The sequence below is a fragment of the Coffea eugenioides genome, chromosome 1, assembly GCF_003713205.1.
Source record: "Coffea eugenioides isolate CCC68of chromosome 1, Ceug_1.0, whole genome shotgun sequence".
Lineage (NCBI taxonomy): Eukaryota > Viridiplantae > Streptophyta > Magnoliopsida > Gentianales > Rubiaceae > Coffea > Coffea eugenioides.
Genome location: NC_040035.1, coordinates 30457415 through 30529503, shown reverse-complemented (window position 1 = coordinate 30529503; position 72089 = coordinate 30457415). Strand labels below are relative to the sequence as shown.

The 72089-nt window shown below is 34.8% G+C and overlaps 2 protein-coding genes and 1 non-coding gene across 3 annotated transcripts; 1 reads left to right on the top strand and 2 right to left on the bottom strand.

Moving 5' to 3' along the window:
- Positions 1-24930: 24930 nt before the first annotated feature.
- Positions 24931-43161, bottom strand: LOC113770216. The gene is made up of 4 exons (XM_027314624.1): positions 42328-43161; positions 41596-42135; positions 40774-40846; positions 24931-25103 (listed from the first exon to the last, which is right to left on the bottom strand). The coding sequence occupies exons 1-4, from the start codon at positions 43159-43161 to the stop codon at positions 24931-24933; spliced, it is 1620 nt and encodes a 539-aa protein (XP_027170425.1).
- LOC113753280 lies at positions 29706-29812 on the top strand. Its single transcript, XR_003465014.1, has one exon. It is a non-coding gene; the product is annotated as a small nucleolar RNA R71 (small nucleolar RNA).
- Positions 43162-47195: 4034 nt separating the features above from the next.
- LOC113770208 lies at positions 47196-56627 on the bottom strand. The gene is made up of 3 exons (XM_027314614.1): positions 55821-56627; positions 53931-54470; positions 47196-47363 (listed from the first exon to the last, which is right to left on the bottom strand). Exons 1-3 carry the CDS (start codon positions 56625-56627, stop codon positions 47265-47267), a joined length of 1446 nt encoding a protein of 481 aa, XP_027170415.1. The 3' UTR covers positions 47196-47264.
- Between the last annotated feature and the right edge of the window lie 15462 nt (positions 56628-72089).

The window sequence follows — 72089 nt, the reverse complement described above, 5'->3', positions numbered from 1 at the left end:
TCCTCAGATGGCTTCCTTTTGGTTCCTTCCAGTGTAGTCCTCGTCGAAGTGAGCTCGCAGTTATACTCGTATTGCCTTACAAATGCAGTTGACAAATCCACCCATGTTCTCATAGCTTCAGGCTTCAAATTGGAATACCAGTCCAGTGCATCGCCTTCTAAGCTCTCAGGAAACAACTGAACTGGTAGATTTTCATCATCTAAAGGCTTGCCTAATTTGTTAGCAAACATTCGGAGATACGTCTTGGGATTGTCAGTTCCGTCATATTTGCTAAATTTGGGTGCTTTAAAACCCACAGGAAGTTGCATGTCAGGAAATAGACATAACTCGTTATAATCCAATCCTCCTTGTTTGCTCAAGCCTTGACTCTTCCTCATGAACTCGTCAAATCGATCCAACCTTTTTAGCAAATTCTTGTCAATCGGCGCAGAGGATTCCCCAACTTCAACTTTCCCTTAGACAACGGTACCTAGTGTGAATGGTTCAGTGGTGGAGTAATAATATGGTCCTTAAGGTTCGAATGGCATATTCATAGTAACTGGCGGATAATTTTGGAGAATTTGAACTGGCGGATAATTTTGGGGAATTTGAGCGTGAGAAGGATTGGTTTGGATGTTAGGTGCATAGGTGGGTGGTGGGCCATGAGTGGGATAGATAAAAGTTTCTTCAGGTGGATTTATGACCTGTGAAGTAACAGGGGTTTGAGTATAATGTAAGAGTATGGGTTGCGGTTCAGTTTGACTAGCAGGTAAGGGCTCATGTTGATCACCGCTACCGCCACCAGCGACCAATTGATCGATCATTCGCCGTTGTGCCATCATTTCCATGCTTAGCTCGTTAAATTTGTTCAAAATTTTGCTCAGTTGAGCTCCCAGGTTGACTAAATCAGCTGATGGTGCCGTTGCAAGCCTGTCTGACGATTCCAAGTGTGTACTCATGTTTACACTAGTTCTTGAAGCTCGACTACGTGATCGGGTAATGATGGGGCTTCTTTGTGTAGCTATATTTGCGGTTACCTGATAGTAGAAGAAAGAAATTGGCTCAGGAATGGTTTTTCGTATCAAATTACTGTAATTTATTCAAAAGAAAAGAAAAAGAGAAAAGGACATGAATTAGTAGATATTTGAATAATTCGGATGCATATCCTATGAGGGACCCTTTTTATGCCAAGGTTTGGCCTAATATGATGCAATACCTTCGGGATAAAATTCCAATATCAAACCTATAAGTGAATGAAAAAGCAGAAATTCTCATTAACATTGATAAGTTCAATCCTTCTTTACAATCTCATTGATGGTTTGACTGACCATTTTTACAAAATCCTCATGCCTTGCTAGTCTAGTGTGTTGAGATTCCCTAGAACTCCCTATATTAAGCTTCCGAATCTTATCTTGGATTTTATCGAATACACCCAATGCCTTCTCCAATTTTTCAGTTTTCCTTGCCTCTCCCTATAACTGTGATCGGAATTCCTCCAAGGCTTGGTCGGCCACTATAATTTACAATTGATGATCCTCCAACTCTTTCCTTAGTTTCTCTATCTGCTCTTCAGGACTAGCAGAGACCAACGGCGGACCTTTCTCTTCCCTGTTCTATTGTCAGTTTGATCCAGTTGTTGTATTCCGAAATGACCCTAGGCTCTACTCTATTTACTTGATCTAGGTGCAAGTTGTCCAAGCTGCGAAGGTTCCCCCAAGCTTCCAGTACCATGCTTCGGCACTCAGCAACTGTATCGAATCTGATGTTTCCAATTCCTTGGACTATCGGCACTCTCTGTGGATACCCAAATTGCCTCATAACTCGTAGCGGAACGTACGTGACCAATCCATTGGTGCCTGCTAAAGGGATGAAATCATGTTGCGTAGTCGTGAAAGTCGGATCCCTTACTTTTGTCCAATCAAGAACCCATTGTACCTTAGCCGGAGTCAAATTATTGAACTCTTGAACAAACCGACTCGGAGATGCTATTCGGTAGTATCTTTTAAACCCTTTCTCAGTGCGACTCGACCCAATTTGCTGTTGGAAGACATGATCCCAAAGGGTTGAGCATTCTTTTTGACAGATGCTCCATCGCCCACATTTGAAGTACCATGTTGGATGCATAGAAGAACCCCCTTTTCTTTTAACACTCGATAATAGCTGTGAAGATATCGGCGATAATAATAGGCACCAAAGTAGGGGTCTTTCCCTTGATTCTCAGAAACACACTCTAAATCATATTGACAGTTGAGAAGATAACTTTTCCATGCTTTTGCGGGAACAATAGTAGATTAATCAAAGTTAGTCCAAAGGCTTGCACTCGCTTCTCCTCCTACTACTCTCTGCTAATGAAGAAGTCATTATGGTGTTGGTCATAAGATTCTTTTTCCCCGAATCGGTTGTATAGGAACTCCAGTGGGCATGATTTCGCGTCCGGGTGTTGGTTCATGCTAACTTGTCTTAATCCCAAAAACCTACAAAACTGTTCTCTGGTTCCACTAGTTGGGTATACCATAGGGTAACCCTTTTTAGGTACTTGCAATAATCCTTCTATTTCCTCTAGGGTTGGTGTTAGTTCACATTCTCCAAATCGAAAAACGGAGCCCTCCGGATCCCAGTACTCGAGTAAAGCTTGGATGATCGCCATATTTGGGGTTATGTTCAGGAGACTCGGTAAATGCCCTATATACTAGAATAGTCTGTTCACTTCATGCGTCATGTTGTTCTTCCAATCTATCAGCTCACGAGGTATCTGGTTTAACATTCTGCATGGAGCCATCTGGGGAGGAATTTCACTTTTAGTACCTTACCTTGGGATTTTACCCCTTAGGCAATGCAAAATTGTAAACATGCAAGTCTCATTGGATTAAATATCCAAGACATGTGGTGGCTTATTCTTAACGTGGGATTCCCTATACGGCATTCCCTTCTAAGGTTTATGCATGATGTCAGTTTGTTAAAGCGATAAAATATGCAATTTAAATGATATCATGACCTAAAGTGACCCATTATATGCCAGGGTAGGCCTAGAATGATATGCAATTAGTAATCTATGAATGCAATATATCAAAATCTTTAAACATGCAATTGCCTATCTAAAAGGGTAGGTTCTAAAAGAGGATCATGCCAGACCTCTTATTTCCTAGCATTTGTGTATGCAAAAGATAAGAAACAAGGAAAGTTAGTTCAACACATAACATATTGTGGCAATCAATTAATATGAAAAGCGATAAAGAACAATAATGAAAGATGGGTGGAATCCCTCCCCTCGTGTCTAGTGTCCCTAGTTTAGGATGAGGTTGACTCTATCCTAAGGTATTTCTAATATGGATGCATGAGGTTTGGCTTATTAATGCATCTAGACTCGATAAGGCTTCAGGTTCCCAATCCTTCAGACCAAAAGGCGAAGGGTCATCAATTCCAGGGCCTTTGGTCGGTGGCTCGAGTGATCCCTTAGGCATCACTATGGGCGTAGAGCACACCATCCGCCTACCTAAGGAAATCGATCCTAATCTTACAAGAAGATGTGGGAAACGCCCACGAAAAAGAAAAATATGATAAAAAGTCATGCATGCACGTATGGAGTGCTTTCTTTTGAGGGGAGAGATTATAATACCATCAAATGCGGGCGAAGGTTCTAGGGTGTCTATTCCCCATCCAACAACGTAAGCAAAACAAGTAAAAGTAAAGAAACAATCCATTCATCACATACATAGTGTGCGAGGAGTGATTACGCGTGTGGTAGATGCAAAAAAAATCCTAAAAAGAGAAAAAGAAAAAGGAAAAGAAGAATGCAACCTAACACCTCCAAATGTGATATATAAGAAGGTTAGAAAAAAGAAAAAAAATTGACTAAATCAAATACTCGGACCCTCTAAGTCCCCAGTAGAGTCGCCAAGTTGTCGCGCCCCATTTAAAAAATAAGGATAACGTGTTTTAGAAAAAATGAATTTTTTATTTAATTTTGAGTAAAAATGAACTTTTATTGGAAAACAAAAGAAAAAAATTTTGTTTAATTTTTTATTTGAAAAATGAGTTTTTGATTTTTGATAAAGTAATTAAAGAAAATGGGCCTAATGGGACTTAAAAGTGCGACGGTTTGGGCCCCAAAAAAATAGTTAAAAAGGGTTTTAAAAAAAGAAAAATGGGAGTCGCCACTTGATATTGAGTAAAGGTGTACCAAATCACCTAAAAAGGAATTTTTAAATGAAAGGTAGGAAAAACCCTTTTTAACGACTCCGAGTTTGCGAAAACTAAGAGAAAAAGGATCGGGAGTCACATTTGAAAAAAAGAAAGGACAGGATAAAATCCTAGACACCCTTTCAACCTAGCCAAAGCTAGTTGCGCAATTTAGTCAAAAGTTTTCTTAATTTAACCTAAAAATTTATCACATTTTGGAGGTATTTACATGAATGCAAACCTAGACCTAATTATCGGGGTCAGAATATCTCTTCGAAGTTATTTGATGCAAATTGCATTAATTGCGATGCCCAAAGGTAAACTTTCGAAGAAATCACGAATTGTGCAAAAATATGAGACTCAAAGAAAAGTAAAAAAGAAAAGAAAAAGAAAAATAATAAAAATAAAAATAATTATATACGAATACATGATCTAAAGGAGTGCATCATAACGAGTGCGGGGATCTAATGTTCGTGACTTTAATTTTTCCTTTAATAGAGGAAATACGAGCGTGCTAAGGTTAGAAAGCCAAACTCGTCCATGTACCATATTCGAGGGGTTATTTTCCCTAATTGAATCAAGCAAATGTACTAATCTAATCCTAGCTTTCCTTAAATGACATGCAAGTCTAATGTTATATATACATAGGGGTAAGGGATATTTTATTAGGGACAATATTATGTGGAAATGATAAGGATCCTAAAATGGAAAAATATGCATAACATGTAATGATTTGATCACACAAGCATGATCTAATGTATGGATAGGTTCCTAAGGGTCTAGCGTTGAACTAACCCATGTCTATAAGTTCTTGTGAGGACCCGAAAATTTTCTTATTTATCGAATATTATAAGTTTACTTAAATATTTATTTACTCATTTTCTCCGAATTATTTATTTCGACCATTTACAGATCCATTTATATGGAACAACACCTCTTTTATATTTTAAAGCGTTTTGTTGAAAAATTCAATTTTCGAAAATTCGTTTAGTTCGGAATAACGAGTACACGTTTTTCGAGGCTATACTTGAATCGGGAATGTATTAATATTGGAGAATTAAGAATGATCAATAGTAGATAAAGAAAAGTTAATTGAGGAATTAAAGGTGAATGAGTTCTAAGTAAGCGTATACCGCTTGCGCGTCGATAATTTCCCAAAAGACGCGCTGATACAAATTTATTGGAGATTTGAGGAAGTAATACAAGACTCATGTAAAGACTCACAAAATTCATCTATTTTAAACTCCTAATTCAAGCTCATTTAATTATTTATTTGGCCAATTGCCCTGAATATTATTTTCTAACCTTTTTAGACCTAATTATATGGATTTATAGTTTAGTTATATTTTTAAAGTGACTTATTTCAAAATTTAATTTTTGGAAGCTCGTTAAGTGAAAATAGTGAATACGTGATTGGAGTCAATAATCGATTCGAGAATACAATAAATTTGGAAAATTAGAGGCTTGCACAATGGTCTTAAAATAGGTGTTTTTATGCCTAAGTATTCAAGTGATAGCTAGTGGTACTATCGTTATAAGAATTTCTTAGAGATTTCGCGTTATCGCGCTTAAATTGGAAATTCGCATTTTTGCGCGCGCGATTAATTGGGAGACTATGGACCTTCATTTTATATCTTTAAGAGTGGATAATAGTATGAATATAAGTATATTGGAGGTTTAGTGCACTAGTAAAATGAACGCGAGAGGAATTGAGCACAAAACGCGCGCGTACGCGCACTATTGAAGAGTTGACTTTTGCGCCAATTCTAGCCACACAAATGAAGCTTCCTTAGGAAACCAAATTAGATCAAAACACTCTCTCTCTTCCTCACAAAGTGGCCGGCCATCAGCTGCAAAAATAACCCAAGGAGTTCTTCATTTTTCATCTCTAAATCTTGCACAAATCATCTCCAATTCCTTCCAAATTTCACACACACTTAGTTTAACACTTGGAGATCATCTTAAGCTACAAAAAGAGGGAGCTTTCCACGGTTTTCTTGAGCTAAGAGAGGGCTGAAATTCTGCCCTTGTTCACCAACACAAGTAAGTGACGATCAACCCTCAAATTCTTGGCCTATGGAAGTTGATTTACACTTATGAGCTTAGATATTCATGTGGGTGGCTTGTTATTGTTGGAAAATTTTGAATGTGGGCTCTATGAACTCCCGCTCTTGGATTGATGGCTGATGTGATGCTTGATGATGGATTTATGTTGGTCTAGTGCTCAAATTGGTAGATTAATGGTGCATAGCTAGTATAAACTTCAAGGAGTGCATGGATGTAAAGTTTCCAATTCTGCCCCTGTTATGATCGTGCCTCTTTTTGCGGAATTTTGAGGTTTTAATGGCTTGTATATGATTTTTATATGTTGTATATATGGTGTACAAATTTTCATCGAAAAATATTGAGGTTTGGTTGGTCAAATGGATTAATCTCGCAAAGCTAGCAAACCTGGAAAATTTCCCCGTAATGCTCAGACAGCCTTCTTGTTTCATCCATAACTCTGTGCTCCAACATCAAATTCAAGTTTCTTCAGTGGCATTTGAAACTAGACATTCCCAGCTTTCCAACGGTATAAAATACACCCCCTAATTCCACCCGAGTATCCCGTACCAACCGTTTAAAGATGACTGTCCTGTTTCTCTGTTTTCCTGGAACAAAGTTCAGAAGCTGCAACTTGAGGCTCGAATTTGAGCTAGTTGTGTGCTGAATTTCAAAATGATTTCTTCTGTGAAATTATATTTTTATGAATTTATTTTCCAACGCCACCAACCATACTCAATTCTGAGTTGAATTGAGTGATTTGTGATCAAAATACGAAACCTGCCCTGTTCTTGAAAACCCTAAATTTTGGGCAGAATTGATGCTAGACTTGGTGTGGACTTGCCAATTGAATTTCTTGGAGTTAAAACACTTACCAAATGTACCATGAATGTTCCTTAGGCTTTGCCTACACAAATGAACCATGTTTGAAGGATTTTCCTTGGCCAAATGTTTGGAAATGGAAAACAAGAAGCTCAAGGCAGTTTTGCCTTAGGATTTTTCGAAACTTTGGTTGTTTGGTTGACTACCTTCCCGAAGGTATTTTTCCATGAGATTTGATAGAGGGATACCCTTTATATAGGAGTATTATATTACCGAATTTGGTACCAATCTGAGTCCATTTCGCTACTCGACTAAATTACCAAAATTCATGACTCGAGTTTGGAAAACCCTTGTTTCACAAGGGAATTTTGGTAACTTTGAGTTGCCATATCTTAGTGTTCAAAACTCCGTTTCTCATTCCGCTTGTTTTGCTGTAAACTTGGATTTCAACTCTAATAGATTTATAAATTTCAAAGGCTAGATCCAATCAAGTGAATTTTGCCGAATTTTCAAAATTGGCCAAAAACCAACTTAAATCTGCCTTATGAACCAAAACAGCGACTTTGAGCTCATTTTTGAATGTTTTTCATTTGGAATCTTAGAAAAGTGTATTTTAGGAACTTTTAGTACTTTGGAAGAGGTTTCCAACGGTACCAAGTTTTCCAATTTTCGACATGTGGAATGTGAGATACGATTTTTCAAAATATCGTATCAAAACTGAAATTTTTCGAATTTCAAGGAAATGGAGTTTTTCAAGTATTCCTTATTCTTTCGATAGTACTTGAACATTTATGCTTGATTTTCAAGATAAAAAAAAAAACTCGATTGCTCTTGTACTTCAAGAAACTCCACTTGAACCTCGATTTACGAGTAATTGAGGTTCATTTTCATGAAATTTCCCTAGATTGTACTAGTGCACAATCTTCCTTGATAATTGGGATGTATGAATGATAATTCACTATTATTTGTTCAGGCGCACACGAGGACCTTCAAGAGGATCCCACGGTGGAAGTTTGAACCTCCAAGTGACACTTTTGCTATTGACTCACAGTGAGTGTCAAGTGTGTGTATTATGTGATATATCTGCAAAGTGATAAGTGTTATATAAACTGAGATTTTGAAACCTTTGAGTCGAGTGTGTACTTTATCGCACTCGTCCTCATTTAAACGAAGTGAACTTGAGTTCGTGAAGTGAAGTGATTATTTGTTTAAGTAACTTGTTAAGTGAGAATATATGTGAAGTGTTTAAGTGATTATTTATGCTGTGATTGCATAAGTCGTTGGAGTGAACCTCCTCGATACAAAAGTGTAAAAGTGGGGGACGCCCAAACTCTCTTATTGGCTAGCCTTGGACTCGAGCCAGCATAGGCTTGGTCGAGCTCCTCAGTGAACCATGAGATTTCATAAGCTCGACCTATTGAGAGGTCTTGATTGGCATACTCGCTGAAGTATCGCCTCATAAATGTATTGCGGGCCCGGTGTGGTATGTAAGGTTGAGAAGGGGAAGTGTAAGTGATGTTTCTATGAATTAAACCTACCCGGTTGACGGAGTGTCAACGCGTGGAGGTTCGTGATCGTGCAAGTGAAAAATAGCCCCTGAGAGCTCCATATCCTTGAATTGTTTCTGTTTACTTTTTAGTGAAGTGCTCCTTATTGAATGGTTATTGTTTTAAATTGATTAATTTGGGAGTGTTACTTGAACTATGTGCTTGCATGTGTGTTCTTGGCCTCACGAGCGTTTTGCTCACCCTGTAGATTTGTTTTCCTTAACAGGAGTGGACATGGGTTGAGACATGGAAGAACCCTTTTGTGATATATTGTAATAGGGCCCTAGTGTTAGTGGCCAAGTATTGTGGCTACGAAAAATTTTGGTATTTGGGATATATTTTGGAAACCCATTGTAAGGATTGAATAATGGCTATGTGTTGTTAAGTTTGAAAATTTTCGCACTATTTGCAATTACTTTATCTGGTTGTAATTTAGTGTTGTATTAAGCTTGAATAGGAATTGCGTGAGTCCTGGCAAGAGTTGGGCAGGCGTCCCGCGGATACCCTTTGGTTCGCCTTAGGGAGAAGTGGGGGCGTCACAGTTCTCACTAGCGTTGGACTAGCGAGAAGACAGGAAATAGGGCCACAACTAGCGTTGGACTAGTGTGGAGTCGTAAAATGGGCCACAACTAGCGTTGAACTAGTGTGGTGACGACATGCATTTATTATAATCTAATAAATCAGAAAAAGCATAATAAAGCAAATAAATCACATAAAACACATAGCACTTAGGCATGGTATCTAGATGCAAGGTCTAAGAAAGCGAGTAACACATAACACACAAGCATGCAAAACACATAAAGCAAATAAAACAAATAAAACATAACTATTACATTCGGGGGCCCTAACTACAATCTAAAAGGAAAAATAAAATAAATAAATAAATAAAATAATTATCTAACTATTACAATTTTGGCATTTAAATGCCTTTCAAATAACCAAAACTAAATTAAATAAATATACTAAATTAAAACAAATAAAGTGACTAAATAAATAAATAAAATAAAATATTCAAAAAAGCATGCCATTTCACACATAAGTTCACATAAGAGCACATAGAATCAATTAAAAATCAAAATAAAAGGGTAGAGTGTATCTTCCTTGAATTGACGACCTAAGGAGATGGAATTTCTATATTTACCCTCCAAAACGAATAAAAAGTCAAGGCATCACTTTAATTAAGAATTAATTACATGAAATGAAAAATTAAACACGAAATGAAAATTAAATACGAAATGGAATCACCTAAGGTATTTACATAAAATAAGCCATCCATGTTCAAGAAATTGAACAAACAAGGGTCTAATGGAACAAATTAAAGGTGTTCAAGGGGTCGAATTATTATTACTAAAATTGGAAGTAAAAAATAAAGGTTTAAAACTAGTGGAGTTCTACTAATTATCTCTTAAAAAACAAAAATTAAACCTACCTAAAACATGATTAAAACATAAAAAGCACGGTTGAAATTCAAAAGAGTGAACTTGATTACTTTTTCCATATTTCTGGGCCATAAAAGCATTAAGTCAAAATCTGGGGTTAAAATTCAGTTTTCTGAAATTAATTCATGCAGCCAACGTTCTTCTTCACAAGAGCTTCTGCAAAATCAGAAGCTTATGCGAATCCAGGAATATTCACTTAGCAACGTAAAACCCAAGAGTTTAAACTCTTTTTTCAACAAAATCCAATGATAAAACACTTCATAAGCAAGATCAAGGCAATAGGTATGAACGAAAACACATACAACAGCAAGAGACGCAAGAGATTACAAGCATCAGAAAAAGGCTACAAGCATCAGCAGCTCCATGCTCCACCATGCGACTGAATGTTAAAATGCAGCGGAGACACAAAGAGAGAAACTCGCGGCAAATATGCACACCGCATACCAACCGAACACCAAAGAAATCACAAGCTTCAAACAAGCCAAAACTCAACAACCAAAGGAAAGAAACAGGACCTGTCCACGCTGCTGCAACAAGCCGGGAGCTTCGAGCTTGTTGCAGCAGATTTTTATGCGCAAATCTAAGTGCAATGCAAACTGAACCCAGGCGACAGGATTATCAAACATTCCTCCTATTTTTCAACATAAAAATTTTGGGTTTAGACACAAAAAGAAATCAGAATAAAAGAGCATGCAAAGCTAGAAGCTTTCTTCTTTCCGCAACTAAAGAAAGCTTCGGCAACCTCTGAAAACTTCGAGTTTTCAGCGACCTTACACAACAAGCACATACCAAGCCATAATCCAACACAAAAGACAGCAAAATAAAGGGAATCAGCCCCAAAAAATTCCTGGGTTTCTGTCCGCCTTCCTAACTAGGGAATACACAGGTTCTGGCCAGCTTCAGACTGGCCAGATTTCCGCTTGAATGCATACAGAAGACGCATGAGACTGACTCTTTTTGGCTCAAGATTGTCATTTTGGGGCAGTTTATCAAACAATAAGTGGACATGAAAATCTCAACAATTCCCTACTCAGATGAAGTTGCAACTAGCGTTAAAAATTTGTTAGAAACAACAAGGATTTCAATTCAATCAACCCATAAAGCAATTCATTCGGCTATCAGCTATCACGCTAAAGAAGAAACAGCGCGCGTGTAATGTGGCTTCTTTTTTTTATAATTAATTAACAATAATAAAATGATTTTCTTAACAAAATGGAAATAAAACAAGATCAACTAAAATGAAATAAAATGCTAAAAATTTTGTGTTTGATTGATGATTTGTCCCTTTTTATTTTATTTTATTTATTATTTTTTTTCAAAAGCTGATTTTCATTACTTTCTCTCTCTCTTTTTTCATCAAAATCAATTTAGGTAAACAAACAACGTTAATTCCTAACTGAAGTTATGTCGCAACAAATTTTCATTTATTTTAGATAGATTGAATTTAAAAGGATTAAAACATATTTTTGTGAAAAATTTTCTTTTCCGGAAATTTAATGCAAAATTTCTTAGAAAATAAAAATGAAACTAATGAACCTAATTTATAAAAATAATTAAAAAACCTTAAATATCGTTTAATCCATAAAAATAAAAATGAAATAAAACGAGAATAATAAAGCTAATAAATAAAGCAAAAGTCGAATTAAATATGAAATACAGCTAAAAATCCAATAAATGAAATTTTGGTGTCTACATTACCTGGTAAAATAGAGGTCAACTTTAGAGAGCATGTCAATGTCCTTACTCTTAGGAATGGTAAAACATTAGAAGGACCTAACCTTGTTTAGTCTAGTGAGGAAAAAGTCGAGGGATTAGCTAATGAAGGGGTAAAGATAAACCAAAAGGATCATGTTATTATTGATGTTGGTGTATCTCCTTCTAATGTGACTTCTAATGCTATTCCTTTTTTGGACATGTTGAAGAAGAATAACAAGGACCAGGAGTTTGAGAAATTTCTCAAAATTTTTAAACAGTTTCACATTAACATCCCTTTTATTGATACTATTGCATAGATTCTCTCTTATGCATGTCTTTTGAAGGATATCATGTCAAGGAAGAAGAAGATAAGATAATAGCATTAATGGAGGAGTGTAATGTATTAATTAAGAACAAACTCCCTCCTGAATTAAAAGATCCGGGAAGTTTCTCAATTCCTTGCACTATTGGTCATTTGCATTTCTCTAACGTTTTATGTGATTTAGGTGCAAGTGTATCTCTTATTCCCCTATCGGTTGTCCGAAAGTTGGAACTTCAAGAGCTTAAAACTACCAAATTACTTTGCAATTAGTGGATTGATCAATAACACATCCTATAGGTATTTTGGAAAATATGCTAATAAGAGTAAGACAATCTATAATACCTGTAGATTTTGTTGTCCTAGATATAGAGAAGGATATAGAAATGCCTATTATTTTAGGAAGACCGTTCTTAACCACCGGACAAACTTTAATTGATGTGGAAAAATGTAAGCTCATATTCTGGGTTAATGGTGGGGAACTTGGATTCAATTTGATCAACAAGAATAGAGATAAAGAGCCAATCAACCTTGTTTCTAAATTGACATGTGACGATAATATTAATTAAGAGATGCATGAAGAGGTTAAGGCTATAAATTTTTTTGTACTAATCTTCAAGAGAAACAAGGATAAAGAAGGTAGTTGAGTCGATGCGTTCACAACTTCATGAAAAATTAAGTGAAAAGTTGAGGCGACTTAAGGAAGGCAAGCATTTCTCACCACAAAGTGAAGTTAAAATTACATATGATAAGTCTAATGTTCCTCCTAAGCCATTGAGGGAGTTAGACTATGGTGATAGAAAAAAAAGCTCATCATACAGTGGATTGGCTTTGAAACTTTGATGCTTGGGGAGAAAATTGCTCCTAACATCCTTTTAAAATATAGAAACTCTTTTGAGTCGAGCCAACGATTATAAACAAAAGAGTTTGATGGGAGGCAACCCACTGATTTTAGTATTTTATCTTAATTTGGTGTGATTTTAAGTTTAAATTAAGTTTTAATGATATTTTGGAGTATTTGTTTCATAGGGTTTGGAAATAGAAGCAAAGCTTACCAATTGAGGACAAGAAGGAGAAAATTGATCAAAAAATTCCACCTGTTATTTTGCATAATTTTTATTTTTTATTTGTTATTTTGGGGTAGAATGCATTTTTAGATTATTTTAAAGTTGTATGAAGTGATATTTTAGGCAAAACAGTGATCTAGAATGCATTTTGGAAAATAGGGGTCTTGTGCATAATTTTGGAAAAGTGCAGTTTTTCTACATAAAAGTTGCAAATTTTTGAAAATAGGGACAAAAAATGCAACCTTACCCATGTTTTGGTTTGCATTTTAGTCCATCTTCAAGAGTTCATAGAAAAATGTGGGGTAAAATGCAGCCAAGTCCGCATTTATACCCACGTTTTTTGCCTCTTTTGCTATAAAAAAATGAAAGCGCAGGCTTGAAAACACGAGTCACAGCCCGCATATCACAAGTTTACATTGAAGAATCTCAGAGTTTTCCTTGAAAATGCAGGTCTCAACCCATGTTTTCAACCTGGATATTTGATTTCCCCTATTTTAAGAAACAAATGCTGCCACAACTCTCATTCTTCTTCTTCTTCTTCTTCAAACCTGCATTTCACACACTCCACACACATACTTGACAAAATCTCCTTTTTCATCATTTTTGTTGCAAGAAATCAACATCCAAACATCCCTTGACCTTCATAGAGTCATTATTAGTAAGCCTATTTAGTTGATGCAAATACTTAAAATGTTACTTGATGATGATGGTTAAGCATTTATATTGGTCATATTGAGTGATGTTGAGGAAATTTGTGATTATATGGGTTAATTTTTGGTTAATTTTGCTTAAGCATGTTTATGGCTAAATGTCTATTATTGTTGATAATTAGTAATTGTCATGAGCTTGCTTATTGTTAATTCACATGTTTAAACATATGTTGTTGGTCATTTAGGTCAATTGGTGATTTTAACAATTTTAGGCAAAACTTTTTGAAATAGAATTGCTCATGAACATAATGTGAAATTTTGAGCAATTAATTGATCCTTCATGACATGATGATTTATACTTTGTGGTTAGTTGAGCAAATTATGATAAGCATTCATGAAATGGTGGTATTATAAAATGCCTAGGATGATATAAGTTGTAATGTTGGTAATTTAGGTATTTTATAAGGTTTGATTATTTTTTGAATAATTTTGTGAAGTGTGTGAAATTTTGGTACAATATTTAAGTTAATATTTGATTTTTTTTTTTTTTAGGTACTATGGAGAGAGGAAGACGTGTTATCATTCTTGAGTCTCCTCCACGAAGAGAGGGGAGTAAAGAGAGGACATCCTTTCCTAAACAATGGAGGAAGAGACCACGGAATTCATGTCTAAAGATAATCAAGAATGGTATGAAGATCATAAGCATATGGAATTCATATATGGGATGCCCAGAGGTGGATGTAGTATATCACATTACTAAGGCTTTTGATCTATGGGCGTCCATTTTTTCTCTTCCTCAGTACATCTATCCAAATTTGGTTTGGGAATTTTATGCAAATGTAGTCAATAAGAAGGGCCATAATGAAGAAGAGATTCAATCTTTTATCCAAGGGATGCATTTGATGATCACTCGAGACACTACTGCTAGAAGTTTGGGATGCAATGATCATGTTCAATCATTAATTTGAAGAAGGGATTTACTCCACCAAATAAGAATTGCGACGCTTCACATGCCATGGCGTGGTATGATCTCGAGTATCAACCATTCTGATCATCTCAAAAAGAGATGATTCTTGCGCGTGTTTTCAAGTTTAGGCATCGCCTTATCATTTATTGATGGATCATAATATGATCTCTAAGAAAAGTGGTCAAGGTGAAGTTCAACACAGTGATATCTACTTCTTGGATCACATGTTTCATAACTAGGAGTCTCTATTTGCCCATATCCCGCTAACAAATATCATCATTAGTAGCATAAGGATGACTGCAAGTAGGAGTAATGCTTCCTATTGGTTTGAATTCCCATGTCTCCTCTCACTAATTTTTGAGCGGGAGGGAGTCAATTTAAATGGCATACCTCAACCTCCTATACAAACCATGGATGAGTTGAGTGTTTCTACTCTTAATGGCATGGACATTCAAACGGATAATATAGCTCACCCACGGAGAGAGAGACCAAGGGGTGCCTCTAGATCCCAGTAAGGATTGCTGGTCCGTCTACTTCTGCACCACCACCACCTCCATTATCACGTCCTTCTTTGCAAAGGGTATTAGAAGCAATTCGTTGCATTCAGGCTCATGTGGTGGAGAGTGTCACGCCCCGAGCCCGCACGTGCCCGTCATATGACATCCGCCGTACTCCCAAGTCCCACTCAGGAATACAAGGCTACATTAACTAATTTAACTTGACAGTACTAAATAATTTAAACAAATAAAGTGCGGTTCGAATTACATATAAAAGGAAGTCTACGAATATTCAAGACGTTCGTACATTTTTTTTCTCCAATTGAAACAGCGGAAATAAAAGTAAATAAGACTAACACTAGGAGTAGCTAGCCTGCCAACTTCTATGTACCTAAACTAATAAAAGTCCTCCTCAGGGTCTTCTATGTAAACCAATTCATACTCTTCAGAATCTGCAAAAATGGTAAGGAGTGGGTTGAGCGACACATCGCGCAGTAGGTAATATTTACCCCTCTGTTGGACCATGCACTCTTAGTTTTATAGATACATATATATAGAAGTACAACTCAAATCGTTTGCAAATCATTCACATCCATAATTTTGAAAGTAGCGTCATTTATAAAACAATCATTAGTAAAGAAATGACAAGCAGTTCAAAAGGCATCTTATTGATATTTATACATGAGAAATTGTAACGTCAAAAATCACTTTATAACAATTCATAAGTCTCTTCATATCCATTCATAAATGATCCTGTAAAACGTTGCATATCAGTTCATAGATCATTTCAAATCAGCTCATAAGTCTCATTTCAAACCAATTCATAAATCATTCCATATCGGCTCATAAATCATTCTTTCAGATCAGCTCATAACAAGTACATGTAATGACCGGTTACTGAGTACTCAGTGTGACAGCCCCACCTCCCCCTAAGGCGAACCAGAGGGTTCGGCGGGCCGCCTGCCCAGCTCTCGCCGGGACTCAGTCGTTCACTACAGTCCTCAAATGAATTACAAGAATAAACCTCAAATATTACAATATAAATCTCTAATATACATCAAATTCTCCAAAAATTACATGTCATAAGCGAAGCGGAAACAATTCTCAACTATACATAAAAATGATTTTCAAATCCAAACTGTACAAGATATAGGCCATCCAGACATGTGAATAAGTACAACAAGTCCTTCCTTCGCTTTGAGCCTTGTGGAGGGGAATAAAATATTTTTGGGGTGAGCTAGAAGCTCAGCGAGTAACCAGGAAAATCATTAAACAAATATATTTCACAATGTTGCATTTCGATCATTTCGATGATGTCATGATTCAGAGATCAAATGTACGTTTAGTGCTCTCGTGAGCCGGTGAAATCACAGCACTTGAACACCCAACACTCAAATAGATCATTTAACATTAACATTAACATTAGGAGGGAGCCCCTTTTTGAGCTCCGGAGCCATTTGCTCCGTCATGTCACGAACTCACGAAAATGGTGGAGACGTTGGTGTCCAGCACAAGACTTTCCCAGAACTCATTGAAGCCAAATCATGTCATGAATTCACATGCAAGCACGCATGAGATGCAATCGAGTACATAATGCAAGAAACATTTCACAAGTACTTTGGAAATAGTTTAGGGTCACTCACCTCCATGGCTCAGAAATCATCCATCAAATATCATTGCCTTGCTCAAATCCAAGTCTTAGATCACAAACTCAATGCAAACAAATCCCTTCAAAGTTCGGACAGCACTTCCCCTGAATTTGCTAACTTTTCCAGCCATCATGGCTTCATTATTTCCTCATTCCAACCCAAAGGTACACACACAACAACAAGTTCATCCAATAGCCATTCAGCAAGGTCCAAGAAGTACAAAGACAAGTCAAGCTAGGGAAAAGTCCGGAAATGAAAGTTAAGCTCAAAACCAGAAAAACAGTTTTGACGTCATTTTGCGGTAATGGTATCAAAGGCGCTACGATTGTCGGATGGAGGTCCAAGACCCACCGTTTCGAAGCTAAGAACCAGGGCTACAACAATGTAGAAGGTCACTCAGTCCAAATCCCAGCACAACTAAGTCAAATATGCCAAATAACAAACCAAAACCGTAATTTTAGGTTTACAAATTACACTATGCTGTAATCAGTACAACTCAGTCTAAACAGGTCCAAATGCAGAAATTCCAAAGGCATATGGTAGATAGGACATCAAGATACATTTCATCAGAAGACCTCAACAACCAAATCCAAAACAATTCCAGTCAAAACAACCAATTTCAGACGCAGTTCTAACATCCTGATGAACCCAGAACAGCAATAGTAATTTCGGCTTATCTCATTCCACACTACTCCAATTGACCTGAAATTTTGCAGGCACCCTTAAAACATCAATACCTACAACTTTCATGTTTTTAGCTAAGGCCAATTTGGCCTCTATCTAGGACCAAAAATTTCGGACAGAATGAAGAACCAAGAACCCTAATTTTCCAGAATTTCTTCCAAAACAGAAATTGATTGCAATTGTCCACTTTTTCCACCTTCTAGAATCATTAAACATCATTTCCAATCATCATACATAACCACATAATCATACTCATATTAAAACAGAAAAATCCCCAAAAATAATAAAAGTTCATCCATCCAACCACAACTCAAAATATAATCCATCAAACCATCTCTTTAGCCATCACAAGTCACTAATTTAGCATAATCAAGAACAAAGAAAGGATTGCTAGACATGAACCTTGAAATAGCAAGAAATTTGATGGCTTAGTCCTTTGCCTTCTCTAATCACTCCAACACTACCTTCAATCTTCCTAAACAAGTGACTTTTGTGGAGGAATTCGAAAGTTTAACGGTTGATTCACAAGATTGAGCAAGAAATGGAGTTGGAGTTGAAGGCTTTCTTCTTGTATTCTTGCTCCAAGAGGTTCGGCCAAGCTTGCAGAAATTTAGGTGATTTTTGGGTCAAAATTGAGTATTAATAAAGGTAAGAAATAATGGTCAAAGTCAAGGTTGAATAGGAAGGTGACACTTGTCACCCTTTTGGTTCAAAACTTATCTTTTTGTCTCTCCAATACAAATATCTTAACACTTTGTAAAATAATATCACTTAATACAAAATTCCAACAAGTTGTCAAAAATATAATGCATTTACCGCACTAGCGGGTCCCACGTTCAAAATACGCTTTTAATTTCTCAAAAATTAACCGATACTAGAAAAATCATTTTAAAACTATCTTTGCTCATAAACTTTATCTGGGGAATTTTTTTAATAAATAAAATGTAGAAAAGGCGGGCGATTAAATAAAATAAACCCTAGAAAATTAGAAAATTTTCGGGTTCTCAAACTCATTTTTTTTTTCGGGGCGTCACACTCAGCCTAGAGATTAAACCCCTTCTAGGTGGGCGACCAATAGATTTCGCGACTATCGATTGTTCTCATTTCATTCTTGGGTCAATCGGCCGGACTTTATACCAGGCTACCATGACCTTGTCAATCGGCTGGGCTCTATACCAGGCTACCATGACTTTATCAATCGGTCAATCGGCTGGGCTTTATACCAGGCTACCCTGACCTTGTCAATCGACTGGGCTCTATACCAGGCTACCATGACTTTATCCATCGGTCAATCGGCTGGGTTTTATACCAGGCTACCATGACCATTATACAGGACTATAGCCCCTACCGTCTATCCCATGACTGTTTTGAGCTTTACTTGTCAAAAATTCATTCCACGCACCACATATATATATCTTTGAGTACATAAAAGGTTCAACTCATTTGGTATATAATAACATTTCAAATAAGTCACATGGTCCTTTTTGTATAGTAAAATATAACTTTCATAAATATCAAGTAAAGCATTTAATCAAACACCTTTCAAGTCAACACAACAAAATAGGATTGAAAACAAGAATTTCATTTTGCACATTTGAAATCTCAGAAGGGTAAGTACCACCTACCTCTGTTTGGCTGCTCGAGTGGAACTACCTTAAATCCTTGTACCGTACCTATCAAATGCATGAGTTCCCTAATTAGTTGTTACTTCCTATAGATGTATAAATATATAACCTCTAAGTAAGTACAAGATTCATATCTAGACCATTGTATGGACCCTAATAGCATTTCCCTCCAATCGGATGATTTCTATTTTTTTTTGGAAAGTTTCTATTTTAGAAAGTTTCTTAATTTGGAAAGTGTTCATTTTGTAAAGTTTCCTAATTTAGAAGAAAATAATTATTCACAATCCTGTTTATTATCCTCACTACTATCTTACTATATTTACTTATAATTTATGACTATCCATTATTATTATTACCATCCCCGTCGTCGCTAATTTATTTTATTATCACTTATATATATGTTAGATAGTTACTATTACCTTTCCCTTTATTTCCACTTTTAGGCGTGTATAGGTGTTATTATTATTTATGTATACATGTACATATATATATATATATATCTATATATATTGACCTATTATAATTATTATTGTCTTAGTTTATTCCACTCGTATTATATTTGTATCTTTGTTTATATCCTTAATTCACTTCCTCCATGCCCATATTGTTATTATCCTTACTATTATTGTTTATTAATTATTATTTACTATTATTATTATTATTATTATTATTATTATTATTATTAATATTAGTGTATCGTCAGCATTATTATTTACTACTACTATTATTATTATTATTATTATTTTAAACGTTTCGTTTAACAATTTAGAATTTATCTCACCTCATCTACATTAACCTCATAAGGCTAAATTAAGATATCCTAGATTTTTCTTTAAATATCTTAGACGTAATTAATTAAATAAAAGTTTTACATGACCAATACTTGAATTCTAACAATTTCTTTAAATTGGGTCCTAAATTTTAATACCCATGATCCCCTATAAAAATGGACTAGTTATATTCAAAATTTATTTATTAAATATTTATTTATTTTATCTTATATTTGGTTAACATCTAAATTATCCATTTTTCCTCTTCGGGTAAGAGCCATGGTTGGCCAGAAGGCCAACCATTTCCTTTTAGACCATGGTCGTCAGAAACCATTTGTTTGACCAAGGTCTGGCAACAACATTCCTTCCATTGGTTGGCCGAAAAGGCCAACCATTTCCTATGTCCATTGTCGCCAGCAAGTGCTGGCGACATCATCTTGCAATTTATTTTTTTATTTTTTTTATGTCTTGGGTTGGCCGAAAGTCCAACCCTTGGAATTCTTCCTGTGGCGTTGCCTCTGCAACGCCTGGCCGAAACAGAGCAGTGGCAGCCGCCGCTGCTCTTCCCTTTCTTTTTTTTTTTTTTAAAAAACAAATTCAAACACCCTATAATATCAGGGTTAAAATCAACCCCCCTATTCCTATTAATCCAGATACGAATCTTATCAAAACATACATATCTACACCTATATAGCAACGATACATGCCCATAAAATTATTAGAACAATTGATACAACTACTAAAACTTAAAAGAGAGGTTCTCTTATGTGAACTCGAGACTTACAGGTTTAGGTGCCTAGTCGTCGGATCGATTGACGGTGTTGCCTGCTTCTCCTTCTCTCCTCTCTGACGGCTCTTGCTCTAGGGAGGTAGACGAAAGAAAAGTAAGGCTAGGGTTATTTTCCTATTTAGGGTTTTAATAAAATCCTAAACCTAGCACTACTTATTAGTAGGTGGCTTGGGTAAGAGTTTTCATTTATTAGACCCCCTTACCCTATTTAACCTAACCTGCAATTATGTTTGCTTTTACCCATAATAAATTACCATTTAATTAAATTGGCAAGATAAAATGAGCCCAAAAATCGTGGGTTTTACATTCTACCCCCCTTACAAAAAGTTTCGTCCTCGAAACTTATGTACTTTGATAAAAAGATAGGGATGTCTATTTCGCATGTCTTCTTCTAACTCCTACATTGCCTCTCGTGGTGTATGGTTCGTCCATTGCACCTTCACGTAGGGTATGGTCCTTCTCCTTCGAACTTGATCCTTATGATCCATGATTCTCAAAGAAACTTTCTCCACTGACAAGTTTTCCCCCACCCCGATGTGTTGGTCCTCCAAAACATGACTTGGGTCAGATACATACTTTCTCAGTTGGGAGACATGAAATATCCTCGACAGAGTAGGTGGAAGGGCGATATGCTAAAAGTCCAACTCTCTATCCAGTATTTCGTAAGATCCTACATACCTCGGATTTGACTTACTACATCTTCCAAATCCCCTCAGTCCCTTGGTGGGGGATACCTTCAAATATACCTTTTCTCCCGATTGAAACTCTAAAGGTTTCCTTTTTTTGAATCTGCCCAACTCTTGTTTCAGTCCTGAGCTACTTTTAATCTTTCCCGAATAATCTTAATTTTCTCCAAAGTTCGTTCCACCAAGTCGGGGCCAGTGATCCGTTTCTCACCTATTCATCCCAATATAAGGAAGATCTACACTTTCGCACATACAACACTTCAAATAGTTTCATACCGTCCCGCTATGATAGCTATTATTGACGGGTTTTCACTTTAAGTGCAAGTTTAATTCCGATTTTACACCCGTTGGACTGCAAGTATACAGGTCGCAATTTTAGTACAAGATGCGTATCGGGTCGATCCCACGAGGAGCAATTTAAACAATTACTAAGCCCTTGTTCTCTCTATTATTTAGACTTACAATTAATTTTTGAGCAGAGAAAGTCTAATGCTGTAATCTACAAATCTGATATACAAATCTAGTTTAACAAATGCTGAATGCAAATAGAGAAATTTCACTTAATGAAGATTCTAGGGATGTAGATTCCACTTATGGCATAAACTACACAAATGAATGGATTTACTTCTTGCTATTATTCTTGCTTAACCAGAGATTTATTTCCAAGATTACCAAGTCTCATTTTCATGATGAAATGGCTTAGAGCAATATAGATTTCCCTATTTTCATGGTGAAATACTACTACTACTCCGTTTTATTTCATGAAATGCTCAATAATCCACCTAAGTGTATCTCTATTTTCATGAACATACAACTCAAGCACTACTCATGTGTTTCAATTGTTATTACCAATTCTCATTGAATAATAACACTATAAACATGCTATTGGTGATCAATCAATAACAAGAAATCACAGCTACACAAGTAGACAAGTTAACTCAAGATATAACAAGTGTAAATCACATTCAATTAGTATTATTTAGCCATAAGTTTCATCTACTCCCTAGATGAAGGAGTTTAGCTACTCATGAATGATTTAACAATCAAATTCACAAGTTTATTACTGCAAAACATCATAAAGTACAAGTATAAGAAAGATAAAAGAAAGCTTAGCCAATTGAAGGTGAAGCTCTCCAATTCCTGCTATGTTCTTGCACAATATGATTACAAGTGAAAACTCTAAATGCTTATCTAAGAACTCTTAACTAGAGAGAAAACTTGTTGCAAGAAGGAAAACTAGCTACGTCTGGTCCTCCTGGCTTCTCCCCTGTATTTCTGCATAAAAGGTGGTAGAAATTCCATTCCTCTCACTTCATAATTTCCTCCACTCAGATTTTGTAAAAAGAAGTCAAAGATATGATGTTTCCTTTTGTCCACACTCATTTGGTCTTCTCTTTTATTGCAGAAGCATGTGCACCGAATTCCCTTGCATCTTATAGCTGGAAAGTGGTATGCACACAAGAGAATTGACTGAGTCAAATTGCAGAATTTCGGCTATAAAACGCGCCTACACAAAACGCGGTATAAACTCGCGTTTTGTCTACTCGCGTTTTCACTCTGGCCTTATTTCAACTGCGATTTTCTCCATGATAAAGGCCAAACTAGCTTTTGTGCAAAACACAAAAGTTGTAGCCCTTTGAGTTAGCTTTCCAATGCTTCAAGAATCATCCAAATCGGAGCATTGTAACCTGAGATATGATCGAAATACTGTCACCTGTTCAAACCTCTGTTTTAACTTCCGACCACAGAATGCAGCTTCTGTATTCCAACGTTTTGCCCATGAAGATGGCAGAAATGGATTTCGATGTATTCATACGAATTGTAGGTCTCTTTCTTAGCTTTAAAATGGTATAAAGATCACCTCAATCCGATAAGTGTAGCTCCAGATATGGTCAAAATACTGAAGAGTGTCAAAACTGACTTGTATTGCATTTCCTCACTTGAACGTTTTTCACTTCATTCTTCTTGTTGCCACTTGAATTTATCACCAAATCTCTATTTTTTACCTCATTTGACATCCTTTGGTGATTGAATCATCATTCCTGCATAAAAATGAAGTTTTTACCATTAAAATCAATAGAAATGCAATATTATCCACTTTTACCAAAAATATATAATTTTACCAAAAACCTCTTTATTTTAATTATAAAACTAAATAATCAACTCAAAATTAACTAATAAAATGCACTTAAAAATACGTAAAATAAACTCTTATCAAATACCCCCACACTTGAATCATTGCTTGTCCTCAAGCAATATAAAATTCCAACCATCAATGATCCAAAAATTGAAAATAAACATATGTAGTATTTCAACTCCATTTCCTTGAATCAAGGTAAATAACCCTTATGTGATCTTTCCATTAAGTTCAAGTACTCATAATATCAAGCAAAGAAGAGCCAAGTATACCATAATTTTACCAATTCAACTCAACTTCTTATTTTTATCTAATTTCGCAAGCAAGCAACTCCTATAGTCAATAAAGATGCTAACTAATCTCATGATCAACTTCTTATTTTTCTTAAAGAGGGATTTAATTAATTAATTAATTAATTTATTTATTTTTTATTTATTTATTTTAAGGGTTAAATATTACTTAAGTTGTGAAAAATGCCTTTTGACGCGAAGATCAACATTTTTAGATGCAGATCCCCGGTTACTCAACATTTCACATACTCAAGTTGCTTTGCATACTCTTAATTCAAGTACCTTTTTACGCGAATGTCGACATTTGTAGATGCCAACCCCCGGTTACTCGGTACGAGAATCATTGGAGTAGAATAACCATTTTTTTTTTTTTATTTTTTTTAACAATATATAATAAAATTCCCTCTAAGAGTAATCATGAGAAGAGTATGACACTTATTAACCATATTAATTTCTTATCTTATAAAATTAGATAAAAAGAAGAATTTTCATCAAATATACAAAATGTAGGCATAATTTTCTCCACTTTACTAGATATACTTTCCTATAGATGTAAAAATTATAATCACATAAAAATCATTTCCAAATTTCATGAGAAAAGAAGTATCAAAACCGCATATATTTATTTCAAAAGGATAAGTGACAAAATTTTATTTATTTATTATAGTTAATAACATATATATGTATAAGGTTTTGGAAAAATTTTGACAGAGTCTCCCCTTAAAAGTGGACTAAATCTCCCTGCCAGCAACCACAAGAAACACCATTTAAGCACAAGAATTATATCAAACACAACTAAAATGACAAGTACCACACATTTCTTCCCCCACACTTAGAATACACATTGTCCTCAATGTGTAGGGAAAGAAAAGAAAAGAAACAAAAGAAAGGAACAAGTGACTCCCCAAGTGAGATGACTGCAGTCCAGTGAAGCCTTGAATCATGAGTCATCGACCGCTCAACCAGCCACAGACAACGATCTACTAGTTACTGCCACAAGTTCCAATATTCAAAATAAGGAATGTAAGTTAACATTTTTCAAACAAAAGATAAAAATAACAAGCAAACAAAAGAAAAGCCAGCCAAAGGGCAGCCTCAATCATCCTCTTCATCGTCATCTTCATCATCATCGATGGGAGGTGGGCGTGTGCCTAAATGATCTTCAATTCGGTCCAGGCGAGTATCCATTCTGGCTAAATAATGGTCGATGTCATCCAAGCGACCGAAAAGCCGCTGCCAGTTGGTCTGTGGCGGAGGAGGAGGTGGTGCTGCAGTAGATGGTCCAGCTCCATCGCGACCATGTCTAGCCTTTTGTCTCCGCTCCTGAACAGGGCGTGGAATGTCTCCCGTACCAATACCAAGGCGGCGAAGAGTAGTGATAGTCATCTCAGCACGTGGTGGAACATACTCCCGCCGCATGCCTTCCAAGGGAACTTCAAAACGGGGGAAGATTAAAGTCAGTAGACGAGGAAATGAAAGTTTGAAAGAAATTGTCTTACGCCTCGCCGTAGACCTAATGTGGCTGATGATGATGTTCGGCAATGAAATTCGAGCATACGGGGAAGTTCGGTTGTGGAACATGTAATCAAGGAAGTAAATATCGCTCTTGCGAACCTCCGTGTGCCCCGTCTTCTTTGGGATGACATTGTGAGCCATCATGTAAATGATAAGCCGATGACGAGGTTCGAATACATTTGCCAATATAGTCTCCTTTCTGGTAGAGCGAAAAGGTTGGTACTCGAGACCAAACCTAGCCATGGCCAATGATGGATCCCACCTCCTATTCGGGGGAACAAACTCCTTCTTCAAGTCTACTGGACGTCCGTCATCCATACACCCCAAAATAGCAGCCAAATCTTGCCGTGACAAGGTGATTCGTCTTCCACGCACCCAGGACTCAATTATTTCTCCACTATGGCGCGCCTTACTTTCAATGTTGGCGTAAAACTCGCGCACCAGGTCTGGGTAGTAATGGTTTGGAAGGGTGAGAATCGGAGCCCATCCTAGCTGAGCAAAAGCTTCTGAGATGTTGTACATCATCTCAACTGGTGGACTGACGTGCATCTCAAACAAAAACTCCAAATTAGCACGCGCCTCATGCCACTCCTGATTCCTGCGAGTGTTGAACCTAGCACTGTCAAATACCGATCTTCCCGCTCCACGGGAGGTGCCCTCACCAGGTCGACGGTTAATTGGTGGAGGAGAAGGTGAATTCTCCTCTTCAGTCACCTCCATCTCTTCATTAACCTCCCTCTCCTCACTACTAGAGGATGAAAGTACCGCTCTTCTTCCTCTTGGCATAGTACCTAAAAAATATTTCAATTATTCACATGTACTACAACTCATTTTTTTGGCAACAAAAGTTCAGCATTAATCCAAATAACCTCAAATACAATTGCTTAAGTTCTAATCATTCAATGATCGTACAAGACATATTTTCTGCCTAAAGTTGCCCAAAATCACCAAATTACACAAGATATGTATCAATTATAATTCAATTAGTGAAAATAGGAGCAATTATGATTATAACTATTTAGAATTAACAATAATAATATGCTTTTAGCTATAATCATGTTTAGGCAAAAATTAAACTAACTAACTCACCAAATCAACCAAATTACTCACTATACACAATGCACATGCTTAAACATCATCAACTAACCATTTTTAACCATAATTTAACATCACCAATGGCTCGAAAACATCCTAGTTCTTTTTTCCAATTTCATCTAAATATAGCAATTGTGAATTTTAAAGTACTTGAAAACCAATAAATTGCTACATTTAAACATTTAAACATGCTTAAACAATCATAATAATCATGAATAAAATCAAAAATAGCCATGAACCTCATCAAATTTTCGAAATTAAAAGATGTCAGATAGCTCAGGATAACAAATATGAACTTCTAAAATCAAAAGATTTGATGAAGAAACTTACCTCAATCACATAGAAGGATGTTTGGTGATGCTAAAAATGCAAAAAGCCCTATGAAACAACCTCCAATTGACCTCCAATTGAAGAAATTAGAGTTTAAGAACCCTAACCTTCAATCCCTCAAAAACCTGATTTTAGGTGTTTTTCTTGGATTTTAATCGGTTAAAAAGGTTGTATGAAGCTCAAAAGGTGTTGGGGTGATGATTTCTAGCAAGATTATGGAGTATAAATGAAAATTTGTGAGTTGGGTAGAAGGAAGAGGGAAAAACGCGGCTGGAAAAATTGGAGAAGTGAAGAAGAAAGGCTGAAATCGCGTTTCTGAATGCTATATTCAGACACGGAAAACGCGACTAAAAACGCGCCTTCAACTCGCGTTTTTTAAGTCGCGTTTCCTGCACAAATCTTGCAGGAATGAAAACGCGACTGTGATGGAAAACGCGACTTCGAGTCGCGTTTCTGAAGTCGCGTGTTTGAGTCTTGATCCAGGCTTGAAAACGCGACTTCCATTAAAACGCGACTTTTGGTCGCGTTTTGAAGGCGCGTTTTCTGTTCTGCAGGTGCAGAATTGAAAACGCGATTCCGAGAAACGCGACTTGTAGTCGCGTTTTCTTTGAAAACGCGTTTTCGGCTTCGATTTTTAGCAGAATTTCAACTTTTGAAAAATTACAAAAGGTACCCCAATGACTCAAAATGCATCATAGATCATTTGTTTGCCAATTTTAATGACTGGAACAAATGTAAAACATTAAAAACATGCATTTTACCCCTTTATAATGAATCAAAAACACCTTTAACGCAAATCGAGGGGTTGAGTTGTTTGATCAAAGTTCGCCTTTTTTGTACTCAATTGGTCATCCTTGCCTTCAATTGCCAACCCTACATTACAAAAACAACAATTTAGCTAAAACATTGATTCAAACCACAAAATCACACCAAGTTAACAAATATAACCTAAATATTGGGTTGCCTCCCAATTAGCGCTTTTGTTTATAGTCGTTGGCTCGACTGAAAAAGTTGAATCACTTTAGAGCATTAGAGAGAGATTTTCTCCCCATGGGTCGAAACTCCCGAACCAATCCACCATGTGGTGAACCATGCATTGATCTTCATAGTCCAATTTCCTCAAATGCCAAGGAGGAATATTAGACTTGTCATAGAGAGGCTCAACTTCACCTTGGAGTGGATTTTGCTTGTCTTTTCTGAATTGGCTCAACTTTTCACCATTTTCTTCATGGAATGGCGAATTTATTAAGCCAACTTCCATCCTTATCTTCTCCTCCTTTGTTCCTACACCATGAAAGTTAGTACCAAGGACATTTATAAATTTAACTTCTTCGGTCCTTTCTTGGTTAACCTTTTCATCATATGGCATATTAGAAACAAGAGCAGTAGGCTCTATATTCCCTTCTTTATTATCCAAATTGAATTCCAATTCCTCACCATTAACCCGTAATATAAGCTTACCTTTTTCTACATCAATCATAGTTCGTGCAGTGGCTAAAAACGGTCGTCCTAGAATAATTGGCATTCTCACATCTTCTTCAATATTTAAGACAACAAAATCCACAGGTATTATAGATTGTCTTACCTTTATGAGCACATTTTCCAAAATACCCGTGGGACGTGTGATTGACCGATCCGCCAATTGCAATGTAATATTGGTAGCTTTTAGCTCTTGAAGTCCCAATCTCCGGGCAACCGATAACGGCATAAGTGACACACTTGCACCTAAATCACATAAAGCATTAGAAAAATGCAATTGACCAATAGTGCAAGGAATAGAAAAACTTCCCGGATCTTTCAATTTAGGAGGGAGTTTATTCTTAATCAATGCACTGCACTCTTCCGTTAATGCTATCATCTCATTATCTACAATTTTCCTCTTCTTTGACATGATGTCTTTCAAGAAACGTGCATAAGAGGGAATCTGTGTTATAGCATCAATGAAAGGAATGTTAATGTGCAATTGTTTAAACATTTTGAAGAACTTTTCAAACTCCCGATCCTGTCCATCTTTCTTCAACCTGTGAGGAAAAGGTATCACATTAGAATTTAATTTGGGATGAAGTGCATCAATATCAATGATAACATGATCATTTTGACTTTCTTGCTCCCCTTCAATTGCTTGCTTCTTGTCTTTTTCACCACCTGAATTTTCAAAATCGAATCCCTCAACCGTTTTACCGCTTCTAAGAATGATTGCATTGACATGCTCTCTCGGATTCACTTCGGTTTTACTTGGTAATTCACCAGGGTTTCTATTGTTGATCACATTGGCAATTTGACCAATTTGAACCTCCAAGTTTCTGTACATCCCAGCTAATTGGTCCAACCGCCCCTCAACTCGCTCGAATCTATCCGAAGTCACCTTAGCAAGTTTTTCCACCGCGATCTCCCAACTTGGTTTAGTTTCAGCCTGTGGTTGCCTTGGTTGAAATCCCGACGGATTGGTTGGCCTTTGTTGATTGCCTTGATCTTTCCATCCAAAGTTTGGATGATTTCTCCACCCCGGATTGTAAGTATTCGAGTAGGGGTTATTTTGAGCATTACGATTGTAATTATTGACGAATTGTACCTGTTCAGAATCAACACACTCATTACTATCATGTTCACCTCCACATATAGAACAACATGCTACATGTGCATTAGATGAACTTGGACCAACTCCACCTTGTCTACTTAGCAATTTCATCACATTATTCATTTGAGCACTCAACATATTGAGAGTGTCCATTTCGATCATACCTGCGTGACGTCTTGTATTACCTCTCTCATTGGCCCATTGGTAGTTATTTGCGGCCATTTCTTCTATCAAATTCTGAGCTTCTTGGGGTGATTTACCCATTAAAGCTCCACCTGCGGCTGCATCGATCATAGTTTTAGTAGAAAAAACTAAACCATTATAGAAGGTTTGTATGATTAACCATTCCGGCAGTCCATGATGTGGACATTTCCGAAGCAAATCTCTAAACCTTTCCCATGCCTCATATAATGATTCACCTTCCAATTGGCTAAAACTAGTGATATCCATTCTAAACTTAGCAGTCTTACCTGGTGGAAAATACTTATTTAAGAATGCTCTTGATAGTTCATCCCATCCAGTGAAAGTATTAGGAGCATGAGAGTGTAGCCAAAGTTTGGCCTTATCTCTCAATGAAAATGGGAACAATCTTAGCCTTATGGCATCATCACTAACTCCATTCATTTTAATTGTATCACAAATTTCCAAGAATGTAGCTAAGTGTGTATTAGGATCTTCTACTGCATTACCTCCAAATTGAGATTGTTGAACCATTTGGATAAGTGATGGTTTAATCTCAAAATTGTTAGCATTTACCGTAGGCCTTACTATGCTTGTTTGAGATCCTTGTGTTCCCGGTAGAGTATAATCTCGTAGAACTCGCCTATTTGGGTCATTTTCGGCCATTTCTTCTTCAAATGGTAGTTCTATCAAAATTTCCTCTATCGGTTGCCAAATCTCTTGTTCCTCTTGCTGTTGTGTGTGCCTCCTTTGTCTACGTAGTGTCCTCTCAATTTCTGGATCGAAAGGTGCGACTTCTCGAGACTCCCGGTGCATACACTACAAACAGAAATAAGGGATATTATGCAACTTCAATGGTAAAAAAAAACTGATTATAATATAAGATTAAATATAATCTAAAAAAAATAAAGCTGTCTAAATTAATAAAGATGATTAGGCTCTAATATTGCCGCTCCCCGGCAACGGCGCCAAAAACTTGACGGGTTTTCACTTTAAGTGCAAGTTTAATTCCGATTTTACACCCGTTGGACTGCAAGTATACAGGTCGCAATTTTAGTACAAGATGCGTATCGGGTCGATCCCACGAGGAGCAATTTAAACAATTACTAAGCCCTTGTTCTCTCTATTATTTAGACTTACAATTAATTTTTGAGCAGAGAAAGTCTAATGCTGTAATCTACAAATCTGATATACAAATCTAGTTTAACAAATGCTGAATGCAAATAGAGAAATTTCACTTAATGAAGATTCTAGGGATGTAGATTCCACTTATGGCATAAACTACACAAATGAATGGATTTACTTCTTGCTATTATTCTTGCTTAACCAGAGATTTATTTCCAAGATTACCAAGTCTCATTTTCATGATGAAATGGCTTAGAGCAATATAGATTTCCCTATTTTCATGGTGAAATACTACTACTACTCCGTTTTATTTCATGAAATGCTCAATAATCCACCTAAGTGTATCTCTATTTTCATGAACATACAACTCAAGCACTACTCATGTGTTTCAATTGTTATTACCAATTCTCATTGAATAATAACACTATAAACATGCTATTGGTGATCAATCAATAACAAGAAATCACAGCTACACAAGTAGACAAGTTAACTCAAGATATAACAAGTGTAAATCACATTCAATTAGTATTATTTAGCCATAAGTTTCATCTACTCCCTAGATGAAGGAGTTTAGCTACTCATGAATGATTTAACAATCAAATTCACAAGTTTATTACTGCAAAACATCATAAAGTACAAGTATAAGAAAGATAAAAGAAAGCTTAGCCAATTGAAGGTGAAGCTCTCCAATTCCTGCTATGTTCTTGCACAATATGATTACAAGTGAAAACTCTAAATGCTTATCTAAGAACTCTTAACTAGAGAGAAAACTTGTTGCAAGAAGGAAAACTAGCTACGTCTGGTCCTCCTGGCTTCTCCCCTGTATTTCTGCATAAAAGGTGGTAGAAATTCCATTCCTCTCACTTCATAATTTCCTCCACTCAGATTTTGTAAAAAGAAGTCAAAGATATGATGTTTCCTTTTGTCCACACTCATTTGGTCTTCTCTTTTATTGCAGAAGCATGTGCACCGAATTCCCTTGCATCTTATAGCTGGAAAGTGGTATGCACACAAGAGAATTGACTGAGTCAAATTGCAGAATTTCGGCTATAAAACGCGCCTACACAAAACGCGGTATAAACTCGCGTTTTGTCTACTCGCGTTTTCACTCTGGCCTTATTTCAACTGCGATTTTCTCCATGATAAAGGCCAAACTAGCTTTTGTGCAAAACACAAAAGTTGTAGCCCTTTGAGTTAGCTTTCCAATGCTTCAAGAATCATCCAAATCGGAGCATTGTAACCTGAGATATGATCGAAATACTGTCACCTGTTCAAACCTCTGTTTTAACTTCCGACCACAGAATGCAGCTTCTGTATTCCAACGTTTTGCCCATGAAGATGGCAGAAATGGATTTCGATGTATTCATACGAATTGTAGGTCTCTTTCTTAGCTTTAAAATGGTATAAAGATCACCTCAATCCGATAAGTGTAGCTCCAGATATGGTCAAAATACTGAAGAGTGTCAAAACTGACTTGTATTGCATTTCCTCACTTGAACGTTTTTCACTTCATTCTTCTTGTTGCCACTTGAATTTATCACCAAATCTCTATTTTTTACCTCATTTGACATCCTTTGGTGATTGAATCATCATTCCTGCATAAAAATGAAGTTTTTACCATTAAAATCAATAGAAATGCAATATTATCCACTTTTACCAAAAATATATAATTTTACCAAAAACCTCTTTATTTTAATTATAAAACTAAATAATCAACTCAAAATTAACTAATAAAATGCACTTAAAAATACGTAAAATAAACTCTTATCAATTATTGTACAAGAGCTTCATTAGTTTCACCAACCTATCCCAACTCTTCGAGAAGTTTAGAACACAAGCTCTCAGCATGTCCTCCAATATCTGTACAATTCTTTCTAACTATCTATTCATTTAGGGATAGAAGGCGGTATTTAATCTTAAATATCAATCCCTATAATCTCTTGGTAGGATGACCAAAATCTAGATGTGAATTTAGGGTTTTAATTCCACACTACTTTCACAATTCATTTTCAGACTAGGTATCACATTCTCTTCCCCCCTTTTAAAGGTTTCGTCCTCAAAACCTAAAAGACATAAACATCAAGATAAGTTAACAAAATTTCCAATGTTCTTGCAATACATCTTTGGAACTATTCCTACAATGTCTCAATTGGATTCCCTTCTTTAATTTCATCAAGCTTCTGTTGCGCACTCTTATTTTTCTCAATACCTTCCATCTTCATGTTTATATAGCTCAGATGAACATAATATCTCTCACAAATCCGGTGTTCTAAATATCGGCTTATAATGCTCTATAAATATCAACCTATAGAAAAGATACCAGAGACACTAACAGTACCATTTCTTCTCTTGTCACACATTTTATCACAACTTACTTATCCACTATCACAAAATAATCCTTATCTTGATATATGGGTTCCTGCCCACTGTATTTGTAATTGGTGATGGAAATCTCTTATTTCCCTCAAATTTCATATATATCTCATTTCAAATTCCAAAGAGATCAATAATATCTCAAATAGCATCACTCCTGTTTTCAGATCTTATAACCTAAGTTATTATACCACTAAATGACATGGGAATCTTATTTCCTTTGGTCATTTTTTTTCCTAGCTCAATTCAATTTTCGAAAATATTAATATCTCAAATATCATTTCACAAACTTCTTGATGATACAAAAATATAGAAAATTTTATACAAAAATTATCACCAAATTCTCATATAGGAAATTAATAACTTTATCATAACCTTGGTAAAGTATTATCTATACATAGAATTTCAAACTCACACAATTTTAGAAAACTGAAAGTGTTTTGAAATACATAAGTCAACTAACTATACTTCTTTCAGCATTAGAATTTAGAGTACAAAGAGAATTTATCAAGAATTATTGTTAAATTTTTTTATACGATAAGAATTTTTTTTTTTTTTCCAGAATACATTCAGCTAAAGCTCTTTTTGAGATTGGATGAGTATATAAAAAAAAATATTTTGCACAGGATTATAGGATATAATTATTTAATGTATTTTTTTTTCTTATAGATATATACATATATATTTAGAAACTATACTTACCAAGTACCTGCAAGGTAAAGGTACATATTTAAAAATTCTGATTAAAAACTATTTGTGCAAATAAAATTTTGGTTTCACCATTTACTCATTTTTAGGTAAAAAGTATGTAAAATTATATATTGTAAGAAATTTATAAATATATTTTCTTGAGCAAGATGTAATAATACTTGAACTAATAATATCAACTAGTTTAAAAAAAATGTCTTGAGCATTAGATCTAATTATCGTAAACCTCAAATAAGTCAACAGAATTCCAAGATCCAACATATATTGCATACGTACTTTAATTTCCTTAGTACTTTCAATTTCCTGCAGACAATACTTCAAATATATATAACATTTCCTACACATCCGACATCTTAAACTTAAAATTTGCAATCAAAATCATATCCAATAAAACAACATCATAAACACCAATTGTACCATTTCAACTATTCACACATGCAAATTTTCAAGCCTATTTATTTAGTCACAATTGAGCATTTCCTAGGGTGTACTTCATCTAAAGAGTAAATCGTACCTCAAACTCTGTTATCATTAAATATTATGAAAATCTCTTATTACACAATATTCTATCCAACCTCATTCCCATTTTCTAAAAGCACTAATACTACAAATATCATTCAACATATATCTAGATCGCATAACCTAAGCATTAAAAAAAATCACATGAATCTCTTATTTCCTTTAATCCCCTTTTTCTTTTCATCTTGTTTCAATTCTCAAAACCCCTAACCTCAAAAAAACCATTTCACATACTTCCGGACCATATCACCTAAGCTCTGATACCACTAAAAATGTCACGCCCCGAGCCCGCACGTGCCCGTTAAATGACATCCGCCGTACTCCAAAGTCCCACTCAGGAATACAAGGCTACATTAACTAATTTAACTTGACAGTACTAAATAATTTAAACAAATAAAGTGCGGTTCGAATTACATATAAAAGGAAGTCTACGAATATTCAAGACGTTCGTACATTTTTTTTCTCCAATTGAAACAGCGGAAATAAAAGTAAATAAGACTAACACTAGGAGTAGCTAGCCTGCCAACTTCTATGTACCTAAACTAATAAAAGTCCTCCTCAGGGTCTTCTATGTAAACCAATTCATACTCTTCAGAATCTGCAAAAATGGTAAGGAGTGGGTTGAGCGACACATCGCTCAGTAGGTAATATTTACCCCTCTGTTGGACCATGCACTCTTAGTTTTATAGATACATATATATAGAAGTACAACTCAAATCGTTTGCAAATCATTCACATCCATAATTTTGAAAGTAGCGTCATTTATAAAACAATCATTAGTAAAGAAATGACAAGCAGTTCAAAAGGCATCTTATTGATATTTATACATGAGAAATTGTAACGTCAAAAATCACTTTATAACAATTCATAAGTCTCTTCATATCCATTCATAAATGATCCTGTAAAACGTTGCATAGCAGTTCATAGATCATTTCAAATCAGCTCATAAGTCTCATTTCAAACCAATTCATAAATCATTCCATATCGGCTCATAAATCATTCTTTCAGATCAGCTCATAACAAGTACATGTAATGACCGGCTACTGAGTACTCAGCCTAGAGATTAAACCCCTTCTAGGTGGGCGACCAATAGATTTCGCGACTATCGATTGATCTCATTTCATTCTTGGGTCAATCGGCCGGACTTTATACCAAGCTACCATGACCTTGTCAATCGGCTGGGCTCTATACCAGGCTACCATGACTTTATCAATCGGTCAATCGGCTGGGCTTTATACCAGACTACCCTGACCTTGTCAATCGGCTGGGCTCTATACCAGGCTACCATGACTTTATCCATCGGTCAATCGGCTGGGCTTTATACCAGGCTACCATGACCATTATACAGGACTATAGCTCCTACCGTCTATCCCATGACTGTTTTGAGCTTTACTTGTCAAAAATTCATTCCACGCACCACATATATATATCTTTGAGTACATAAAAGGTTCAACTCATTTGGTATATAATAACATTTCAAATAAGTCACATGGTCCTTTTTGTATAGTAAAATATAACTTTCATAAATATCAAGTAAAGCATTTAATCAAACACCTTTCAAGTCAACACAACAAAATAGGATTGAAAACAAGAATTTCATTTTGCACATTTGAAATCTCAGAAGGGTAAGTACCACCTACTTCTGTTTGGCTGCTCGAGTGGAACTACCTTAAATCCTTGTACCGTACCTATCAAATGCATGAGTTCCCTAATTAGTTGTTACTTCCTATAGATGTATAAATATATAACCTCTAAGTAAGTACAAGATTCATATCTAGACCATTGTATGGACCCTAATAGCATTTCCCTCCAATCGGATGATTTCTATTTTTTTTTGGAAAGTTTCTATTTTAGAAAGTTTCTTAATTTGGAAAGTGTTCATTTTGTAAAGTTTCCTAATTTAGAAGAAAATAATTATTCACAATCCTGTTTATTATCCTCACTACTATCTTACTATATTTACTTATAATTTATGACTATCCATTATTATTATTACCATCCCCGTCGTCGCTAATTTATTTTATTATCACTTATATATATGTTAGATAGTTACTATTACCTTTCCCTTTATTTCCACTTTTAGGCGTGTATAGGTGTTATTATTATTTATGTATACATGTACATATATATATATATATATCTATATATATTGACCTATTATAATTATTATTGTCTTAGTTTATTCCACTCGTATTATATTTGTATCTTTGTTTATATCCTTAATTCACTTCCTCCATGCCCATATTGTTATTATCCTTACTATTATTGTTTATTAATTATTATTTACTATTATTATTATTATTATTATTATTATTATTATTATTAATATTAGTGTATCGTCAGCATTATTATTTACTACTACTATTATTATTATTATTATTATTTTAAACGTTTCGTTTAACAATTTAGAATTTATCTCACCTCATCTACATTAACCTCATAAGGCTAAATTAAGATATCCTAGATTTTTCTTTAAATATCTTAGACGTAATTAATTAAATAAAAGTTTTACATGACCAATACTTGAATTCTAACAATTTCTTTAAATTGGGTCCTGAATTTTAATACCCATGATCACCTATAAAAATGGACTAGTTATATTCAAAATTTATTTATTAAATATTTATTTATTTTATCTTATATTTGGTTAACATCTAAATTATCCCTTTTTCCTCTTCGGGTGAGAGCCATGGTTGGCCAGAACCATTTCCTTTTAGACCATGGTCGTCACAAACCATTTGTTTGACCAAGGTCTGGCAACAACATTCCTTCCATTGGTTGGCCGAAAAGGCCAACCATTTCCTATGTCCATTGTCGCCAGCAAGTGCTGGCGACATCAACTTTCAATTTTATTTTATTTTATTTTTTTTGTCTTGGGTTGGCCGAAAGTCCAACCCTTGGAATTCTTCCTGTGGCGTTGCCTCTGCAACGCCTGGCCGAAACAGAGCAGTGGAAGCCGCCGCTGCTCTTCCCTTTCTTTCTTTCTTTTTTTAAAACAAATTCAAACACCCTATAATATCAGGGTTAAAATCAACCCCCTATTCCTATTAATCCAGATACGAATCTTATCAAAACATACATATCTACACCTATATAGCAACGATACATGCTCATAAAATTATTAGAACAATTGATACAACTACTAAAACTTAAAAGAGAGGTTCTCTTGTGTGAACTCGAGACTTACAGGTTTAGGTGCTAGTCGTCGGATCAATTGACGGTGTTGCCTGCTTCTCCTTCTCTCCTCTCTGACGACTCTTGCTCTAGGGAAGTAGACGAAAGAAAAGTAAGGCTAGGGTTATTTTCCTGTCTAGGGTTTTAATAAAATCCTAAACCTAGCGCTACTTATTAGTAGGTGGCTTGGGTAAGAGTTTTCATTTATTAGACCCCTTACCCTATTTAACCTAACCTGCACTTATGTTTGCTTTTACCCATAATAAATTACCATTTAATTAAATTGGCAAGATAAAATGAGCCCAAAAATCGTGGGTTTTACAGAGTTGATAGGGTCGACGCTAGCCATGATACATTTGACATTTAGATGCACCATGTGGAGGATCGATTGTGCATTATTCCTCAGCCACAATCTATTCCTGAGGACCAAGTTGATGGTAGAGAACTCGAGAGGCCAAGTGGAGGAGGTAGTCCGGCGGCTTGACATGATCTACCTTGACTTGGCCTTCGAGCCTTTTATTTTCTCTAACTTTCTTGCTTCCATGAACAATTGTAGCTTCTTTTAGTTTTCTTTTTAAATACTAATGGTTATGTGAACTTATGAAGTCACTACTTATGAACTATGTGCAGTACTAGTAGATGTGTAGATTAATGATTTGTGATTTATGGCTGAACTGGACCTCAACCTTTGACATTTGAAGAGTATTTCTTTCATTTGTTAGTTTATCTTTCTCTACACATTGAGAACCATGTATATTTTAAGTGTGATAGGAGAGTTTAAATTTGTGCTACATGTGGTTGTGTGCATAAATTACTTGGATTCGGTATTGCAAATATTACTTGTGTTGAAATTTGTTGCAATTCGGGTTTGTTAGTAGGGAGTTTCGTCTAGTTATAAGAAAAAACTCTGCTAAATAGTTTTCAAAATCTTGTCCAAAATTGCAAATGACCCCAAAAATTTTTAAAAATTTTCAATTTGATCCAAAAATGCAAAAGTTGAAACCATTAGCATTCAGTTTCCCTTTTTTAACTAAATATATGTGACTTGAAAAATTAAATTTTCATTTGACTTGGAAATAGTTATTGTGTGATTAGGATTTTTGCATTTTAGAAAGTATATCAAATAAAATGGGAAAATTGTGCCTAAAATTTTGCTTGTTGAATGAGATTTCTCGATTTCACTTAATCTTGTAAGTAACTGATTGATATAGTTAATAGAATTATCCTCTTCTTATAATTTATCTTATAGAGGGATCAATCAAAAAATTACAAAAAAAATATATATGAAAAAAAAAGTTATTCTACTCCAATGATTTAAGTACTAAATAACCAGAGGTTGCCATCTAAAAATGCTAACTTTTGCGTCAAAAGGTACTTGAATTAATAGTAAGATAAACAATTCAAATAAGTGAAGTGTTGAATAACTGGTGGCTCGTATCTAAAAATGTAGACCTTCACATCAAAAGCCATTTTCCCTATTTGAGTAAGTCAAATATGAATACATCCCTTTTAGTGTTGAAATTTTAAGAAAAAGAAGATTCTGGAAGAGGAAAGTTTTGAATTGAAAAAATTAAGTTTAACCTGTTAAAATTAGAGTATAATTGTCTATCTTTTACTTAATATTATGAGTATTTAAGGAAAGTTCAATGATTGCATTACGATGATTTACCAAGTTATGAGGAATTGAATTCTAAAACTTCACATGATTTATTTCAAGTAATTGAATCATTGTTAATTGGTTTTTCCTAATGCTTGATGACAAGTAATGATTCAAGTATGGGGGAATTTGATAACTATTTTATTTACGCGTTTTAAGTGTGTTTATTTATTTAGTTTTGGATTGCTTTTCAGATTCTTAAGTATGAATTTTGCTCTTTTAAGCTACTGTTCCATTTTATAACCAAAACTTGCATTTCAGCATCTTAATGTGCAAAACTTGTAACATTTGCAGGATTTGGAGATTAATGATCACTTTGGATCAAGAAAAATTCATACAATAACATTGATGTTATTCAAGGATGATTTGGAGATGACAAAAGAAACAAGTGCATTCTCTGAGTAGAAAATAGGACCTAAATATGCTGGGGAACCTATGTTTTAGTTCTTCATTTTAATTGGAGCAGAAAAGGACGAACAAAATATAGGTGAGGCAATATGCGGGTGAAATACGCAACCTTACTCCTACATAATAACCCCGCGTATTCTTAAGGTGGTTATGCAACTTGTATAGCCACTTGCTCTATTTTTCTATAGCTTTTACATCTCAATTCTTAGCTAAAATTTCGGTTGTAGCTACTCAAGAAAGTTTAGAAAAGTGTGAAGAATCTTTATGCCATCTCAAATGAAGACTTTTGGTCCTTCTAACATCTATATATATTCATTGTGTTGGAAGATCAAGAGAGCTTTTTGGAGAGTATTCTTAGACATTGAAAAACCTTGAAAGAGGTAGTTTAGACAGAAGAAGAGCTTGTAAACTTAATAGATTGAAGCAATATTGTAAAAGGAAACTTGTGGAGATCATCTTGAATAAGAATCTTTCATCCTTTACTATTTACATTTTGTTATCAGTCGCACATTTTTCTGTAAGTTATTTTCTCCTAAGGTGAGAATGAATTTATTTGCATCATGATATGAAGTGATTTTTGGTTGATTTGTGCTATCTTGTGAACTTATTAGTTCATCCATCTATGCTTTATATTTGGCTTGATAACCAACTATGAATGATCTAATCATTTATTGTGCATATGCAAGTGTTGACCAAAATTCATGAACCCTAAAGATCATGTTCACGAAAGTAGTAGATGTATTTAGGTGGATTTTATTTAACTACTTCATAGATCTTAATGAGTTTATGTCAAGTTAACTCATCATGCAAATAGGTGAAGGCTCAGTGCGAGTATGTTTGGATAAGGGCGAAAGCATTATTCGAATAAAATTGGAAGAAATCCTTGACAAGTCACATGTTTAAGGCATTAATCAACCGGATTATTCTTAATTTTGAGCAACAAAGGATTCGTAAACCTTAGAAAATTCTTCTCCTAAATTCACCATTGTCAATTACTCGCTTAATTTAGTATAATTAGTAGTGTATTGCTTTTACTTAATTTTTTTGAGTGTTTAGATAATAGAATAAGTTTAAAAAGTAGAAATAATTGCTAGATTCCCTTAGGGATTGACCCTAATTATCACTATATTTATTTGACCATATACTAGCAGTAAAATCAAGATAATTGAGATTAATTGATTTAATAATTAGAAATTTTTAACTCAAAAGCTGAAACCACATCCTCTAGAATTGCATCTCATTCTATGTCATCAAGCTATGATCTCATCTAACTTACATTCTCTAAGCTGGACATCTGCTTTCCCAGAGCCCTTTACACTGAGGACATCGCAACATTCTGCTCTTTGAACCTGAAAAAAGAAAAGAAAAGAAAAGAATGTTAAGTTAATTATTTTTCTCTTGTTTGTAAAATGATCTACTTATACGGGAATACTCTTCATCTTTACATCTTTTTATAGTGATAGAACTATAAATGAGTTAGATCACGTATTAATAAACCAAATAGAGCTATTATTCCCTCAATTAGGTCTTACATTGCAAAGGAGTAATACTCCATGCTTAATTTTTTTTATTTTGTGCTTTTTGTAATGGAGATTAGGCTTTAATCCTCTTCACTTTATTTCATGATTACTAAAACTTTGAACTGGCATCCCTCTCCTATATATAAGATTTTCCAAAAAAAAAAAAACTGGAGTTGTTATTTCTAATCTTCTGTATTTTCACGTTCCTGTTCGAAAGAAGGAGAATAAACTTCCTCCATTATTTTAATAGAAACCACAAAGTTGACGGTGCGCTCAATTAAATAGAAACCAAATAGGGACCAAAGCCAAATAGGAACTATTAAAATATATGTAAATTAAACAGAAAATAAGTACAGATATAAAGTGGAAATTCTTACATTTAAGGCTAATCTTGAGTGCGTTGCGAACGATTTTTTAACCAAAATTGCTGAAATAGTTGCTTCAAAATGATTAATTTCTTGAAATAATTTTACTGTATTACTTTCTACTTAAATCTACCAGTTCAGAAGATCTTCCAGAATATTAAAAAAATCCACAGAAATGCAGGTGTATTTCATTGTTTTAACTTTTTAACTTACCTCAGGCCGCTTGGTTGCTGGTGAGAAAACGTGAACCTGTGAGACAAATTCAGCAGAATGGTTACCACTTGCAGGACAAGCCGGTAAATTTCGAGGTGCTGATCTTGCATAGATGGTAAGAATTTCGTTGTTTGATGTTTCCTTTATTGACTCGAAGAAAAAGACGTGAGGAGCTTCACAAGGATCACCAAACGGGCGTCTGGTGTTAAACATGAAAAGTGGTGGCTTGTTGCTCCTTGACCATCCCTGGAACGTTTCAATTGGGGTCATCAGCCAACTTCTGGCCATCACTTTTTCATAAATATGGGCAGAATATCCCCAGGAAACGGAAAATGTCCAGTTGGTTGGTCTATGGTGGCAAATTGTTTGCTGAAACAGGCGTGATTGATCGACATTTCCTGCTTTCATGAGGTGCTGTGCTGATTGAAATCTATCTTTTTTAGGGAATATTGGATCTAACACATCCCAGTGGTGTATAGACAAGACGAGCTCTTTGGGATGGGATGATAAGAAACCTGAATAATCACCTCTTAAGTCGTTCTGCAATGAATAATTATTACTGTGAATGTTATAAATTATACGTTTATTGGCATTTGATTAAAAAAATCAAGATTAGAATAAAAGATAAGTGCAGCTGATAAAAAAAATGCAAATAGCAAAACGAAAGATGTATATATCCATGAAATTAGCTGTAATAAAAAATTGGAGGAATGCTTATGAAAGAAAATTTACCTGATGAACACCTTTATGGGGTGTTAAATTAGCTCCAATATCAGCTAAACAGGCCATAGTCATTAGATCAGCCGAAAGGTTTGAATATTTCCTGAGGCAGCGATCCATATCTCTTACAAGTGCTTTTGCCAAAGGGTAACTAAGAATAATCCCACCTCCACCAAATGCCTGGTTAAAATTGAACCAATAATTGGACAAAACAAATTCAGATGGATACCCAATGTAGTAGTACTTTGTATGATCATACTTCGAAAGAACATGAACCAGATTATCTACAAAAAACATTGTATCATCATCGCCCATGATTATCCACCTTATGCCTTCATGTTCCTCACGAAACAATTCCAATATCCCATGTACCATTCGAGGCATGAGAGCACTTCTCGGCCTGATTTCTTGAATCAATTTGCTGAGATCATCATTCATTCGATACTGAGGAGACTTTGGAGACCATGGGAGAAGATCTCCTGTAGGTTCTCTATCAATGTAAACGTATCCCCTTGTTATGTTTGGTCTCCACCAAGCCTCCAAGTAAGCCTTTCTGAAGTGGTATGTTTTCTCAGAGCCTTGGAGACCAAAAGCTAGGTGACTAACATTTGTGGGAACATCATCAACAGTAGATGCAGGTTGTGAAGATGAAGGGCTTATTTTCCAGGTTGACAAAAACCCTGAAGCCTTACATGTTGGATCATTGAAAAACAAAACAAGAATGGCAAAAATTATTAGACCTGAAATCACAAATACTCTGCAGAGGTTTCTGACTACAAAATTGTCTGACCACAAATTTACTTTTTCTTTGAACTCTGAAACGTTGGCCCCTGCTGTTGACGCCATTTAGAGCTATTGAATTTTTGTCCTAGAATACACAAACCAAAAGAGGAACATGTGAACTATGGAATGTGATGCATTGTTCCAATAGATTGTACTAGTATTTAAGGTTGGTTTACTAAGCCTCATTAATAGTCTTCAGTTGGCTAACTCAATCCCTTTTGAGTGAAAGAATGATAAAGTGGTTTTTACATTTGTAACAAAAAGGAAGAAGGATTAATTAGATTTTTCTTTGTTGTTATGGTAATTATATTTCTATTTCACTTTCAAAACATTATTCCTTATTCTTGAATTAGACGTATCATGCAACTATAATACTATACAAAGTCACTGACCAATTGCGGAATGAACGGATCTATCAATTCTTCCAATACAATTAAATATTGTTTTATTAGATCCCAAGGAAAGGTGCAAGCTATACAGAAATAGCAAATTTTTGACTTGCATTGATAGCTAAATTGGTTAAATATTCTTTTTGTCCAGAGTTTCACCGAAAATGTTTAAATTACGTCTTCTAAAAATACTTATGGAACAACTAAGAGGTGCTAATATGACACATGTAATAGCTCGAACAAAATTCCTAAGCAACAGCATGTGATTATATAACATATGTGAAGTAACTGGAATCCACATAAAGAGATCGACATAATTAAAATGGTCACTGTTTAGATACACACTTGAATTTTGATCAACTTTAGCTGCAAATATATTAACTTTTGAGATGCTATTTAGCCATAAAAAAAACACAAAAAGCAAGAGGGGTGAGTGGAGTGGTTGCCAATGTTAGGGGTGTGGGGAGAAAGAAGAAGAGCGGAAAGAAGGGAAAAAAAGAAAAAAAAAATCTTCAAAACCTCAAATAAATAAAAGGTTTTTTTACAACTTTTACAATAAACTATAATAAAATTTTATATAAATATCCAAAACTACACCATCCAAAAAGACCCTTTGATTTGTCAATATTGTAATTTGTGCATGGCTTCAACTTCAAGGTAACCCCGACAAACAACTACAAGGAAATGACGTAGAAGACACGGGGAAGAAAGGCATGCAAGATACTTAAGAATGAATGGACTAGTCATCATGGCTTCAATTGCCATGAAACTCGTGTAGCTAACCGTTGTGGGCTGGCCTGGGGTTCGATTTGAACCAAAGAGGATGGACCATCAGAGCTGGCAACACCTTCATGTTAGGAAATTGGCTTAATCTCTTATAGACAGGTTTCTTATTTTATGGAAAGTAACTAGTTTCTTAATTAGTTTTAGTTATTTGAAGTAGTAACCAAGGAATTTTCTATTTTGTTTAGAATTTAGAAGTTATTTTCTATTCTGTACAAGTCTAAGCATTAGTACTAGTTTCCTGTTGTTATTTGAGTTTTGATCAAATAATATTTTCTATAAATAAAAGGGTTGGCATATTACATAAGGGACACACAAGAGCACATAAAAGGCGACATATAGCCTTATAAATGAGGTGAGAGGGGGTTTTTGGAAGATGAGAGATGGTATACAAGGGTTGGATTTGGGTTCAAATTATATTCTTGAGTAGGGTTTTCCTCTCATAATAAATAACGAGTTTCTCTCCATGGACGTAGGCTCAATGATGGAGTCGAACCACATTAAATTTTATGTGTCGTTTATCTTTTATGTTTATGTCTTATTTGTCATTAAATTGTTATGTACTTGATATCTTAATAATTGTGTGTTCCGCACTTGAATCCCTAACACTTCACAGTTAGTGGCCAACTAGCTCGACCAATTGACGCAAGCAATCTTTACCTATGGTAGTCGGTGCTGATTTGGCAGCTGGTACCCTTCACTCCTGAATTGACTTTACTTCCCTGGTGCTGGAGTCTCCAGCTTAACACTACTCAAGGTCAGGGTTCAAACCTCATTTAAAGTGAAAAAAAATTGAAAGAAGATGTCAGAATATCCATTTTGGTTTAATCAATATACCTGCTAACCCAACCTCTTTAGGCTCCCTTTTTCTGTAAAATAGGACGGATTAAGTTATAAAAATATTATCGTTACGACAAAAAAAAAAGTCTCCAGCTTAATACCCTATCAATATGGTTAAGAACTTAATGCACAACACTAATATGACTAGAAAATAAATGAAAACAAATAGAAATTCTAAACAAAACTATAATAGCTACCCTAATTAAGAATTCTAAACGGCTTCTCGAGGTACATTATGGAGGGTATATGGTTAGGTTCAAACCTTGAGGTCCCTTGTTCCACTTGTCGAGTTCTGTGGAGAATCTTGATGCAGAAACAACAATTAAATACGTCTACAAGCTTTCTATGAATTTTGTATAGCCACGCCTTCCTCACGAACCTTTGTGTCTTGTCAAGATTTTAGGTTGTGTTTGGATTGCAATTTTTCAGAGTTTTTGTAGAAAATATACTATATCGATTTGATATATATGAGGTAAAAAAGAGGTAAAAAAGTGATTGAGAAATGTGTTCACGGAAATGGATTGACAACTTGGTAGTTTGACTTAAATATCTTGATGGAAATTGATTGTTGAACTTAATTGATCAACCTTGACAACTGGAAACATGGAAATAGATTGTATGACTTCAGCCTTGATAGCCTTGAGAAAAGAAAAGAATACATCTATTTTCTAGGTCAAAATTAGATACAGTGGCATGGTGTGCGGTGACCCTTCAGTGAAAAGAATACATTCTTTTCTTTGTGAAAATTGGATACAAGGGCATGGTGTTTAGTGGCCCTTCATCCAGCCATTGATGAGTAGACTAATGAGCATCCACCAACACTTGTGTCGATATGATCTAATAAGATTATCTATAACAAAAACAAAAAACAAAACTAAATTATCTACAACCTAAAGCTCCCAATATTAAGAAAATTTTGGGCAAATGTTGTGTACCCTTTTGTTGAATAAATATGTATTTGTGATTTAATGAATAGGTTAAAATCTAGTTTCTTTGATTTCATTGAGTGCAAAGTTAATCTTATTTTGCAGAATGTTTAATTTCACATGCCAAAACTGGATTCAATTTGAAGTCGTTTAGTTGAGTGGATTGTGTGGAGGCCAATTGTGGATTTGTCCACCTCGGCAACCCCTCACCTCGGCAACCGTCTTGGGGAGCAGGACGCCAGGACGCCTGGACTCCCTGGTGGTCAAGAGGGGCCTTTTTGTGGAGGCCAATTGTGGATTTGTCCACCTCGGCAACTGTCTTGGGGAGCAGGACGTCTGGACTCCCTGGTGGTCAAGAGGGGCCTTTTTGTGGAGGCCAATTGTGGATTTGTCCACCTCGGCAACCCCTCACCTCGGCAACCGTCTTGGGGAGCAGGACGCCTGGACTCCCTGGTGGTCAAGAGGGTGTTGGGATGGTACCGGGAGGGGCCTCCCCAGGATTCGAACCCTTGACCTTAAAGGTCTTTGGATTCGAACCCAGGCATTCAATCCAAAGACCTTTAAGGTCAAGAGTTCGAATCCTGGGGAGGCCCCTCCCGGTACCATCCCAACACCCTCTTGACCACCAGGGAGTCCAGGCGTCCTGCTCCCCAAGACGGTTGCCGAGGTGAGGGGTTGCCGAGATGGACAAATCCACAATTGGCCTCCACAAAAAGTAGCCCAATGGGTACCAGGCATTCAATCCAAAGGCCTTTAAGGTCAAGGGTTCGAATCCTGGGGAGGCCCCTCCCGGTACCATCCCAACACCCTCTTGACCACCAGGGAGTCCAGGCGTCCTGCTCCCCAAGACGGTTGCCGAGGTGAGGGGTTGCCGAGGTGGACAAATCCACAATTGGCCTCCACAGATTGCATATTAGAATCTTACGGGGCATGTTAAACCAATAACAAACTAAAGAGTGCAAAATAGAAAATGTAAAATCTTAGGGGCATTTTGTGACTAACATTTTATTCATTCAAAAAAAATTTTTTTTTTTTTTTTTTTGCATTTGTACAAGGAAATAGTTATTCTTGTCTATTAACAATACATGTTACAAAAGATAGACTTTTCTACAGCAATTGTGTATAAAAATTTCAGTAGTCTATATTTCTATTTCCGCGATATTGTACAACTTTCTAGTAGAGAAGAAAGAACCAAAATTTGATTTCCATCTTAAGACTCGTATCAGCTTTAGGCAATAATCTCATCTGCCATGCATTCCCTGAATTTCACCTCTGCTTTGCCCGTGTTGTCAACGCGGACAATATCACAGCACTCCGATATATGGATCTGTGAAATAAAAAAAAATAAGAAATATGATATGTACAGTTTTCATCAGATATTAGACTCATTTATTAAGATGTACTATAAAATCTTTTTTGGTTTTACTAAAAATATTTAAGAATAATACTTTGATTGTGATGTTGGCATTTTTTTCGCTCTAAAATTTGGGATAATTTCAGAAACCTCACCTGAGGTTTCTAATAATTTCACTAGCCTCCCCTGAAATTTGTAAAATTATACAAACCTCTCCTGAGGTTAAGGTTTTGATAACAAAATTAGTCCAATTAGAAAAAGTAACATTAAAAAAGTACTTTAAGGAGAGAGATGAAACTTTTGTTCCATAAATACTCCTTATACATGTATATAAGTTGTATTAGTAAAAGAATAAAAATAATTAAAAGTTAAAGTTAATTAATACACATATTTTACCACTCAAAAAGTTCACAATTAATAAATTAAATATCACAAATAAGCAACAAAACTACACTAATGATCACAAGATTTAACAAAACAGACTAGTCATCTCTTTTAACATAATGTTTGCTATGATTCTTATGATTTTGAATAGAAAAAATAATTTTGCCTTTTTTTCCCTCCATTCTCCTTTACTAATATCTAAGATTAAGTAATTAGAGCACTAATTAACTATTAGTAACTAATTAATAAAAATAACTATTGAAAATTTCTTTAATGATGGATGATAGCTTGTATATACAAAATAACATCAATTGATATATCTAATGGAGGAAGGAGGGAAAAAAAAGGCAAATTTCAAAAAAAATTTCTTTTTTTTTAATGGCAAAGTCCCATTCACAGGGAAGGGGTGGGGTGCCAGCCCTACAATTTATTAAAACATTCAGAAGAATACAAGGAAAGAGATGACTATTTTATTTTGTTGAATCTTGTGATTATTAGCGTAGTTTTGTTGCTTATTTGTGTTGTCTAAATTAGTAAATATGAACTTTTTGAGTGATAAAATGTGTGTATTAATTGTTTCTGACTTTTAATTGTTTTTATTTTTTTTACTAATATAACTTATATTCATGTATAAGGGGTATTTATGAAATAAAAGTTTCATCTTTCTCCTTAAAGTACTTTTTTAATGTTACTTTTTTTAATTGGACTAATTTTGTTATCAAACCTTAACCTCAGGGGAGGTTTGTGTCATTTTACAAACTTCAGGGAGACTAGTAAAATTGTCAAAAACCTCAAGGGAGGTTTCTAAAATTATCCCCTAAAATTTTTCTAAGCAAGAATAAGCTTTCATGGAACTTTCTTTTAGATCAGACATTGGATTACACGTTAGTTTAAAAAACTAATTAGTTCAAATAAAGATGAACCAATTGCAGTTTGTACACTCAACTTTTTCTATATTTTGGTTCTCACATGGTATTGTGCATTTATTTTTAACTTAAGTTATAACCCATATAACCTTTCTAGAATGAAATACTTCTACAGTAGTCAGCTCTTTTGATAATAAAAGAAGCAAACGAATAATGATTATTGGCAGAAACTGTGAAAACAATCAACAGAAGCAATAGATATTTATTTTTTCCGACCAAAAAAAAATTTGTGCACGACATATATACCTTATTAAAGTTTATTAGGAAATTTCATAACAAAAGTCACTGGTTAAATTAATAACTTTATCATGAAACTTCGAGAAAACATTTTCTTTAATTTTAAATTTTTGATATATTTAATTCTTCTATCCAGCAAACAAGAATCATATTAATCCACTAATATCTAGATAAAAGGATTTTTTTTTTTTTACAAATTGAAACAGCGGTCCTTCATGTTTGCAAATGATCTTATTTTTGCTCTCTTACATGAAAGAATTTGATCCCTTACATATTTAAACTCTAATATTCGGGTTTCAGGTAATCTTAATTTGTAGTGATAATTAGATAACCTCACGCCATGTGAAATGGTATACGAGTTATGATAGCATTCTGGAATATTGCACAAAATGCCCCTTATGTTTTGCAGTTTGATTTTCTCTCCCAAACTTTTATAACGACTTAGCTACATTCCTCGGGAACATGAAATGCACTAAGGGTCCGTTTGTTTCGGGTGAAAATGTTTTCCAGGAAAATATTTTCCTAATTTCCGGTGTTTGGTTGCACAAAAGTTACTGAAAATATTTTCCTATGTAAAATATTTTCACCCATCTTATGGAAAACAACTTCCCTTCTAAACTTACTGAAGTTGTTTTCCGAAATGCATGCATCTCGCCTGTAGTATGTTCCAAATTTACTGAAAACATCTTGTAGTATGTTCTTTTTTTTTTTTGTGTAAACAGGAGGATTCGAACCCAAGACCTCTTTCTTACACTCCCTCCCCATACCACCCAACCCTCCCCTTAGTATATTCAAAAAAAAAAAAAAAAAAACTTCATCCTGCTCATCCTATGCTAGTAATTAATTATGTATAATAGGGACATTCTTTTCTAGAGAAACTTTCAGCAGTGAGAGTGCAAGATATATGTCACAATAAGCATTGCATGTGATTGATATTTGACACTAAATAGCCAGCAATTTGTTTATTACTTAAGGAGATATTTTTTATTCATATATACATTTCTCCAAGATTTTTTAAAGTTAAACAATGAGATAAATTTTCTTATTTTACATGGGAAGAAGTATGTAGTTATAATGTGTAGAAAGTAAGGATAAAGATAAAAGTGAAAATATTTCAAAAGTTAAACAAACACCAGAAAAATGAAGTAAGAAAATATTTTCAATAAGCTAACCAAACGCCTGAAAATGATGAAAGGGAAATGATTTTCATGGAAAATTACTTCCACGGAAAATATTTTCCCAAGGAAAACATTTTACTTCCAACCAAACAGACCCTAAGTTGGTGTGAAACTGTTTTTCTGATCATTTTTTAACTAGGGCCATCACAAGACTTACATGTAACGAAATTCATGGGGACAAAAAGGTCAACTCATGAATCTTAATCTAGCCGTATAACTTGATATACCAAATTGAGAAAACTGCACAAAACATGCCTTACGTTTTACACCATAGGGAAAATTTCAGAAATCTCCTCTGAGGTTTCTGACAATTTCACTAAGCTCCCATGAGGTTTGAAAAATTACACATATCTCCCTTGATTTTATAGTTTTAGTAACAGAACCTGACAATAATATTGACTTGGTCAATTTTTTAAATGAATACCCAAAAATGCCCTTGTGTAATGAGTTTTAATTTACTTTCCTATACAATTATAAGATTATTTAGTATAATTATAAGAAAAGGCGCCAATTTTTTTATGTCCATGCCTACTATTTGATAAACAACTGTAATAATAATTTTATCACTGTGATAGAATATTATTTTATTATGAATTTAAATTTATAAGATAGAAAAAAAATATTGAAATAATTCATTTAGAGTTTATGAATTTCGAGTAATGGGATTATCATGATTTAATAGTGATTTTGGGCCACTTCCTTTTGATTTATTGTTAATTTTAATACCAATAATAGCAAACAAAAATCAGCAAAAACATTGGATTCCATATAAAGTTGATTCATCAAAAAAATCACTAATTCGACATTTGGTTACAATAGAAACTAGAGGTAATAATGGTAGTTCTACAATTTTATTAGCAAAAAATTAAAAAAAGAGAAATAAGAAGGAAAAATAATAAAAAATAATTTTAAAAGTCATTTTAAGTATAAACATACCAAACAAGAGAATTTCATTAAAATATTTAAGATTAGTATTATCATTTTAAATGTCAAGGGAGGTAAGTGTAATTTTTAAAAGGTCGTGAGCGCTAAATGAAATTGTTGAAAACCTCAAGGGAGGTTTCTCAAATTATCCCTTTACCGTATGACTTTTTTTTCCTCACACTTTTAAAATGATATATTACGTTCATCACAAACAGAAATGCACCAAGTTGGTATGGAACTGTTCTTTCTGATCATTTTTCACCTATGTAATGAAATTCAAGGAGGCAAAAAGGTCAAATAAAGAATTCTTATCCAGCCACTTGATTCGATACATCGCAATCAACTAGAAGGCGGCTTAGGTTCAAGCAAACTCGGAGCACGTGGGCGGGTCAAAGTTTTCAATTTGACATTTTTGGCTGCTTAAAATTCATCAAATGTGAGTCTTTGACAACTTCAAAGAGAAAAGTGATATGAATTACTAGATTTCAAGACCAAATTGGTGCATTTTACTTTTCTAAGGGAATATATATATATATATAATAAAAATGGGACACAAATATATCGTTTTAAATGTAAGGAATCATAAAATTCAAATTTGAGAATGTTAAACACGTTGATTTTTTTTTTTGAAGGAACACGTAGATATTGAAACTATAGAAACGATAGTAGTCACATACTTAACAACTTTATCTTGATTGGCTAAATGATCAATCTTCAATATCAGTTTCTTTTGAAAATTTTAGTCATTTAAATTAGCTAGAGTTTAAGATTATGCAGATGGATAAATTGACAGTAGAAATACTGAATAAGACATTTTTCCATGGCTTTGATTTTTATCTTGGTGAAACATTGATTACAAACAGAATCTAATTTAGCTAGATTCTTATTTGCATATGTTAAAGAGGTTCTCTAGGAAATATTAAGATAAGATTGTAAATAATGAAGGAGATGATTAAATTCCATTAAAACAAATTTTATTAAATATAGCAATTGCCACATCATCTCTTTACAAGGATGGGAAAGGAAACTAAATACCACATCATTTTATAAGGATGGAAAAGGAAAATAAATATCACATCATGAGTCTATGTTGGAAGTTATATGCTGGGTGATGTGTAAAAAATTAGGACTAACATCACTTTGCATCCTTAAACTTGTATCATTTTCTCACTTTGCACTATAAATTTTAATTTTGGACACTTTAAACCTTAAACTCACAAGTTTTTTGTCCTACTTAAATCAGATCAATAAATCACTTTTGCAAAATTAATGAGACAAAGAATTGTGAAGATTAACGAAAATATACCATTTTATTCTAACTACAATCCCTTAGTTTTTCTTTATCACTTTCGGCATGTTGTCATTGATTTATATGGTTTCAGTCACTAATATTGTGAGCAAATTAATGAGATAAAAGATAGCACAAACTAACCATAGTGTATTATTTTATTTTTTGTTACGATATCTTGATACCTTTTGACCACTTTTGGTACATTGTTATTGATTTGCTGGGTCCTCTATATCATTAGTTTTACTAAAATTGTCATTGATTGAATTTAAATGGGACATACTTGAGAGTTTAGAGTCCAAATTATCCAAAATTGAGAATTTATGGTGCAAAGTATTGAAAATTAAAATTAGAGTGCAAAGTAAAGAATTCATACAAATTCCGAGGTGTTAAGTGTAGTTCGTCCTTGAAATCATGATCTGTATCCTTACTTTTAGAGGAGAATGGAGAACTAGGTCATCCATCTTTATGGGCATATTTCTGATCCATTTTTGCAATAGTAAATTAATAAATTTAAATGAATTTTTTCCAGCTGGAACCTAGTTGATGTTTGTCTTTAGTCAATTAACTAATGTAAGATACAAGCTTAGTATTGGTTGTTTTGTAGAATATGTAGTAGGAAACGTATCCTATCAAACGTTGTTGCGTGTTTGTCGGATTCTATTGAAAACAACTGGTACTTAATCCTAATTGATATCTTCTTCTGTGTTTTTTATTCAGTATTTTACTATTAAAAGTGGAATTTCTTTGATAGGAAGCCTATGTTGACCCTGGATATGGTTACGTGAGAGAGGGGATTAAGATGCCATATTGACAAATTTCTGGAGAACACGCCTGGGCAAAAACAATTATAGACAGATTACGTAACTGTGGAATTTTGAAAATTTCAAGCACATACAACAATCTAGTATGAATGAACCCCTATGAGGCCATCTAATGTCATACATGTCAGCCCTCATCAAAATAAATTTCAAACAAATATTTGTCTAGAGCAAATGACAAAGATCATCGCTAAACTATTTAGAATTTCTTTTTTTGGTCACTAAACTTTCATTTAGGCAAAATAGTTGTTTAACTAGTAAAAAAAATTTTGATTACTTAGCTATTAAGAATTTATAAAAGAAAAAAAGTATGTTTTAATTAGTTGAATAACCATTTTGACTAAATAAAAAAGTTTAATGGCCAAAAAAAAAAAAAATAGAGAACCCTAAATAGTTGAGTGATATTTTGTGTCATTCACTCTATTATCCTTAATTACATTGTCAGCGCAAACTCTTCACGGGAAAATATCTACTCTTATCATGTATAATCACATGTATAATGAGTTCTTCAAATTAAACTCTATCCAAAAAATGGTTATCGAAAAGAAAATCTAAAGAAGTTAATAGGTAAAGTAACTAGAATTTAGAGGGTTTTGTTTATAATGTAAAATCTTACAGATAATTAATATTTTTTGCCATGTAATATAAATCAGTTAAGAAATTTAAAATTATAGTAGTGTTATCATTTTTTATAGTTGACTTGTAAATAACACCATTAAAGAAATGCTTGCAGAAATAAATAAATAAATAAATAATGAAGTTCAATCCAATAATTAACTAACCTCAGTACGCTTGGTTGCCGGTGAGAACACGTGTATCTTGGATACATGCTCAGCAGAATGATTGCCACTTGAAGCACAAGCAGGCAAATTCCGAGATGCTGATCTTGAATAGACTGTGAGAATTTCATTTCTGGAGATTTTCTTTACAGATTGGAAGAAGAAAACGTGAGGAGCCTCACAAGGATCACCAAATGGTCTTCTAACATTGAACATGTAACGTGGCGGATTTGGACTTTTTTGCCATGTCTTGAATGTTTCAATGGGCATTCTTAGCCAACTTCGAGCCATTATTTTCTCATAGATATGAGTGGAGTAGCCCCAAGATATGGAAAAAGACCAGTTGTTTTGCCTGTGGTGGCAAATGGTTTGTTGAAATAAGCGCGATTGATCAACATTTGCGGCTTTCATTAGATGGTTTGTGGATTTAGCACGATCCATTGAGGGGAAATATGGATCTACTGCGTCAATGTGGTGAAGGGACAATACTAAATCTTTAGGATGAGATGACAAGAAACCTGATAAATCGCCTCGTAAATCTATCTGCATGACAAAATCCAGTATTAATTATCCTTAATGAAGTTAATTACTTGAATATCTGTGAGCATGATTTCATTACTGAGGTAAAAATCAGATATTTGTTGTGATAGAATAATTGAACTTGATACCATAAACATAAAAAAGAAAAAAAAATTCCATTGAGGGGACGAATTCTAATTCAACTAAAACTTAAGTATATATTTAAATATTTTTTATTCTTTGTGACAGCAAAAGTTTAAATTTATACAGTAAATTTTTAAAATTTTCCACTTTTGAAGGGTGAAAAACTTAAGTTTTTAATAATTTGAGGGTCGCGGGGTAGTTCCGCCCATGCTTGATACACAATAATGAGAAAGGACAACAATAAATTATTAGGGTATGCCCTCTCCATGTTGGAATAGTGCAAGAACTAAACTTTATAACTTGCTTGTTAAGTATCAGAAAAAATATTTAAAAAAATTAAAAATAACACTACCGAAGAAAATGGTTTTTTTTAGGGTCCGTTTGTTTCAGTGTAAAATTTTTTCCCAAGGAAAATATTTTCAGTGAAAATCATCTTAATAGGAAAATAATTATTTCCCTTCATTTTCAGGTGTTTGGTGCACTTTTGAAAAATAGTCCTTGAAGACAAAAACCCACAAAGAATGTTCCCCTCAAAGATTCGTCAGTTTCCTTCTGCCCAATGACCAGAACTCCCATCCACACCTATATCAATTCATCACCACAATCCAAATACTTCAAATTCCAAAAAATTAGATCATGCTCCATGATCTGGAAATCCATAGTATCGCAAACCCATGACCATTACAAATCATACTAATTACCTAATCGTTATGTCAATGGAAATTGCATCAAGAATGAGATCCTTATCATTGACAGAGTTCTATCAGATGAAGCACTTCACTGATGCTTACAAACAATACTAAGAAAGATAAGGAAGATGGGGAGGCGTCTTTGTGGTGGTGGTGGGGGAGGTGGCTGTGGGTCTAGGTTAGACACAATAGATAATTTTCAGTCATGATCTGAAAATTTTCAGTTTAGTAAAGGATCATGAGACTGATGAGCTCTCAAATTTTTTCTTGTTAAAGGGATTGTGAGGTTGATGAACTCTAAGAGTTATTGGAAAACAACTTCAGTACAACAGATGCAGAAGTCATTTTACTCCTGATTGCGTAAAAGATTTTCCACGGAAAAAAATTTTCCCAATCTTTTTGGCTGCCAAACACCAGAATTTCCTGAAACAGCCCCTTAATTTTCTTTAATGTGCATGTAAGGGGCATGGAGATTTGATGATCCTAGAGTGCAATCCAATGAAGAAGTCATTAACCAAAAAGTATAGAGAGGCAAACTTACCTGGTGGAAACCTTTCTGGGGAGTAAGATCAGCTCCGATGTCAGCTAGACATCTCATGGTCATTAGATCAGCTGAAAGACTTGCATATGTTTTAAGGCAACGATCCATATCTTGCACTAATGCTTTTGCTAGAGGATAACTGAGAATGATCCCACTTCCACCAAATGCCTGGTTAAAACTATACCAGTAATTTGACAAAACAAATTCAGATGGATACCCTATGTAGAAGTACTTTGTGTGATCATATTTTGAGAGAACATCCACTAAATTATCGACGAAAAAAATAGTATCATCATCTCCCATGACTATCCATCTGACCCCCTCGTGCTCTTCACGAAATAACTCCAAAATCCCATGTACCATTCGAGGCATAACAGGATCCTTCGGTCTGACTACCTGGAACAATTTGCTGAGATCATCGTTGATTCTATAAGGAGGAGATTTCCGCGACCATGGGAGGAGATTCCCTGTGGGAGGCCTATCAAGATAGACATAACCCTTTGTTTTTTTGGGTCTCCACCAGGCCTCGATATAAGCCCTTCTAAAGTGGTAAGTTTTCTCAGAACCTTGAAGTCCAAAGGCAATATGTTTGAGAGTAGTAGGACTAGGAGTATCAGTAGATGTTGAGTTTGAAGAAGAAGCTGTTTCTGTTCTCAATAGAGGAAAGGATTTAGAATTTGAGCATCTTGGATCCTTGAAAAAGAGCACAAAGATCACCCAAAGAAGAAGACCTGAAACTAGCAGTGCTTTGCATATTCCTAGTTTTTCTGTCATTGCATGAAAATTGAATGCAGCTGCAGACGACATCTTCAGAAGTTAACTTGAATGTTTCATCAAATGTGGCTCTTTCTTGAGAAACTTCCCATTTCTCGCGGCCAGAAGATAGGAAAACAGCTACCAAGGAAACTTGTCTATCTGACTGATTGACTATTTTATGTTACTTTACTTTTCAAAGTCTGCTATTTGATTAATTCTCATGATTCATGAATCTTACAATTTCCAGTCAAATGGCACATATTCCACAAGAGCATCTGGATATATCCCATAAATGTAAATAATCCGTCATCTGATCTCCCTTTCTTGCATCATCAGAACATGACAATAAGCTTGTCATGAACCCTTTAATAATATAACTCGGCAAGTTCAAAATTTATCAAACAATATATGAGAATACTATTGGTTGGCATGAACATCCAATTAATTTAGATGTGTGACATGCCTGTATTGAATTATTAGATAGAGTTTCTTGCTGCACCTGAACCGAACTTCAATTCCAATTTGTACATGTTCTCATGGCTACACAAAACCATTGACATGCTTTTTCCAGCGGGAAAAAGACTGGTGTGGAAGGATTTTCTGAGTAACTGGATATCTTACTTTATACAGGACGTATAATTAAGGCTTAAATACATTGTGACCCCTTGTAATTAGAGATTGGCTTTATTTCAACCCCCATGTTCACGAAATATGCAATTCATGTTTGGCATATAGTAAATTCTATCTTTTTCAAATATGTAAAGACAATTATACGGTCAAAATCTTTTAGCCTTTGACGCTTTTAGCATTTGGCGCCAATAGATAATTTAGTATAACAAATTTACCCTCTCACTTTTTTTTTTGGGGGGGGGGGGGGGGTGGGGGGATCACATGCATATCATGTGGTGACTAAAATAAATAAGGAAGAAAGTAAAGGGACATAATTATAAAAGGAACAAGAAGATTGACAAAAAGAAAATCCTTTTCTCTGATAATTCACAATTAGTAATGGATACTGCTGTAGATTGGTAGACGTGAGTAGTAGCTTTGGATTGCCAATTAAGACTTGTCAAATATGAATATGAAGTAATTATCTTTTCTTTAGTTGGGACTGAAATATTCTTTTACATGCTTAGAATTAGGGGATAATTTCAAAAACCTCTCCTGAGGTTTCTAATAATTTCACTAGCCTCCCCTGAATTTTATAAAATTTCACAAACCTCCCCTAAGGTTAATGTTTTAATAATAAAGTTAGTCTAATTAGAAAAAGTAATATTAAAAAAGTACTTTAAGGAGGGATATGAAACTTTTATTCCATAAATACCCCTTATGTATGTATATAAGTCGTATTAATAAAAGAATAAAAATAATTAAAAGTTAGAAACAATTAACACACACATTTAATCACTTAAAAAATTCATATTTAATAAATTAAACAACACAAATAAGCAACAAAATGAGATTCAGAAAAATAGACTAATCATCTTTTTTAACATCATGTTTGCTATGATTCTCATGATTTTGAACAGAAAATTTTTCAAATTTTATCTTTCTTTTCCTTCCTTTCAATTTTCTTTGAAACTCTTAAAACTGTGACAATTGTAAAGTAATTTTATGGAAATAAAGGAGACAATTGTAAAGTAATTTCATGGAAATAAGGGAGAAAGGAGGGAAAAGAAATACAAATTTGAAAATTTTTCTATTCAAAGTCACAAGAATCATAGAAAACATCATGTTAAAAGAGATAAATACTCTATTTTGCTAAATCTTGTAATCATTAGTGTAGTTTTGTTGCTTATTTATGATGTCTAATTTATTAAATATGAACTTTTTGAGTGGTTAAATGTGTGTATTAATTGTTTCTAACTTTTAATTATTTTTATTCTTTTACTAATACTACTTATATACATGTATAATGGGTATTTATGAAATAAAAGTTTTATTTCTCTCCTTAAAGTACTTTTTTAATGTTATTTTTTCTAATTGGACTTCCTTTGTTATCAAAACGTTAACCTTATGGGAGGTTTCTGTAATTTTACAAACTTCAAGGAAGGCGAGTGAAATTGTCAGAAACCTCAGGAGAGATTTCTGAAATTATCCCTAGAATTAGTTTTGGAGTGGAGCTAAATTCATAACTCCACAATCTAAATTCGAACTCTTATAACCAAGTTGACCAAAAAGCTTGTAGCATTTGTAGGGCTTGGTAGAATCAACCTCTTTTGGAGGAGTTGGCTACCACATGTCTTGTGGAATGGAAGGTCAAAGATTCAAACCTTACCGTCCATCAAAAAGTTGCCACTTAACGTGGCTTCCCTAAAATCCATATGGGTTCTTAAAGCACTCGTATGGTCTTATTGTAGTTCAGTCTCCGTTGATTTCCTGTGGCCCTATTAGGTCATCCCATAGTATAGGTTAGAGTAAGAGTAGGTATAGATAGTGATAATAGACAAAAAAAATATGTGGGGCTTGGTTGAAACTTTTTCAAAAAAAAAAAAAGCCTTTTTTGATGAAAAATAGATGGTGCTAATTTACATTTAAAATTTACATCATTATGAATGCTCTTAAATTTTCTAACATTTTTTTCATTCACTTTAATGGCATTTATTTTTTTCCTCTTATTTGGTGGAGAGAATGTTTTTATCCCTTTTTATCATGTAAGAGGAGATGAGAGATTTTCTTCTTTTTTTTTAAATTGTGTTTAGAAAATACTTTTACCTTTTGGCATGTTGCATTTCAAAGTTGATTGAAATATAATTTTAGAAAACACTAATGGATCAATAATTAGAATGATGGTATCAAATAATTTCAATTAATTAAGATTTATAATTGATTTTTTAACATCTCTTATTGTATAAAAGATAAGTTTTGTATTGAAAAAAGTTTCCATGTTCTTAACACTAGGAGTGTGGATTTAGCTCCACCCTTAGTTTTGTTATGTTAAACAATCTGGCGAGCTATTTGCTTAACTCCTAGACTGTGATTCAATCTAAAATGACTACTATCTGTTGTTTGGTAATGGGACTAGTGTCTATCATCTAATATTTGGAAATGTTATGTTGTATCTTATTTACCAGTGGCAGAAATATTAATTATTTGCTTGTCTTGCTCTACCTTGGGTGTGAAATGTTTTGGATGTTATTTAATTTTCTTGAATTTATTTTGGAGCAGCTAAAATTTTCGGAAGAATTGGAGGAGTTGTTTTCGGGTTGCAAAGGAAGGAATGATAGCCTATTTCTTTCATACTAGTGCTTGGGGCCACGCCTAGCGTGGCCTTGCCCTTATATAGTTATTTTTTGGTTTTGTTGTGTTAAGCAGATGCATTTTGAATTTTAGGGGCCCATGTGTAGTGTGTGTGAGAATTGTTGTCAGACGTTCTATTTGTTGGGTTGAGTGAAATATGATATTAGATGCAAGGTAGAATAAAATATAGAGTGATTGTTTGGCTAGGTGGCATGGGTTTTTGAATACATTGGGTGCATGGGTGCCAAGTTTCTTTGATGTGGTTGGCATCTATTATGGTGTTCAGAATATTTGTGACGAGTATGATGAATGCTTGATATTTTTTCCATATATATAAGTGAATTGTATTATGTATTAGGATCATTTCATTGTAGTAGTTGAGTTTTATTTGTAAGAAACGTAATTTGTAACTTTGTTATTTAGGTGAAATTGTCTTTTAGATTAGTACTATGGAGCAGAATGTTGTGTTTGTTAATCGGTTAAATGATGTTATCTGTGGATGGGTTCTTCAAGTAGTACTTGTTGAAAAATGTCTTATTCAGGACAGTCGTAATATGGGTCGGAGGTATCAACGATTTGTTTTTGCAGATAGTTTGGTAAGTATTATATTTTGTTTGTTGCTTTTTTTTTTTTAGAAATTTTTATGATGTTTATTTTGTAGGGTGAGTTGGTTCAAGCAGTTGCATATTATAATGATATTCATGTCTTGAATGAAACTATACAATTGTACTCGACGTATTACATTGCTGATGCTGCTATTCGTCGAATCCTTAATGGCTCAATAATGCTTGGATCAGTTCCTTTTGAATTGGTGTTAAGACCGAATACTTTTATTCAAACTGTTGATGAAGGTCTTGCACTACCAATTCATAATATTTACCACTTGACTCGGTTTGGAGATTTGGAGTCACTGAGGCATTCGCGAGACTCAATTAGAAGTATTCTAAATATTATTGATATTTTTTTATGTAATTATTGGTTTATATTTGTTATCATAGTGAGAATTTTTTGTTTGTTGTTACAGCTATTCTCGGTGTTGTCATTCAGGTGCTTCCAATGCAAGTTTTTATGTTGGGAGGAAGATATATACGAGTTCAGGAGTTTCTTTTAATTAATGAAGAGTATGTTTTTGTTAAATTAATTTTTTTGGTATGATTTTTTATTATTACATTAAATTTTATTTATATTCATTTTTTTTTTGTAGAATGATGCCAATTGTGTTTGCAATTTGGGATGATTTTATCGATATAGATGGATTATATCTTGCTCAAATTGCACATGAATATCCCATTATATTGGTTTGCAGGCCTAAGATCAGTTATTTTCATGGTAATGGTCTTTTGGAATATATAATATTAAATTATAATTGGAGTTTTTGAATTTATGTTTTTTATTCACATTTTTTTGTATAGGTCTTTCATTGGGAACACAACGTCAAACCATTATTATGTATAATGTGGCAATTCCCCAAGCTCATGAATTGAGACAATGGTTCGACACATTGGGGGAAGATGGTGGTAATTAATAATTTATTGGAGGTTCAGTTGATGTAAATATGTTTGATGAGTGAAAATATATTAAATATTTTTCTTATTAGTTTGAGTTAATAAAGTTTGCGAGTTTTGTTCTAAGTGTTTGTATGTGAAGTATGAGTGTTTCGATTTGCAACTGAAGAGCTGGTAGGGAGTTGTAGTGTGTATTTATGAATGGTACATGTTTTAATGTGTTAGTTTGCTAAGTGAGGTTCTAGATAGTTTGGTATTGAAATAAAGTGTTGATTTATGGTTTGTATGAGTTAAAGAGTTAGATATATATTCGTTAGTTACTTTCTTTTACTTTTATCCAAATGCAATTACTGATTTGAATAAAGGCAAAAGCAACTCACTATCCTTGCAATGCAAAATAACCAGAGATGTTTGAAAAAAAGTTAGGATGTTTTGATTGGAGATAGAGATTGGCAGAGATATCTTGGAGATTTTAATTGGCCGCAATACCTCGTCTTGACATGTGAAGAGACATAATTGGCTACCAAATAGTCAAGTTTCCAAGTGTGCATGACATATGGCCATACTTAATTGAATAAAAATAAGCCATAGAAATGATTTATAAATCAACAGTAATTTTTAGAATTTAATTAAAATTCCATTGCCTACAAATGCCCCCTCAAACCTTGTTCATGAATGCTGAAGATTGAAGTAAGTTTTGAACGGATAAGTTTCGACATTTTTTATTATTATTATTATTTGAGCATCGTCGGAATATTAATTCAATAAAGTCCATAAATTGGCTAAATTTAAAGTTTTGCAAACTTCATGGCAATGACTTGATCATATAAGATGACCACACGGAATACCACCAATTCATGCATAACTTAGTGATATCAATTTCCAGGATCAAACCATATCATGCAATAGGCTCAAGTCCACCGCAACATTACCAAACGCATGTATCATCAGACGAATTCAGTAGTTACAATTTCCAAGACCAAGTGATTCTATACTATAACTCCATATTAACTTGCCCAAATTTCTAAGTTTTCCTTTGCCCCTTAGGACGCCAATGACATACATGTGTGACATTTCAAAGCTGAACCAGATTCCTTCTCTATTACAAATTAGTTAGTTCAATTCATGGCAAGCTCAATCTGTGGGAACCTAAAGATATACTTTCTAGAATTGGAGACAACTCTTACCGTTAAGGTATCAACTTTTAATTACAATAGTATTCTCTTATCCCTCAAGGATATGAATTGTATCAGTATCCAATTCTCTATGCAAGTGATCCTTCTCATAATATAGTTGACCAAAAGGACACCGTATTGGACTTGAATTCCATTTACTGGAGCTCTAATAAGCATACATAGTTCCCAAGGCAAAATTCCCCTGTGCGAAAGAGGAATTAGTTGATCAGCCCATGACAAACTCTTTCAACAGAGGATTCGAAAACAAAGATAACCCACGAATAGTTCATGTAAACAAGAAATCTATTCGCATTCGAACTTGAATTCCTGCGGGCTTTCAATGACACTCCCCGCTATAAAATATTCAAGACTAAATCCATAAATTCACAAATGCCCCAGAATTGTGAAGCTCCAATTGCTGCTTGTTGCCCATACTTTGTAGTTTGCTCAGCAAAAGTTGCGGCTGTTTTCTTTGTTCGCTGCTGCTGCTACTCATTATTTGCTAGTTTGTCCCACTTTGTTGTCCTCTTGAAGCTAATAATCACTTTTTCCGAGATACCCGCGAACTAGTCAACTCGAAGGTATACATGCTATGCTTGGTATATTCTCTTTTTTTTCATGCAAGATGTTAAGCATCGTACGTATCCTCATCTTTTTTGATTTTGCATAAAACTTCCCACTGCAAGATTGACTAATACTTTACGGTAGCATGGTACACTATTGCATGTCAGGTCTCATGCGCTCTTCTTCTTTCGATTTTGCATATAGCAAAAGGCAAATTTCATTATCCTACTTATCTACCTTTATAGGGCGTTACCACCCAAACATGCATGATAAATTTATTTAGGCAATAAACTTAAATACTTTCACTTTAACTTGCAGGATCAACTCCTGTCCGAGATCCATCAACGAACTTTAGAAAGATTAACTTCGGGAAAATTTAGCAGCCATGCAAATTAAAGATTGCGCCACGCCATTGCCACATATCTCATTGACGGACGAACGGTGATGATCTCAATCGAAAAGTCTGTCATTATATATTAATAAGCCAGCAATCGGTGCCTTTGCTGATTCTTTTATACTCCTTGAAGGATGCTTTCATCTTGAAGATTGGACTAGCAAGTGGACTAAGGAAGTTGTAGCACCATCGACTTTCTTCACTATGTCGAGGGTAGAAGAAGTGGTGGTATTAAACTCGTCACTTCATAATGGAGATCCAAAAATAGCTAAATTCACGCTTCCGTTTGTGGGATTTAATATTGACAAAACTACATGGAAGATTCCTTCTTTCTTCTTTGGTGAGGCGTGCTTCACTTCTCACTATTGGGAATGGATCGAAAACATCCTTGGAAGGCATAAAGAGGTGCTCACACGTGCCGGCATATTTGAAGTCGTCTACGCGTCGAGATTTTCCTACGACCGTTGTGAAAATATCTTGCGAGCTTTCTTCACATATTGGTGTCCCTCGATAAATACACTCCATACGCCTATTGGAGAGTTGTCCATCACATTTTGGGACCTTTATCGACTTGGTGGTCTTTCAATTGATGGCTCATTCTTTGATGAAATTGTTCCTTCTGTGCAGGAACTTCTCACTTGTGACAAAGAAGGGAAGTCACTTCTCTCTGAGAGTTGCAGGCATCTCTTTTCCGCTTACTACCACATTTGGACGAACGCCCAAGGAGTGTGGATAAAAGACTAGATCCGTTTCTGGTTCAAATGAGAGGCTATATATAGGGTTCATCCGAACAGGGCGAATAGAAGAAAAATCACATCTAAACAAAAAATGACCTATAACCCTTCAGGAAGCATAGAGCCTCATGATCTTACTGATGCAAAAGATTTCAACATCCCTTTTGACACATTGGATATCCTAGGGTTCTTGAGAAAGAAAACCTATATTGCGGCATTCATAACATGTTGAATTTGCAAGTTTTTTTTGCCAATCAAAAAGGTCAATTGCATTCGCACAAGTGTCTTCAATGTTGCATGCTTAATGGTCACAGGAAAAAGATTTTGCCTTACAATTTCCGTCCTTGCGAGCATATATTATGGGTTGAGGGAGATCGTCTATGCCCCTAACCTTAGAAAATGTGAGGTGGTTTTTCCAATCCATTACGTCTATGTTTGAATTGGCCAATATTTTGATGTGTATTATGAGAATGACAAAGTGAGTAACCACCACGCAGGCATGATAAGATTTAGTGGTGAAAAAATAGTAATATTTTATGATAAATCAGAAGCTGAGAAAATCTTCAAAGAAATGAATCCCTTGATGCTTTCTAAATTGTGTTGGACTGAGAATGAAGAAAAGGTATTGATCGACGACGGATCCTTATCATCAAGACTTAGCTACTTTATCAGTCAATACTCTTGCTACTTAACTCTATGTAAGGACAATATCTTTATTGTTGAAAAATATAATCCTTATAGATTTAGTAGACAATTCGCCTTCTGCCAGGATATTCTAAATAATTTAAAAGAGATTACTCACACTTATATTTTGGGTGAAACTATTCAATTACGGGATTCCTCAGTTTGCACGCAGACGTGATCTCGAATGACTATACCTATGCATAGGAAGCATCTATTGATCACAAAAGATTATGATACCTAGTAGTCAACACGGTCAAATAGCGTCAATTCAACTTCCTTTAAATTCACCGTTAAGATCCCTCAACAATCATCAAAGAAGGGCAAGGATAACTCTGTCAATGAGTCAATGCATCACAATAGAGCTATAGAGACTGGAACGGTTCTTACTGCATTTACCTTGCAGAAGAACAAAATTACTAACACTCGCTTGAAAAGTATTGTCACGAAAAATAAGTTTTCAAAAGACTATCAATGGGCCATCAAAGAGACAAAACTAGCACTTCCAATAAAGAAGACGTCGTAAAAAATTTTAAAATCTTTAACCATGACTTCCATGGGAGAAGATGCCGGAATTGAAATGTTAGATGATCACGATTCTATCAAGGTTATTGAAAAGGAGGAACTCAAATCCAAGGCACCAGACCTACCAAGGAGGAACACATTCATTGACAAGTAATAGTAGCAGTTAAGACTGTCATTGGAATCGAAAAAAGAAGAGGACATCTTCTAATTTGGAGGAAATTTCCTTTATATCATCTTTCTTTTTTTTATTTTTTTGTAACTTTTTTCTTTTATTTTTTTATTTTTTTCAGCCCCCTTTTCTTCAATTCCGCCAAGAAGATGTTGGCAACAATTCACCAATTGAATTTGAAGTTGATGGTGAAATTTCAGACAAAAAAGGTGACGAAATTGTCGTCAGCATCCCAAAACAATTTGTCACCAGTAGATGTGCCTTATCAATTCATAAGAAGGGGCTGACTAGTTCATACGAGATCCTAAAGAGGTCTAAGGTAGCATTGGTTTCAGAATTTCATGGGTAAAAATTGATCCAAGCATATCGAAAGAAATACTTGCAGAGTTTGTAGATGGATTTTCGCGGGCAGATTCTTGACACTCCTATCGAGCAAATCTCTTCTTTAAAAGAATGCACAGAGGAAATTATTGCAGAAATCACAAGAACAGATCCTATCAATGTTCTTCCTTTAAAAGACTCTTTGATAGAATTGTTCGCCAAGACAGAGACATACGATATTTTGACATCTTCATCTTAGAAAAAGATGAGTAAAGAGACACATGCAGAATTTCTTCTAAAGTGACTGTACAACTCGGGAGAGCCAAGACAAAGGAAGAAGAACTAACTTGCCATCTGCAGAATCTTGAAAAAAAGTTACAATCTATCGAATATATGAAGAAAGTTCTTCAACAGGAACTTATTGATTTGGAAAGACAAGACACAAAAATCAGTTTGACTATTGATCAAAAGTATGAAACTTTTAAAGAGATCTAAATTGAGATAAACCAAGTGCATGATGAACTCTCCTCTATCGAGAATGCCAATGTCTTAACTGATGATGCAATGAAGGAACTTGAAGACATGAAATTTGCACCCCGAAGCATGTAAAATAATTGTAGTAGATTACAAGTTTGACATTTAGACTTTCTATCATTTCCTTCTTTTTCATCAAAAAAAATTTTTTATCATTTTTTTATGTAATGAAACTTTTTATGAATAATAAAATGCTTTTCGTCCCTTATCTCTTTTTTTTTTAAGAGAAAAGAACTTTTAAATTTAGCATTTTATTTTCAAAGAAAGAGAGGATTCCTTTTTTTTTTTGCAAGGAGAAAAAAAAAAGAATTTGATTTGGGAGGTATAACCGAACTTAGAAGTTGCCCTCTAAACTGCCTACGTATCCCAAAAAAGGAATTAAGTTACACGTAGTTCCTGTCGTTCACACTTTAACCTCATGTGGTCAGGAGTATTTGTTTGTTTACCATCTTAGATTTGGTGGAGTGTTTCAACAGTTTAACCATATACTACACTATTGGTGGTGGGAGTTCTCAAATTATGCATAGTACCTTTTTAGGTACTTTCATTGATGGGGCTAATTCTTAATCCATTATCAGCAACCAATTTGTATGAGTCATTTATATACACTTCTCGGACAATATATGGACCATCCCATTTAGGGATAAACTTCCTTTGTCCTCCATGAGCAAGAATGATCGGTTTTCAAACAGTGAGTACTAACTCTGCAATTTGAAAAAAGCGTGGTCGACATACTTATTGAATGTTTTTCAAAGGCGAGCTTGATAGGCACTCAGTCCGTTATTGAGTTTCTAATCTCTTTTCATCAACGGCTTCTAACTCCTCAAGACGAAGACGAACATTATCTTCTTCACTGAGCTCCTCTTGAATTGCAATTCTTAGCAAATGTATTTGACATTCAATTGAAAGAACAGCTTCAACACCGTAAACAAGTGCGTATGGGGTTGCTTGTGTGGGAGTTCGAAAAGTAGTTCTATATGCCCAAAGAGCTTCCTCAATTCAAAAATGCCAATCTCTTTTTGATGTATCTACAATTTTCTTTAACAGATTACATAAGGTCTTATTGAATCCTTCAGCGAATCCATTTGCAACAACGTAGTACATTGAAGAATTGTATTGTTTGAAGTGAAACTTTTCGCAAAACTTATTCATTGCTATATTGCAAAAAGATTTACCATTATCAGTGATGATATAAAGTGGAACTCCATACCGGTAAATAATGTGCAAACGAATAAAATCTACTATATTCTCTTTTTTGACCTCTCTTAAAGGAACTGTTTCAACCCACTTTGAGAAGTAATCTGTCGCTGTCAAAATAAAAATATGTCTACCAGAAGATTTTGGAAACACTCCAACTATGTCCAAACTCCAAGCATCGAATGGCCAAGAAGCCACAATTGGGTGCAATGGTTTAGGAGGTTGATGGATGAAATTACCATGAAATTGACAAGTTTGACATCTTCTAACAAAATCAATGCAGTCCTTCACCATCATCCCATTCTCTTAATGCGAAAGTATATTTCGGATCAGATTGATGAGCACTACATATCCGAGCGTGAGGTTCATCCATTGCTTGCGTGGCCTCATTTTCTCCAAGATATCGTAGAAACACTCCATCAAATTATCTTTGATAAAGCGTTCCTTTATAGTAAATGAAACGTGACGCTTGGCGGCGTATGTCAACCATTTTCTTGAAATTTTCTGATAACTTTCCATGATTAAAATAATCAATGATGAGATGACGTCAATCCTCCTTTTCAATTTCATTAATGTAAATATGATAGGCATTTTCTTTCCCACCATTATCTTCTTCATCGAACATTGGAGGTATGATCCAATTTTGACATATTAAGATTTGATTTCGATGAAAAGGCAGAGTGATCGTAGACGCCAACCTTGCCAAAGAGTCAACTTGTTGGTTGAATTTTTTAAAGATGTGTTCTATGGTGACATTGCCTAAATATCCGATGAGTTGTCTTGCATAATTATAACATGGGATTAATTTAGGTTTCTTAACATTATAAATATCAAGAAGTTGATTTACCACTAATTTAGAATCACCATAGACCTTAAGATGTAATTATTTCATGTCCATAGCCATCTCAAGACCAAGAATTAACGCTTGATATTCAACTACATTGTTTGAGCATCGACGTGTTAAAGTGAAAGAGTATGGCAATATGTCTGCCTGAGGAGTGTAAAAGATGACTCCCGCACTAGCTCTATCACGGTGAGCAGACTTGTCAAAATACATCGACCATAGAGATTCGATCATAAATACTTCTTCATCGAGGAGTTCATCAATCAACACTCATTCGGCAGGCATGGGATGATCAGTTAAAAAGTCTGCTAATACTTGTCTTTTGATAGCCTTTGCAGGTACATAAATAATTTTGATTATTGAAATTGAAGATACCATCTTACAAGACGGTCAGATAGCACAAGTCTTGTCATGACATATTTAATGGAATTAGTTTTGGATATGAGTCGAATAATGTGTGCTTGAACATAACGTTTCAACTTTTGAATGGCAAATATAAGTGCCAAACACAACTTCTCAAAAGATGAATAATTCAACTTATTTAATGTCATCATCCAATTCAAGTAATACAACGCATTCTCCTTACTTTCATCATTTTCTTGAGCCAGTAAAACTCCAACCGATCATTCTTGAGCAGAAATGTAGAGGATTAATGGCTTTCCGAGAACTGGTACAGCTAACACAAGCGGATTCGTGAGATAAGTTTTAATTGCTTGCAAAACCATTTCACACGTTTCATCCCATTCGAAGGGTACCCCTTTTTTCATTAATCGACTAAAGGGTTGGTACCGTCCGGCCAAATTAGATATAAACTTCCGAATGTAAGCCAATTTTCCTTGAAAGTTCTTCAATTCTTGGATATTTCGCAGTTCAGGCATATTCATAATAGCGCTAATTTTAGATCGATCAACTTTTATTTTCCGCTGATGAATGATAAAATCGAGAAACTTACCAGAAGCGACTCCAAATGTGCACTTTAAAGGATTCATTTTCAGCTGATATTTTCGAAGACATTGAAAAATTTTTCGAAAGTTTTGAATGTGATCTTCTCGCTTTTTTTATTTTACCACAAGATCGTTAACATAGCACTCCACATTTAAATGAAGCATAACATCAAAAATTCTTTACATTGCCTTTTGGTATGTTGCTCCAACATTTTTCAATTCAAACGGCATTACTCTATAACAATAAATTCCTTTGGGAGTACGAAAAGTAGTGAGTTCCTCATCCTTAACTGCCATGCGCATCTGATTGTAACAAGAGATCCACCGAGGAAAGATAGTGTTTCATGTTCCGCTGTAGCATCTATTGTCAATTCTGTTATGGGAAGTGGAAAATCATTTTTGGATAAGTTTCATTCAACTCTCGAAAATCTACGCATACTCGTATTTGCCCATTCTTCTTTTTCACAGAGACGATACTCGAAATCTATGTTAAATACTTCACTTCTCGTATGACCCAGTTTCATTCAACTTATTTACCTCATTTTCTATTAAAGGAATTAATTCGAGTCTAAAGAATCTTTGAGCTTACTTAATAGGTTTTGTTCCTCGTTTGACAGATAAATTATGAACAGTGACTCTTGGATCTAAACCAGACATAAACAAAGACATTCTTAAATTCGAACAGAATAAATCAACATACTCTTTCTCTTCTTCAGGAGTCATACAAAAACTTATGTAGATTGGGCGAGAGTCATCGCACCAAAATTAATTTCTTTTAGCATATCGGCTGTAGTTTTTACTTATTCAAATTCAGAGGGAGCATCGTCCGCATCTTCTTCTTCTTCATGATCATTAATCGTAATATGATGGTAGGAAGCAATACTTTCTTGACCCTGTTCTTCAAAGATAGTTTCGAATCTTACGTTAAACAAATTTCTATAGTTCATGAAGAAATTGAAGACTCATTTTTTCGGACCATTCTTTTTTATTGGAGTAAGACTTTCTTCCCTGACAACTTGATGCTCTTATTATTTATTGCCTAATCTCTCATAGATGGGCGGTTTCAAATTCTTTGATTGTGGGCCAAGTCTATCAAATACCGAAGTACGTTTTGACTTATTTCCCAATCTATCGAAAACAGATCTCTTATGGCTTGTGACCTCCATTTCTTCGTTCACATAGTTACAACTTGCCCTTTTGATCACTATACGAACAGGAGAAGGCGGTTGATAACCAAGATCCATTGATGAACTTTTAATGCTATAATCTCTTTCTTTCAACATTTTCTACGTAGATGTCAATTCATGAGTCTTTTCGTCAGTCACTTCAGGAGAGAGTTTGCCCAATGCATTCTTCTCACTTGGGTCATAACCCGCCTTAATAAGAAGTCTATATGCATTTGGATCAAAATCTTCTTGTGTCCGATTAGTTGGTAGTGAGTGATGTTCCACTACAGGTTCTTCTTTAGGACGGACAAATCCTTGCAAATTCATTTTTTCGCTTTTAACAGGCTCTATTTTGGTGAGTGGAACGTGTGACGCCTCCCACTTCTCCCTAAGGCGAACCAAAGGTATCCGCGGGACGCCTGCCTAAGTCTCGCCAGGACTCAACCAATTCCATTTAAGCTTATTATCGATCTACACAACACAAGTAAATAACTTAAATATAGTAAATGCGGAAGCGTTCAAACTTAACAATAGTCATCCATTATCCAACCCGCACGTCGGGTGTTCAAAGTACATCATGAATCCCAAATATACATCACGCCCTAAAAGTTACATTTCAATTCCAAAAGAACAACCCAAAACCAAGGGTATAATCTAAATATAATAGAAATCCTAAACAAAAGTACATCAGGAGGGTTTCTCCAATACATCTCCGAGTTCAATCCTGTTAAGGAAAACAAATCTACAGGGTGAGCAAAAACGCTCGTGAGGCCAAGAACACACATGCAAGCACGTAGTCCAGATAACAGTCCCAAATAACAGTTCAAGAGATAATTACAAGTAATTAATAAAGCCAGTGAAAGTAAGCAGAAACAATTCAAGGATATAGTAGCTCTCAGGAGCTAAGTTCCACTTGCTTTGCCAGTTCATTCGTATATCTTCCCGCGATGACTCTCCGTCAACCGGGTTGATATTTCCAAACCATAGATCACCACTTACTTCTCATCCGTCCACCCTACACCGCTTCGGGCCCGCACGACATTTATAAAGCTATACTCCACGAGTATGCCAAGCAAGATCTCTCAAATAGATCAAGTTTATCATGTGATTCTCATGGCTCACCAAGATTCCCGACCAAGCCCATGCCGGCTCGAGTTCCAAGGTCGGCCTATGAGTTTGGGCGTCCCTCTAGTATCATGTAAGTGTCTAGGAGATTCACTCCAACGACGTATGCAGCCATAGCTTACCATGTCATGTATTCAAGCATTTGACAGGTTTAAGCATGTATTTCAGGTCATGTAAACCAGACAAAACATGTTAAGCATGAGTCATTTGTTTCAAATAAGAACGAGTGCGATAAAGTATACACTCGACTCCATTTTTCAAAACCAAGTAGGCTAAGCATGTAATCAGGTAAGCCAAGCATGAATCAAGTCCATAGAGTTCTAGTAGCCATACACTTGACACTCACCAAGTAGAAGTAGTCTCAACCAAAATTTAAGTGTTCACCGTGGGATCCT

Excerpts from the sequence above, each read along its gene's own strand:
- LOC113770208 (XM_027314614.1), bottom strand. The coding sequence starts at position 56,627 with ATGTCGTCTGCAGCTGCATTCAATTTTCATGCAATGACAGAAAAACTA. Across the intron at positions 54,471-55,820 it reads CCCAGAAAGGTTTCCACCAG|ATAGATTTACGAGGCGATTT; the intron begins GTAAGTTTGCCT and ends TTTGTCATGCAG. Across the intron at positions 47,364-53,930 it reads CGGCAACCAAGCGTACTGAG|ATCCATATATCGGAGTGCTG; the intron begins GTTAGTTAATTA and ends TTTATTTCACAG.
- LOC113770216 (XM_027314624.1), bottom strand. The coding sequence starts at position 43,161 with ATGGCGTCAACAGCAGGGGCCAACGTTTCAGAGTTCAAAGAAAAAGTA. Across the intron at positions 42,136-42,327 it reads CCCATAAAGGTGTTCATCAG|AACGACTTAAGAGGTGATTA; the intron begins GTAAATTTTCTT and ends TATTCATTGCAG. Across the intron at positions 25,104-40,773 it reads AGATGTCCAGCTTAGAGAAT|CACCACCTCCTCCTCCGCCA; the intron begins GTAAGTTAGATG and ends CATCTACTGCAG.